Raw genomic sequence first — 72,089 nt, forward strand, 5'->3', positions numbered from 1 at the left:
GGCGTCTATGTTCATAGGTCCACATACATAACTATGTACTAGACTTAGAACATTATTAGCTCGTTCATTCTTTTCAATAAATGATAACTTGATCATCCTTTTAAGAAGATAGGACTCACAGGTCGGTAATGATTCACAATCATCGATGTTGAGGATTTTCTCTTTAGTTAACCTGTTTATCCTATTCTTGTTTATATGATCGAGCCTATAATGTCAAAGGTAGGCATCTGTGCCATTATCTATTCTAGGATGTTTGTTTAATGTGTACATTACACTAACAAGCTGTGATAAAATATACATGCTATCTTTTAATTGTCCATGTATAACTTTTAATTGTCCATGTATAACTATGATACCATTCATAATGATATCACAGAAATTTTTTTTTATTGAGAAATTATGACCATCCTTGGACAAAAGGCCTATGGAAATAATATTCATAAGAAAAATGGATAATAATGACAATCATCTAAAATAATAACATTTGAATTGAGAACAAGCTGAACTTTTTTTATAGCTAGAACTGGAACAGCTCTTCCATCTCCAATATTTAGGAATCATTCGCTCTTCTCAAATTTTTTACTAACTTGAAGTCCCTGCAATGAATTGTAGATATGAATCAGACTTAAAGTATCCAATATCTAAGTAGTAGTATCACAGACAGAAATTATAACGTATTATCATATAAGTATCTTGTCCAGCAATTCTTTAGTGATTTCTCTTTCTAAACCTATTCGAGTCAAAAAAAACTAGACATAGAGGATAATTTCTCTTTCAGTGTCCTAGCTTATTGCAAAAGAAGCATTCTGCCTGACTCTGATCTGCCTTAGACTGGTTAGTTCAATTGGACTTGAAAGACTTAGCACGATACCACTGCACCATACTTATCTTTCCTCTCTCAGAGGATCGATGCTCTATTGAGGACATATCCTCAAGTGTGCCCAAAGATTGGTTTAACCTTTAAAGTATTTTGTTTGACTGAGCATCAACGAATTTATAACTAAATTTGCTATTCATGGCAGCTCTCATTATGCAACGTACTGTCATACAATTATTGAGCCACTTTTGATAAGTATCTTTAACCGTTGCATCTATATTTGGAGTTGATACTTTAGGTGCTGGATCTGTGATCGCATATAGGATCCTCTCATGCTTGAGAACTATTCTCAACTTTTGATATCAATTATCAAAATTTGATCTTCTAAGCTTGTCACTGTCCAACAGTGAGCGGACCGATAAATTACTAACTATCATTGAAAAGAAAACAATAAGACCTATTAGTATATGAGTTATTTAATCTTAAAGACTTGAATTTTAGTCTAAAGGTCCTCCCACTATTTTATATGAATTAGTAGCCTCTACCTCCAATTCGAGAAATTATCTTAATTCTTTAGTGGATACCAGAATCCACACATACTGCATATGGGCTCGACTTTGGTCGGCCAACCCATGTGCATCTGTGGGTGGATTCTTAATCAATTATTTATTTATTTTAGTAATGATTTTGCCTCAAGTTTCTTTTCAGTAGGCTTTAGCCTCCACTAAAAATTTTGGTTAGGTCTAACCACTAATATGACCATACTCAGTGCATCTAACTAATGAATGATCAGATCTGACTTTGGATGACCAACCTAACCACCTATCAGAAAGATACGACTGAATTATCATATTATGAAGGATAATTTTAATAGCAGATAAGCACCAGACCTTTGGACCTCCAATGATTATCAGACTAATAGATCCATTATCATCCAACTTAATGGAAGGCTATGATCTAGTTATTCTCATAACTAGCTCATTTTATAGACCTAATAATTTAGAAGATTTGATTAATAATTTGACAAGTAATTAACCGATGTGTTTTAAATCCTCCCACTGACTTTACCAAGTCACGAAAAGGACTAGACAAGCTGGTCCATTGGACTGATGAGTCTAAATCTTCTCACTGACTTCACCAAGTCATGAAGAGGACTAGAGATAAGCTGATCCAAGAGTACTTAAATTAGTCGAACTAATTTAATGATTTGAGAATAAGAGAAAAGATTGATCAGTAGTCAAAAGTCTTCCTACTGACTTCACCAAATCATTGAATTGGACTAGAGACAAGCCTGGTCAAGAGACACCTAAATCAGTCACACTGATTTACTTTAATGGCATGAGTCAACTTAAATCAATTAGCGATCTAATCAAAATTTAATCTATCAAATTAGCCAGATAAGTGAACTCGATGGGAGGATTTACCTCAACTTGCCTTAGACATCATCGAAATGGTCAGATAAGTAGACTGCCAATTAAAAACTATAGATCATATTGTCAAGCAATATTGTCAAACTTATCTTAGACACTAATTGGTCGATTAGTTTTGATTCGATCAACCAAAAGACTTGGGCTAAACCATTGAGCCACGATCCGATCCATTTGGTATGGTCAAAAATATGGACTTGATCAAGCTACAACTATTGAGATTGATTTAGAAAAATTTTGATCTAATCTAATTCAACTCCTAATTAGATTTAATTAATTTTTTTAATTAGTCTATATTTATTTCTAATCCTAGATCTAATCCAGTTAGAAGACTTAATTCATGCTAACCCATTGCCCATCGATTTATGAGATGTCTTAAGATCTTCAAATCTCAAATCTAGATCACTTAATTTCAAATTAAATATGTGAAATATGTTTTCTAGTTTGTAGAACTATTTTATTAGGATTTCAAGTGTAGCATTCATATAATTTTCAGATCCTAAAATCTAATTTTTAGATCTATATTTCATAATTAAACATGTATCAATTTGATCTAAATTTCATACATACATCATATATATCATGCAGCTTTTAGATCACTACCAATTACATCATATGTAATATTCAATTCAGATCATAAAATAAATTTTCATATCTAAATTTATTTCATTAAAATTATAATAAATCATAAATCACTTTAGATCTAAATATATTCATGATCAAAATAATTTTAAAATTTTTTTCATTATTTTTTTTTATGAGACTTAATCACAGTGGCACCCCTGCATGTCATAAAAGAATCGCCGAATGGGTAAGAGATGGACTCAATCTCTGCTTCCTTTTATGATCGGATGGCTTAGTGATCATCTCAATTCAAGTACTAGGCTACTAAGTTTAAAAATCTAATTTTTAAAATTAATTATATTTATATGTACATTGTCTAACAATTTATATATGCGATATGCAAAAAAATTCAGACATGCACTTATAAACATGATCATATCATTGATATTTTACATCTAATCAAATTAGATCAATGTATCATATATATTTTAGATCTGACTAAATTTATACAGCTTATAAAATATTTAATTCAAATCTAAAATTATATAGAAAAATAATTCAAACACAGACATGAACACATGAAAATAAAATTTTGATTAGACCTGATTTGATGTTGTGCAGAATTTTGCTTAAAATCAGATTTGAAAATCTGTCAATTCAGATCTTGATTAAGTCTAACTTCTAATCCAAAATAATACTATAAAAATTTTATTAAAATAAATTTAAAATAGATTTTAATTTGGTTGTTATTTTAATAAAAATCTGCATCAAGAAAATTCTGTTATAATAAATTTATAACAAACCATCATCAACCATTGATTAGGTTCTTAAAATCTAGTCAAAATCAGATCATAAATTTTATATTAATAGGTCTAAATCAGATTTATTATCTACCATAAAAATTTGATTATATATCTCATACAAAAATATCAAAAAAATTAATATATATATATCCATATATCAATCTGGCTCTGATACCAGTTGAAGAAAAAAATTATCCGATCTAATCAGATCGCTAGGGTGCATCTGAAAATTTTTTTATTCTAAAGATTATATAACAATTATGGGTTACCTTATTTACAGTAGAATAGAGATCAAAATTCTTAGAAAAACTTAAATCCGATGCTTTGTAAGGTCTGAACGCACAGACCCTCTACTTCATGCGCACGTCAGACTCTATAGGGAAGAGGAATGATCTCTTCAGGTATTAATCTTCAGAAAGAAAGTAAGTAGAGAATGAGATCTTATCTCATAGCAAGGGAGCACCCTGGATAGGATTCTTCATGCCAAGAATCAGTGCCTAGGAAGAAGCCACGCCAAAGGAAAACCACCCTCCTTATGTTGTCGCACAACACTTCCTATCGGTGGTTGTTTTTCTTGGTTTGTCATACAAAATGCTAAGACTTCTAACCACCGATTGACTCCCCTCCTTAAATCTATGTGGATACCCACAAGATCTGATTAGATAAGGACTCCTAATACAAAACTATTTTAAATTAGTTGTATCCTAATCCAAGAAAGAACTGTAAGAGAGAAAGGAGAGCACCCAAATTCTTTCACGTGAACACCTTCACGCGCACATACACTTGAGCAAAAATTTTTAGCACTTCCTCTCCTCTTTTGGTAAACTCCTATGAGAGAGAATCTCAGGGTTTTGGGACTCTTTGGTTCTAAACCAAATGGACTCAAATTTGATCTGATTCGAACATGATTCGAATCAAACTTGAAGAGCCTGTCAATCATAATCTAATCATAATTCTGGTTCAAATCTAACTTAAATTTTTAATTTAATTAAATTTTAATTAAATCAGATCTAATCTAAAATTAATTAGAATATAAATTCAATCTTTCATGAATCTCTTGGATCATTGATCAGATCATCATCATCTCTGAAATTAAACCTGTACCTCATATCTAGTGCTAGCTAGACATAGACAACTCTTTAATCCCATAATATTCTCTAACTTATTTTTTAATTAAGCTAATCTATTTATTCAATTAAGTCTCGTACTTTCAAATTGAATACATAGATATTAGGTCAATTCTTTCTTACTTTACCTAACTTTTGTGAATCTCCATAGGTTCGAATTCTAAGCCAGTAACATAGAAAACTATTTTTTATATTAATCAAAGTTACCATCTAGCAATGGTTCTCAACATACGAATAGATCGAATGTTTGCAAAGTAACACTCAAGAACCTATGAATATGGTTATTACATAATTCATCCCTTTGATCCTGAATGCTCAAGATGACCTAAAATTTAACTATCAACTCTGAATTAGTCATCCATATTATATTTTAATTTTTTTCAAATTCTGTGACATATCACATAGATTGCCCCAGCCAAGGTCTTACTCAATTGAAATATAGTGATGCATCAACTCTTAAAATATGAAGGAGTCAATCTCATCTTGATCCACACATCGACTATCACAAGTACTTGATTATGTCCAAAAATCTTTCATCACTGAATTAGAAATTTAGGTATTCCAGCACCAAAGCACGGTGAGTTACTTGTAAGTCACTACGGTGATCTCAGATCGGAGGGACACTTATGCCTATATTCTTTGCGAGCTGCTCTTGATAGCAGAGCGTTCCACAGATGAATCACTTATTCAGTGATGATGTACTCTTCTTACATCTTACCTGCATGTCATACCAGTGTCTCCACACTCTTTAGTTAAGAAGACAATCAATCTATATGGCACACAATGACTTACACTCGATAAACGTCATTGTCCTTTAATGATGTATCATTTGGTTATGAATATATTTTAGAGCTATTCGATAAATTTTTCTTTATCGATTGTCATATAGTTCTAAAGACTTCATCACAATATTAGAGTTCAATAAGGAAGATGCACACCTTATGATGAATAATGTCAAATAATATTTATTAATTCATAATTCATATCCAAATTATAAAGAGCACAATCATCCAAATGATTGACTTTAGGACATATTTTCTAACAGATAAGTGCTGTAATAAATTAAATATTCAGACCAGTTACTGGATGAACTTAAATTTTGTACAGTATGGGTCATTCTGACAGTCTCAAAAAAAGTATCTTGGATGCAAGTAGAAAATAATCAGTGCTATATAATCCTTCCATCAAAGAGTGCAAAAGATATCTCATGTCATCAACTATCATTCAGAAACTTCAATAACAATGGAGTGCCTATGTCAATTTAAAGCATGCTAAATGATAGGCACAAATACAATTTACATTAAGCTTCACAAACTCTTAAGTTTCAGAAAACAGAATAAACCCACATGCTTAAAAGAAATGCAATATGTCAGTATAAGCAAACATACTAACTAACAATAGTGATAGGTACATCTGAGATATCTGATAGAGAATTCCTGCTTTCTTTTCCACATGTTAGATCCAAGGATGCTCACTAAATCATGAAAAGATTCATCTCAGGCAACATAATAAAATAAAATGGATTCCATATCCATGAATTTCATTAAAAAAAATCAGGATATATCATTGTCACCCATTATATCTATATGCTCTGTATAAATAATATAGAACAAAACATAATGTGCAAAAAAGTAATTTGAGTAAGCCATATATGCCATAAGTAACATGCATGGCGATAAATCAACAACTAAAGACAACAATAAATATCTTTCATATATATTAAAGTTAAGGCCAGGGCTTCCTCAGTACAATGATTGTCGGCCTCACCAATGCACCATGTGTTAGGCTTCTCTGTGCGCCATGTGGCAGCCTACCAGGTCTTCTCCCTTGATATTTTTTTTTCTTTTTATTCGGCGCACTCCCAAATGCTGTTTCCTCTCATCGAAGAGAGACACGAAAAAAAAGGGGCTCCCGAATGCCGTTTCTTGTCATCAAAAAGAGAGGAAAAAAAAGGATGAAGAGGGGTGATTCGATGGCTCAGCTGGCCCTCCACCTACCACAATAGGGAGAGGAAAAGAAAAAAAAAAGAATACACTCCTTTCCATCAGGAGGGACGGAGGGAGGGAGAAGCAGTGGAGAGTCGAAGAGATACCTTACACAAAAGAGAAAGGTACATACCCATTCATGATATCTCTCCCATGCCATTCCGCCATTTTTTATCATGAGAGAGGCACACACAAGAAAAAAAAGGAGCGAAAAATGGGGCAGATGCAAAAAAATCTTAGAGAGAAGATTTATGAAAAAAAATAAAAAATATTGATGGTAAAGCATGGGTTGTCTTATCAGTTTCTTTCTATGCTTTAGCCTATATATACTGAAGAAAAAGTGAGGTGGGAGTATTTTTTTTAGTGGGTCTATTTCTGATTACTGCTTCCTTTATTTTTCATCAGGCTTATTGAGGAAAGATCGAAAAGGGTGGCATCAGACAAGAAAAATCGAGTAAAGGGAGCTAGAGAAGGTGAGTCTTTTTGGGTGTTCTATTGATTCTTTTCAAGAATCAAGGTATTGGAAAGTGGTATTGAAAAGAGTGGTTTTCTGGTATTCGGCAGGAAAGGAATGGAGGAAAATCGGTTAGGAAAGGTGAGTTCTGAATATTTTTCAATTTTTTTTGATTTGTTCGTTTATTTGCTAAGTTATTTTGTTCCCTCATCAGTTTGTGTAAAGCTTTGGGTTTATTATATGAGAAATATATAGTAGTTTGTTTCTCATTAGAAATAGAGGAGGGTTGCTGTGTGGATTTCGATAGCCTTCCACTCCTGTTACTAACATCATATGAGGGAAGAAAAAAATAGAGGGTTGCTACCAACGTTTGGTAGCTATCCACACTATCCTTAAAAAAAAAAAAAAAAAAGGCCGCAGTTGCTGCTCAAGTTCAGCAGCCTTCCAGTGGAGAAGGAAGTGAGGAAAGGGATAAAGGGTTGCATGCTAGGTTTGGTAGCCATCCACAGTGCCATTACAAAAACAAAGGCCATGGTTGCTGTTGAGCTTTGACGACATTCCAGCAGAGAGGAGAAAGACATGGATCGGGTGTGGGAGACATGGGGTGACAGATTAGTGAGGGGAAAGAGAGAGAAAATGGATAGAGTTGGATCCTTGGGTTAATGCATGCGGAAAATAGATTTCGGATGTTTGGATTAGCATGTTCAGAGATTCGTCATCATTCGATATGGGTTGGCGGGTTAACGGATCCAGCAATCGGATTGTGGGTATCAGGTCGGTGGGCCGTCGAACCTGAATTCACTGTGCTGGGGTTAGGAAACAAACCAGGGTTGAATTTAGGGTGAGCATGGGTTCGGATAGGGGTTACGTTTTGGTTGGGTTTGATGATTAGGCTAGGTTTAGGATTTTGTTTAGGTTTAGGTTGAGGGTTAGGGTTTCCATAGGGGTTGGGGTTGGGGTTGGGGTTAGGTCTTGGGTTAGGGTTAGGGGGTATGGCTCGAGTTAGGGGTAGGGTTAGGGTTACAATGGGGTTGCAAAGGGGGTTCGTTCGGAGAAGAGAATGCTGGGAAAAAAAAAGGTTGAGAACAGAAAAATACCAACAGGGTTTTGATCAGAATGAAGAGAGAAAAAGAGCAGGGAACAAGGAAGGAAAGCACCTAAGGGAAGGGAACAAAAAAAAATTATGGTGATTGAGAGAGGAATAGATTCTAGAAAAAATTATGGGGGATGACTTTGGGTGAAGGAAGAAAAAAAAATGCCAAAAAAAATAAGGAATAGATTCTAGAAAAAAAAGTGGAGCTTAGATCAGAGAAGAGAGTGATCAGAGCATATCTTTGGATAGAAAGAAAATGGGATGAACTCCGGCATTGAGCCAGGACCTTATGGATGCCAACGTGCTCCCTGCTCTCCTGGACGCAGCCTCCCGCTGGCCTCAAATTCATGGTAGCTGAGAGAGGGACCAACAATGGGGGATGACCTTGGGTGAAAGAAGAAAAAAAATGTAAAAAAAAAAGAGGAATGGATTCTAGAAAAAGAAGGAAACTTAGATCAGGGAAGAGAGGGGGTCAGAACATACCTTTGGATAGGAAGTGGATGGGATGAACTCCGACATCAACTGAGGGCCTTATGGACATCCACGTGCTCCTTGCTTTCTTGACTGTTGCATCCCACCGACCTCCGCCATTGCCTTCCTCAGCATTGGTTGCAGAGAAGGTGTGGTGGTGGTGTAGAGAAATTGAGGAAGGAATTTGGTGCAGAGATGAGAAAGAAAATCGGGCGCATGGCGGGATCTGATGGAGGAAAAAGGGAGGAGGCGGTGGGCTAGAGGCGGACCAGGTAGAGGGAGGTGAGAGTGGAAGATGAGAAGGTGGCCATGGGTTAAGGGGAGGAGCCGGCGGCAGTGTGGGGTGAGGGAGGGAAAATGAGAAAGTGGGTAGATTTAGGGTTTAAATTGACCCTACCCACATAGAAAAAATATGGGTTTCTATCTTATATACCAAATGAATTATTGTTGATGTTGGGGCTGCACGCATAGAATTTCTATGCTGCTCAGTTGCATAGAAAAAAAATATGGGGATTGCATGTGTATATTGTTACTTTATTTTTTTTATGCTGATATATGCATACTTTTTTTATGTAGAAATTAAGCCTAAAAAAATAATTTTTTGTTGGAATTTTTTGCCTGTTCTCTTTTTCGATGCAGTTTGCTCTACAGAGTGTAAAGCACCTTGGCTTTTATGAAAATTTTTTAATAAAAAATATTTTATAAATTATCTAATTGTGTTATTTATGAAGTAAAGGAGTTACAGGGCTTTTATCTATTATTTAACTTTCTATTTTTTTAAGCTATATATAGAGATTAGGGTATATCCATCAAATGAATATTTTTTGATTCCTTTAATTAGTGATTATAATTCATGAATATTTTTTGAAAACATGTAGAAAATGGCTGTTTTTTGGGTGACACTAAATTATTATGCATTTTTTTTTGTGCACAAGAAAATTTAGATTGTCCTAAAAGTTGTGCTGCTTTTTTGTATATTACTAATTTTTATTTTTTAAAAAAATTGCAATCCCAAAAAATTGCTAAAAGAGATTACTATAAAATTAAAACTTATGCCTCCTAAATATGGGTCAGAATTATGAGGTGATTGTTTGTTCAAGGCCTATGTCTTTATTACTTTTGAGTATAGACAGAAGACTAAGTATGAATCTTTTGAGTATAATAGAATATGGGGACGAACTGCATGTACACAGCTCGAGTCCGAGTAAATAGCTTTCCCCCAATAGTGGTGGTCCAAGGGAAGGCAACGAAGTAAAAGAGGGTCTGGAAGTGGCGGTGGAAGTGGATAGGTGAGAAAGGGTTAGGATTAAAAGAAAAAGAAATAGGCACATATAAGTCCTATGAGTTCCTGGCGTATCAGAAGAAAAAAATCAAATATATGAGGGCATCCTAATAAAAAATGTATAGAAAAGTTATTTTTAAATTAATAGGGTGCATAGAAATTTTATGGGGGTGGCAGCACAAAATTTTTTTAGGTGTCTCTATGCACATAGTCCTATAATTTTTCTATAAGTGAACTAACTATATTTTTATTTTTTTTTTAATATTTTTTATTCAAATTTTAAGAAAAAGCATGTATATGGTTTCATTTTTGCATTCTTATAACTGAATCGGCATGATTCTTTTCTTCTATTTAAATGAATTTTTCTCTTCTTTTTAATTTTTTATTTTTTAATTTCTCACATAAGATATAAAAATTCTATTTCTTTCATTTAAGATTTTTTTAATGAATATAAATTTATAATAAAAATTATGGATCAATCATTTCTTAGTCCTCTCTTTTATGAAGATTTTTTTTATAAAAAAATTTCATAAATTAACTAATCGTGGTGCTTATAAAGCAAAGGAACTATAGCTCTTCTGCTTATTATTTAATCTTCTATTCTTTAATCTTCTATTCTTCCAATTATGTATTCGAATTAGGAAACATCAATTAAAAAGATATTTTTTAAAATTTTTTATGGATATTTATAATTTATAAATATTTTTGTAATTCAAGTATACAATTGCTATTTTATGTAATATTTTTTAATAAATATTTTCAACACACCGAAGATTGAAGATTTTTTTTGACGCTATCTTCTATTTATTAAGACTCGCAGCGTAGCATGGGTTTCATGCTAGTAAGATAAAAGGCACACACAATGGCAGAGTGCCAAATTTATTTCCTTCTCTCCTTTATTTTCGTTGATTTTTCCTATGTTTTTCCTCATTTTTCATCTATTTTTTTTGTTCTCTCTCAAGTGCGACTCCAAAAGCCCATCTCCAAGGATGGCTCTAAGGTCCATAAGAAGTGCCGCTGGTGGTGGAAGTCCACCCTCTACTTTTGGAAGCGCACCAAGGCCGACAGCGATGACCACGGCCCCGATGGTCTACTCTACTTGCCCCTTGTATCCTTATCGAGCAGAGTCTCATCCGTTGTACATAAGGGAAAGTGCAAGGTCGAGTACCCATTGCCTCACCAGCTGGCCGAGCTCAGGGGTCGAGGCGGCCCCGATCTCGTATCATTGCTTTCGGGATCTCAATCTCGTCGACGGTCGCTAGATCTCCACCTCTGCAGCCCCTATGCCAATGCCTACATCGTTCTCTTCCTTATCCAAAGCACCGATCGCCTCATCCTTTGCCTCAATTTCTTCTGGATCCACTTCAAGAGGATCAAACCTGCCGAATACCACTAAAACCGATGTCAGAGGCTCCGAAGACCTCATATTCGATGGTGAGGCTAGTAAAATAGACAAGGAGTTCGGTAGCGACCCATTCACCAGATCCCTCCATTGCACTTCCACATCCTCAAAGCTCATCCTCTCTCGCTCCTTCCTCAAATCCTCCTCCAAAAACAAAGAAGAAGAAAATCGACACAAACCCTAACCCTAACATAAAGAAAGGAAATGCTGGCCTCTAGAGCCTCTGCATCCTCTCTGTCTCCGATGGCTTCTTCCCTCTTTCCATCCGATGAGGGATCTCGCCGCACTGACTCCCAATTTCACCCTGCTCTCCTCATGGCCTCCCACTCGATTGAGATTCCAAAAATAAAAAAAAAAAAAAGAAGAAGAAATATCGTAGAAACACAGGGTACACTGAAAGAATATCTTATAATCTGACGTGTCAACACAGAATATCATCTTAACATCTATTTATTGCTTTACTATTATTATATAAATAATATTATATGATGACTATATAATATCATTTCATTAATAAAATTAAGATTTAATTACTTTAAAAATCTTAGACTTTTTGAATATTTTCATTTCTATCCTGAACTTTGATTCGTTGCAATCATATCCTCAAATTTTTATAATATTGTAATTTCTCTCCTGAGTGCTATTTTTATCTGACGATCGTGATGAAAATATCATGTACTATCATGTGAGACAGTAAAAGTTGATGTGGCATAGAATTAGCTGACGTAGAACCCAAAATTTCTTCTTCTTCCCTATTTCTTCCTTCTAACTATAGTTTTTACTTTCTATTTCATTATTTTTTCTTTATTTTTTTGAAGCATGACCCACCTAAGAAAAAAAAAAAGAGAATAAAGCATGAAGGATTAATATTGGTTATTCTCATTTTCTTTTTTGCTTCTTTTAAAATTTAGATTCTTCAAAATTAGCTTTGTGAGTTTATAAGATTAGCTACAAATCAAACGAACCAATAATTTGAATCATTACAAACTCAAAAACTCTATCAATCACATAATTTCCTAAGCAATTATAAATATATAAAAAAAATAAAGACAACTAAGATCTCTATAACTTCAAAATTCAAATTTTTCAACACTTAATAAAAAAAATGATGATGAAAACAATCTTGGTGGTGATTGTAACCTCCATAAAGGATTTAGAGATGGTGCTAATATAGATAGAGGTGCCAATGATGATGTAGAAGTTAAAGTTTTAAAAGACTTAGCGTTGGAGAGAACGATGAAATTAAAAGTAAAAATCTTAGTTAAAAAAAGAAATAAAAAAAAATGTTTAAAATCCTACATCAACTTCTATTACGTATCATATAATAGCACATGATATTTCCATCACGATCGTCAGATGAAAATAACACTCTAAAAAAAATTACAACATTATAAAAATTTAAAAATCTAATTGCGATGAATCGAAATTCAGAATAAAAATAAAACTATCCAAATAATCTAAAATTTTTAAAATAATTAAATTTAAAATTAATATCTTGAAAATTTAAAAGACTAGTTTGACATTTCTTAAAATTGAAAAGATGTAAGTAAATTTGAGTTAAAATTGAATGAATGTTTCTACAATTCATCCTAATTTTTATTCTTGTTGTTACCCAAGCTTTGCCAATCAACAACTTTAACAAAGAAGGAACTTCCAGCTTGTTAAACCAAGGTGGCGTCAGGCAATCATCAGCACACAGATGAAACTCTAGCTTGATCCATTGCCAAATTCACCTGTAACATAAATGTGTAGCTACCAAATGATAAAATTTTGCAAAAGATTTTCTTCAAAGGTGAATAAGATGACATTAGATTACAGAACTCTTTTTGAGGTTCAAGATTACAGAAAACTCAATTGTGTAGCTATCATCAAACCACTCAGTTTATATGAAAAAAAGGGGAATCCAGAGATTTGAAAAAATTCCTCACAAGAAACTTGATTTATCCCATAATAAATCAGACCGTCCATAATATATCACCACTAAGCACATTATCAACATTTCTAGAATCTTTGACCTGTGCATGCGGACTTGAAATCTTAATTCCCTTCTTATTGGCTTCACTTATAGCCCAAATAGCAAAAATTCAAAAGGCATATTCCACCAAACCATATAACATCCTACTCAGACTTGGTTAACCATCTCCCAAGAACAAGGCCATGCAAGATTTTGTTATATTTACGCTAGCAGGCATCTAGGTTGTTTCAAACTGTTCACAATCTTCATCATCATCATTGTTTCCTTGAAATGACCTGCAAAATAGTTCAATTGTGCCAGTTAAACAATGCAAACAGAAAAGAGTGAGAGATAAAAAACACCAACCACAAAATCACAGGCATCATAAAGATGACGAGACCACTTTACAGGGAGCGGGGAGGTAGGGAATTGTTGCTTCTCCCCCAGAAAAAAAAATAAAAAATAAAAAATAAAATCTGGATGCAACTGTTATTGAAAGACTTTGGATAGAATTAATGATCTAACTACTTGTGACTTCGTTAAATCTAAATTTCAGAGAGTCCTCATTTTGTAGCTTATGACTAACTCATTACATATTTCATCCAGTTATTCAATATTTCATTCCATCACATGCATGAATGCAGTAAGAATAATTTAATTATCAAGATTAATGTGGTGATATCCAAACAAGACACCTGCAAAGTCTGCTTGCCCATACTACATCCTTAAAAACTACCCTACTCATAATCCCTGATGAAAACCCTATTAACTTCTAAACAAATTACTGTATAATTATGGGGAATTATAAATTCTGTATATCCATGTCCAAAGTGCTCACAAACAGCAATTTAGATAATTCATGAGTTTACAATAGCATCACAACTAATAAAGTAAATTGAGATGCTTACCTCACTTATCAGTGGCAACGCATGCATTTCCCACTCAGTAGACCACCTTGCAGAGGATGCTGTAGCCAAGGCACCATCCCTTAAAGAGTTTAATGTATCACATTTCTCTGGAAAGCCTTTGAAAAGCATCTGCATTGATTTCACCAGCAGGTTAGTTAGAAAGAAATTATGATTAGGTTTCTAATTTAAGTTTTACTCATAAAATCCAGTAAAGCAACAAAACAGAATGCAAATGTGGTCTTCACCAGCTGGAAGATGCGGACTTTTATTGTTTACAGTTTTTTATAAATATTCCAGTAGCAGTCAACTTATTTAGCCGTAAACATTTCATTTAAACATTATAATGGAAAGATGAATTAAAAAATCTAGCAGAAAAGCTTACCATAAATTCATCAGCTAGCTCAGATGATGTCGAAAAGAGTAGTCCATTTTTCTCAACTTCTACGAGTTCAGTGATGCTTCGTAAAGTACATGCAACAGAAGACCCACATTTATTTTTGAAAAGAATTTATAATGTATGACACTTAACTATAGCAGAATCAATGCTCCAGGTATTCAATTCAAGGATGAAGCTTACCATGAGAAGGAAACAGCACAAACAGGCAGCCCACACCCAAACATATCAACTACCTGATAAGATCATCTGACCAGTTTTTAACGAATAAAGCAATTAAAAGTTAAAGTCAACTTGTGTGAAAAGTTCAACCATTACCTTCATTGGAAGGTCCAAACCAGATGAGGAAGTATGCAATGATACACCTAGATCTGCTGATCCTGGAACAGAATGAACTTTTGAGGATGTTAGACCAAAAATGTAGAAAATGCTTTGTGCATTCTTTTGGGCAGCAATAGCAAAAACCTACCAAGTAATATAGGATAATCCTCAGCTGACAGCCACATTGTTCGGAAGGCCACACGTCGCAAGTTTAACTTCTTTATCTGTTCCTCGTATTTTCTTCTTTCAGGCCCTTTACCTTCAAAATTCAAATTCAAAATCTAAAATGTCTGTTTGAGTATTTCTAGGCATTACTTGGGGTTGTAACAAAAATATATACAAACCATACCAGTGATAATGAACAGCAATCTAGGGTATAAGTACTGTTTCCCATTGTTGATGTCCATCCAAATTTTTTCTTCAACTGAATCATCCTCGCTTAAGGCTGCAGCAACACGCCTGTCATACATAACTGCTGCTTCTAGAAGTATGCCAAAATCTTCATCTGGTGTCCTGATATAGAATGAAGTAACTCATTTGCCAATTGTCATAATTATATTTTTCAACATTTTTGTAAGAGACTGATGCCAAATGACAAGGTATAAGCCATTTCCATGTGCAAAGAAGACCAAAAGAAACTTTAGCAGATTGGGGCTCTGATTTGTTAGGATGTATACAAAAGAATGATGAAAGATTGAAAGCCAACGCCACATACAGATTTTTGAATCAAAGATATGAAAAGATTGCAAGAATACAGAAGAACCCTTGAAGCCAATTCCAAATAGCTGGATAACTTTACTGAATGGTTACTTTTGACGGTTATTTCGAAAAATGGCTTTTAAGATCCATTGGATATACCCAAAACAAGAGGCCTGGTTCAATTATACCGTTTCAGTCAAACAAAGTTATCAGTCATGATCTTGTTTAGACAACATGTGAAAATCATATATGAGCTAAACATATTTGGTGAGTTACATGACTAACAACTTCAAATAACAACAGTCTTAATTGATGTGCTGGCAAATATTTATATTTGCACATGTGACTGCTTCAAAGCATAAAACATCCACAACAAAATTGAAATTGTTCAGCTGACATGTACTGAAAATAGAAATTCAAGTTTTGATTTCCAAAAGCTTCATCTATTAAGCTTTTCAAGGAACACTACAGAGTATAGTTATGTAAGTTCTGCAACACCTAACAGGACACAAATACTCGCAAAAAAATATTATTATTAGTGAAACAGAACATGTGATGGATTCTCCAAATCACATGCCTTGCCTGTAGCGGATATATATAGATATTTGATACTCGGCAGATATTTCTTAGAACTGTTTTACAGTGATACATGTGTTACTTATCCTATTTTTTAAAAACTAAAAAACATTGTGGATTTCTTCTGGGCTACACCCAAGATACTTCCACAAACCTTCAAAAATGAGGGGGCGGGCTGATTTTTTTTTTTACTGTTATCCTATTAACATTGAATAGTCAATTTGTATTCTATGATACTCATATTAAAACATTCAGTAACACTAAGTACAAATCAGGGCCTATAGATTTGAATGATGACTAAATGATGATACTGCAAATGTAGATGCTATTGTATGAAGTGTGGACTATATTATTTCAATAGCCTATTATGCTTTATGGATGCTCTTTTGCATCCAAAAAAATGTACAAACATGTGTTCAAATATGCATATGCATGTACCTTTAAAATACATATATTGATGGATATGTCTAAACCATATCACATCCCACATTTTCAAGATTTGCCATACAGAAGTATCCCTGTCCATGCTTCATATATATGACGAATATATTTTAGGCATTTAACCACTTGTTCTTACAAATACAATCTTTCCATGAATCAAGATTCGCTGTCTTGGTGTTGGACCCTGTACCAGTGTCAACTTGTTATTGTGTCAGTATGGGGCGAATTCAGCATACCGAGTGTTGGTACACCCTCGTACCACAAACCAGTACTGAATTGGTATGATATGATATGTCCCACACCACCCAGCTTGGAATGGTATGGCAAACCTTGCCATGAATATATAGACAAATATAGTTAAGTTCACGGTTGTAGGTTTAAAGGAAGCTAGATAACCATTTCAACTGAATTTACATCATATCGTTTCTTTTGAACTTCAATCTACATAAGACACATCTACAATTCATATGTCTTGAGTATATCGAAATGGGAGAACATTAATACCACTCATCTTTCTCTAGACAGTGGCCAAAGAAACAACTCATACCAACTCATTCATGTTTCAATAAATAAATTAAGCACTTTAGCCTACCAGAGCAATCTAGTGATTCTTCTTTTTCTTTCTTTCTTTCTTTTTGAGAAAGGGAGGGAGACCAACCTGCACTATAACTACTAGGTTTAAAATACTTGGGGGATGCACCATCCAATATATGAACTCAGATCTAAAACATTTGGGGCATGCACCACCCAAGATATGAACTCAACCTTTAGTTGCGAAGCAAAGGGGCATGACTACTGGGATAAACTCCAATTCACTCTTAAATATGTGAAAATTATCCCCACAAAATGTAAGCATATCTTTTTGGTAGGTCTTGTCTTAAATTTTAGAGCTTTTATGACTTGCCTAAGAATACTACTACTAGGTTTAAAATACTTGGGGGATGCACCATCCAATATACGAACTCAGATCTAAAACATTTGGGGCATGCACCACCCAAGATATGAACTCAACCTTTAGTTGTGAAGCAAAGGGGCATGACCACTGGGATAAGCTCCAATTCACTCTTAAATATGTGAAAATTATCCCCATAAAATGTAAGCATATCTTTTTTGGTAGGTCTTGCCTTAAATTTTAGAGCTTTTATGACTTGCCTAAGCATACTTTCCTTTAGGGCAGGGGAACTGCCAACAATTAGATTCATAAGATAAAGAGCGTCATAAGTTTTCTTCATAAAATAAAGAGGGTCATAAGTTTTCTGAAGCAAAATGCTTGATCGCCCCCAAAACCTCCCTGATACAGCTGCAACCACAGGTCTCTAGGAACCATCAAGGGCAAAATTGGTGTTGTGACCCAAAATTAAGACCTGAGTCCCCTTTTTGTTCCACCAAATCTAGTTTTATGCCCTCCCCAAGGAGGTTCTTGAGGAAACATAGCACTATTCTTTTCTGAAACATAAATTTGTGTCTTCTAGAGAAGTTCAGTTTACATGTTAATTTTGTAAGCATGCCAAGTTAATAAAACAATAAGGCCCAATAGACCTGATCCTATTTAATCAAATCGCATGCCTGCACCACATGACTATACTAATATGGCTATGTAAGCAAGCAGGTCTAGTCCAGCAACTGATATCAGCAACTTAGTACAAGAAGACCAACAATCAGGCATGTCTTTGTGACAAAATTCAGGTTTTGCATCCCAACATACTAAAGCATCTGATTAACCCAGGTTTAGATTATCTTGCTGACATTTGTTAAAACTCTACACTATCAGAAGAAAATTTGAGTCATAATAAGATATTATTATATTCAAAAAAATAAAAGAAAACTAAGAACAACTCTATATAAACACAGAATATAGCATTCTCATCTAAAATATATTTTCTAGAAAATATGATTTTAGAATGTGTGATGAATGTTCACTAAGACATGGTTTACCAGCTTGTACTGCTAACAACAAGGGCAGGCCTGTTTGCTTTTAAGAAAATGTCATTGCCAATTTGAGTACTAAAGAGAGTATTGCTAGATTGATCCAACCCATGAATGGCAGCACCACTATCCGGGCCTCTTTGAGCTGCAGCAAGTAGAAAAAAGACCCAAAAATTATGCAACAACTAGGTCAATTAGACTTAGAGAAATTATAAATAGTTTGCTTTACAAAAATTACCAGCAGTAACACAATCACGAATGCCATTTGGATGACAGATGCTGTTTTCCAACCTATGAAACAACTGTGGCACATCTGGATGTCACACTTGTGAATTTTTAAAAGAAACCGTACAGAGAGAGGATGCTAGTTCACCTCATGCTTCTCCTCGAGTGAAGCAGGATGGAAAAACTCAGGAGGCTGATCATAGAGAACCGTTGCTCTGATTGTATGTAGTAAAGTAGACATAAATGCACTATACTAAAAGTACAAAGTTATCTTGAATGAAAATTACAAGAAACACTAAACTTTGACCAGTTCACTCACTTGATTCCCCAATTTTGAGCAAGTTCATGTTGCATTGCCTTTGTAACACATAAAGAACCATCAGCCATCCTCCCAAAGTATTTTTCAAACCTACAAAACACAAAATTCATGAAGACCTTCTACAGTTTAATACCACATTATTGGACTATAAATAAAGAGCTTTACTGAAAAGGATCAAAATTACCAATGGTAGATTTTCACTATTACATGACCTCTCCCATGAGATAATCCTAGCAAAGTATATCCAAAATTGTGCCAATCGATGACAAATGGAGACCGCCTTAGCCAACTAGACAGTTTAACAGCAGCTAATGTGGGAACAGATGGTGGATTCTGCAGATGCATTAACATACTGAAATATCAGCACACTCAGAAATTATAGCAGGCAGGCAAACCTTAACATAAGGAAATATAAAAATTTATTAAAGTTACTACAGGCAGATCAAAGCATATATGAATTAAGCAATTGAACTTATAAAGCTGGAGAACAAAGAGAAACACCAACTAGCAACCACAAGCATGAAAAGAGAAAGGTAATGATCAAGTCTGTTATACTACATTTTGGCCATTCCTTTGTCAAAAAGTATACAAAAAGGTGAGTGAAAGTTTATAATTTTCTTAATTATCAACTGAGCACGCAAAAATTAAACATGAAATTTTTGCTGTTGCACTAAGCCACTCACCTGAACTAATTCGCTGTGAAAAAAAATTAAGAAAACATAATGTCCGTATAGTTTTTACCTAGAAAGGAATGCCAAGAATTTTAAACACCTAGACCCGCATAACAAGAAAAGGTACTCCCATGCATCTTTTTGCCAAAAGGTGGCTACAATATCATCTTGTAGTGACATTTGGCACTTCCAACCAACACATTTTGGAAACATTACTTTCAACAAACACTTAACTACTCAAGTTCCAATAACTCAAAATCAGACAATAAGAAAGATGTAGTAATGTATTGTTACGTCAATGAAGGTGAAATCTTCTAAAATGAGCAGACATGGCTCTCTTGGGGCCCTAATACATTTTCTATAATATAAGAGTTATCTACAATCAAGAAAAAGGTTAAGGGCAATTCTCAAAATTAATCAGAAGTCAAACTGCACTGTCCAAGCATAAATTTAGTATGAATTATACATACGTATATACATGCATACATATATGTATCTATATATATTTGTTAGATGGCCTGTGTAGAGCAATGGGCAGAGAGACACATGCCATGCTCACACTTAGATGGTGCCCAGCAGCAAGGGAAACCAAAGGGTTCAGCAAGATGCCAATCAGGAATGCAAGGCTTTGTATACAAGACATCCACCTGGAGATATGACCAGGATATGCTAAAAAGAGGTCACCATAGTACTCAGCCCAGTCAAGAAGGTGGAGCAATCAGGGACTCGAGATGGTGGTCTTAGTCAAGCCACTCATAAAAGCTAGGCAGGCAGGGAAAGCCGGATTAATAAAGCAATTTTTCAAAATAGCAAGAAAGTAAAAAGAAAGAAAGCTGCAATCAATTGGAGAGTTGATGAGAAGCTTGTCCACTTAGATGCTAACACAACCGAGTGCTCGAACAACTGGTTGCTCAATCTCATGAGATGAGTGATGATACCAATGACTGTTTGATTGATGATGCATCAAGCAGCCAAGAAGGTAGTAGCAGACATGGCGGGTGTGCCTACAACTCACAAGCATCTTGTTTGAGTTGATTCACGGTAAGTTACAATTCATTCATGCCATGTAGGATCCAAACCATGATGCACATCATAAGGTTTGCGCGGATATGATAACATATAGGAGTCAGGCCCCTCAAGATAATTTAAGGTGCGATACTGCCGCACCTGATGATATAGCACATCGAGTATGTTCCTTGGACATATTTGGATCCACGTCATACATCGGATCCTATTCTATGCAACAAAGACATGACCTGTATGCACATCCTACATTTGAGACACTATATTTGAGTTTCTATTACCCTCCACAGTCTCAGCTAGATTATCAGTCAAATTTCACCGTGAAATCTTTCCTCAATCAGAAGCGGGATAGCCAATAAAATATTATATAATATTAGTATTAGGATAGTTATCAGGAGCTCAAATTATCAGATGCAAGTGTGGGCACAGTATCTAGGCTGGATTAATGTCCAAGGCCCCAACTATGAACAAGATCCCGTGTCTGAGCAACATAGATACTCCATGCGGAACTAGATGTCAATATGTTTTTTTTTTTAAAAAAAATCCATTTGATATATGTATGTTCAAGCTCAAAAATATGCACTGTCCATGTTTAAAATTACAATAGCATCACTGTCCATGTTTAAAATTACAATAGCATCCATAAGCATCATGCAATCTCTCGAGACCAATATGAAATAAAATAACATTAAATTGCCCTTAAAGTCATCATTTCAAAATCCATAAACCTTAAAATAATCTTCAAAGTTAAAAATAAAAAGCAAAAAAGTTTTGAAAAAAAAAAAACACTAAACCAATATTGAATCAGTATGCATCTGCATATTGAGTGTCAGTGTAGTTCAATTCGGTACCGGTAGGGTTCTCAGTACTAAGATTACAAACCTTGCCATCAACCACAGCTCCATCATAGCATTGTCCCTCATCTCACCAAAAAGTGATGGTTACAATATTAAACCTTCATTTCTTGAGTGCAAACATGGTTTTGCTGTATGGTTTTTTTATCTCTCAACAATGGATACAAAGCAAGAAAAATTATCACAGTAAATAATCTCCTAATAATCAAGTCTAACTATAATTTTACTTTCATAAATTGCATTCCGTACAAATCCTTGACCTCCAAAGTTTTTACACATCATTCCCATTATGTATGTTCCACCATTGCCTTCTTATAATCTAAATTAACATCATTGGAAGGAAAAAAAAAACATACATCTTGAAGTTCTTATGTTCATCGATAGCTAATTCAACCACACATATGTAACCTTATATACATGGACTTTTATTTATATATCTCTCTCTTTTCATACCAAATTTGTAACATTTTATACTATGTTTATTTTTAAAATGCATCCTGCTATTGCTAAATCATAATCCATCACAACATTGGTTATTGAATTGATCAAATTCCTATCTAAATCCTTTCTCCTCCTTGAACCTGTTCACATCCTCCGAAGAAACTTGTTTACACCCAACCAACTATCCACCAAGATAATTACATCCATGGTTCGCCGTACCGGGCTGAACCGCCCGGTACGGGGCATACCGAGCCGGACCGGTCCCTTACCGGTCCGGTTCGGGCCTGTTTTTCGGAAAAAGACCCTGAACCGCACCGAACCGGGCGGTTCGGGCCCATACCGCCCGGAACCGGACAGTACGGCTCGATTCTGGACCGATTCAGGGTGAACCGAACTGTACCGCCCATGAGAAAGGGGGGAAGGGGGGAAGGTGGCTCAGTTTGATGAGAATCTTATGTTATTTTCTTGGTATCTGAAATAAAATGAAACCTCAAGCACATCTCTCTCTCTCTCTATATATCATATCTGTTATACCATCTGTCTTGTAGTATCCGATATGATGTATTATATCATATTGATATGTTATTTCATATTATACCAATATTTGGTATGTTGTTTTGTACCAAATTGAAATATATATCGGTATTATAATAGAATGGTGTCAGTATAAGATCCTGTACCAAGATTGTAAAGCTTGTACCATGTATTAGTTCATTGGAATCCAACTCGTAAGATGAATTTGATTTGGTTTTTCATCACCAAACAGATGGAAATGCTTAGGGAAGCATTCTGAGAACTGGAGAAGAACCTGAAAGAAAATTTTGAATCTCTGATAGCTAGTAATGGAGGTTTTCCGCCCCAACAATTACTAAGCATTTACCATTACCCTTCTCTCTGTTTGGTACCATCACTCCTTGCTCATTTAACCCTGTGCATTCGTACCGTTTTAAGTATTCGTTTCCACAACAATTAATCGCAGTTGTAACAGATAGTTTAGAGGCCTCAATAAGATTTTAAAATAAAAATCTCAGTATTATAATCACACAACACTCAGCATTTATGATTAAAAAAGAAGCATGGGCAATATCTAATATTCTAATTAGTAACTCAAAATGGCATCATAAAATTGAATAATATCTGGTTGTATCAATATCACAAATCTTGTGATGCTAGTAGTGGTATATGTCTCAGAGTTAATGAAGAAATTCTTATAGTGGAATCATAAAATTGAATAACTTCTGGTTGCATAATGTTGTGATGCTGGAAGCTTAAACTGTTATATGCGATATCATATAGGATCACAATTGGAGCAAGGCTTTTCATAAATAAGTCAAATAGGAGAGAGTTCAGGTGTTTTACCACCCTAATTTTAATCAAGTTAAATGGTTGAGGGCTTTATGATGTGTTCTGAATCTTCCAAACCCATTTTTTTCTGCATGAAACTGATTCGATTGCAACATATGGCTATTAAGAATTTTTGTACCGCAATCTAACTCCAAATTGAACCCAAATATGTCAATAATATGCAATATAATGCCATATTGAAGTTGTATTTATCAATTATTAACTTCAAAAATTCAACAAAAAAATTGAAAATTGAAAAAAATATTGTGTACCGGTACCGAACCGGTACGCCCAGGCGTACCATGTGTCGGTACGGTACGGTATCGGTCCGGGACCGGCACGCCGTCCGGTACCGGTACAGCGAACCTTGATTACATCCTTTTGTATCAACAAAGTTGGACTCTTGGCACCCATACAAGGTAACTCATGCAAGCTAAGCTGTCCATAGAAATAAGTACAAGTTATGCATGGAAATAATTACCAGAAGAAGTCATGAATTAAAAACTACCAACTGAAGTCATGTATAAAGCATCATTTTTCAATCTAAAGTCGCATTTTCCATTTGATCCACCAATCATATGGCTTGAAGTCTTAAGCAAGGCTTCAAGTAAAGATAATAGAGCTGATCAATTAGTCCAATTCAAAAAATTGTCAATAGCATGCTCAGCATTCCCAAAAAAATCATTTGGTACAAAATTGCAATATCTTTTCAATAATTAATAGGATTAATTCATGTCCTAATACTGATGGATATTTCCTTCCTCGGATACTATAGAAGATACTATTTTAGGATTGCAGGGATATTTTCTTTAAGAAGACTAATTTTTAGAGAGCATGTCAAATGTCATGACAGGAATATGAACTATGAAAACGTTCAACTTCTACTTCTACTCAGTGGACTTTCTGATTAGTATTCAAATAAAAGAAGTATATCGTGTTTAAGAAAATCCTCAAAACTGGTGGATGGTGAAGAAAATCCTCAAATCAAGTGAAGTAATTCTACATAATTCTGCATACAAATATCTGAAAAAGTTAATGGGAACACCTAAAAGATTAATGATCAGTTTAGAGCCTAGCACAAACATTATTTTGATATCTTTGGTGGTCTCAACTAAAAATTTCATAGCACAAATGGTTTTGGTCCAAATAATAGTTAAAATACAAATAATTTAAAAATAAAAATTAGAATTAGAGGAATTAATAAAGAAAATTAAAAATGACAGCTGTCTTATGATAACAATAAGGGGGTGTCTGGTTGAGGGGAGTTGGAGTTCAGAATCGGAATCTGAATAGGTGACTCCCATTCCAACCGTTTGGTTAGAAGGAATCCATTCCGATTCTGATTCCATGGTGAAATGAGAATGGCCCAATCTACCTAAGGGGATGTTTGATTGGAGGGAGTTGGGGTCTAGAATCGGAATAGGAATGGGTGACTCTTATTCCAACCATTTGGTTGGGAGGAGTCCCATTCCAATTTCGATTCTGAGAGGGAATCAGAATAATCCAATCTACCTAAAACTCAATCCCTGCTCTCCCTTAAGGATTCAAATTTGCATTTCGATTCTGATTCTGGTCATGAATCAAACGCATCGAAGGATTTGGCCATTTCAATTCTGATTCCAATTCTAGTTGCAAACCAAACATCCCCTAAAACTCAATCCCTACTCTCTCCTAAGAATTTAAACTTCGATTCCAATTCTGATTTCGATTCCGATCACAAACCAAATGCTTCGAGGGATTTGGCCATTCCGATTTCAATCCATTCTGATTCCAATTTTGATTGTGAACCAAACACCCCCTAAATTAATTATTTATAGTCTAACAAATATATTGGTGTTTACTATTGAAATAGCTAATAAAGTAAGAGAAAATATGAATCATAATCAATAAGAATAATAATAAATTTATATATTACAGCAAAACTTCTAATTCATAATAGCTCAAAAGACTAATTATTTGAGAAAGGAGTGTACAGATTGAAATGTTTACACTGCAAAACTACCCTAATCATGGAATTCTGGATTGGGCCGAACTGCGCTGTACATCCCGTACTGTACCATATCGGATGCATAACGGTACACCGAACCACCACGTACCAACACAGATGTACCATAACGTACCGCATACCGACACTACAGTGGATTTCATCGGTATGGGATTTGGTGCCGAGACAGAATTTCTTGATCTTAATTCTTTATTTCAGTAGAATGGGAAAGATAGCATTTTTATTGACCACTGATGAATTTTGTTTTGTGTTTTAGCTGATATGGCTTTACCAAAAGAAAACAATTGCCATACGCATGAATTTATTCTATTTTTTTAGCCACATTTACCTCAAATAAAAAGTATCTGATTTATACCATATTAAGTGTGATAAATATAAAGAAGATTCTCAAAGGGATTTCAATTTTTGGGATGAGTATGAAGGTTTCATTCCCGTGTAAATAAAGGATCACCAGCAACCGAGTTAACCAGCGTAATGCGAATCTTTAATTGCAGGTCATAAGAATCCCTAATTCATATCAAAGATCGATGTATTTCATGTCAGTACCATGACAGTGTTTGGAATGCAAGGCATGCATTAGCACACTAGCATTAACATGTATACATGCCCCATGCTGGCATAGCACTGGCATGATACATGCTATTCCATATCAACCAGCACTTAAATCCAAGGATTCAGGTAACATCATATGGCTCGTACTAGCCAGTACATCCCACATGTACTGACCCATATTGATGCAGAATACTGGCCATGCTGGCTGAACTGTATACTGAGACAACACCCACACTGCATTACATACCGTACCAAGTGACTAGTCCAGGCCTCTACCTTTGTATAATAAAACTTGTTTTAATCCATGGTTCACCAATTATCATGCAATGGAAAGTGGAATCAATATATCACATAAGAATGGCCATTCGTGGCCGTTGGAATCAAGAATAATTGCAGAATTATATAACCAGGTTTCATAGATTTTGTAATCAGAAGCATATAATGCACAGAGTTAATTTCTATAACCACAAGTTGAAGAATAACAGCCATAACAGTCAAAGTTGCATGCAACCAATAGATTGCATGCACCAGATTGAACTGCAACATATGCTTGAATGGTAAGCCATGCAACCTTATTGGCTACTTTTCATAGGCAATATGTCCCAATGGATGATAAGCAGACCCCAACTCTTTAGTTGTATATTACTACAACATGAAACTATCATGAAAGAAAGCTTGAAAATATAAGTACCTAAGATATGGACTCACCTGCACAACAAAAACATCTGGACGAGGAATCTTAAAACAAAGAAACCAGACTAAAATAATAAACTGCATCGCAGCCTTAAGTAAGAGTGCCACTGGACTTGAAAGCTTTGATAGCCCTTGGAGGTTTACTGATGTCTGGAAAAAAGACATAAGTTATTCAGTAAGAAATTGATAGGTGTGCATGTGTTCTTATGCACAAAAAGAAGGGAAAAAAAAAGAACTAATAGTTCATAACTACACCATTTTGTGAAGATGGATTGATTGGTTCTCTTTAACAGCCATATGAGGATCGCTACCTGTTCATTTGTGCCAGAAAAAATAAAAGAAATTTACAGTGAAGCATAGAATGATAGAACATGCTTAACAATATATTACTTGCTCATGGATATCAACCATTTGATACTTATGTATGTATGTACACCATACATCTACATGCACACGCACATACATCAACATATACAAAACATATCTGTATCATAGCAATTCACACAGACATAATGTGTGTTTATACTTGGCTACACTTGAATGGACCTCCGCTCCAATCCGATCATGTCTAGATTGAGCAATGGAGGTCTCACATCAATGATCCGAGCCATTGGATATGATCTACTACCTCTAAATTACTTACATACCCAAAATCATATGATCTAGAGACCCTTAGCTTATGCATCAAATGATCAAAAAATTGAACAGTCTAAATAACATTCAATTATATATGCTGTTTTTAATCACTTAATGCATAGGCTAGAAATCTCCAAATCGCATAATTTTGGATCTCCAAATCGTATGATTTTTGGTAAGCAGTTTAAAGATAGTAGATCATATCTCACAGCTCGAATCATAGATATGGGATCCTTATTGTCCAATGTAGACCTGACTGAATTTAAGCAAAGATCCAATTGAGCATAGCAAAGTCCAGCTCTACACTTGGCTATGCTTGAGGCTCCAAACAATATGAGAGCCTCTCAGCTCATACTGCTCACACTTATAGATCTTTATGGTGGCACCTATGCCACCATAGTGTGAGCTAGGAGCAACTCTAGAAATCCCAACCTACTAAAAAATAAACATGAATGTCAACATCAATAAGACCAACATGAATTGGTCGCCCACTGATCTGATCATGGGTGAAATCCAATCCCTTCGCCTCTTGGAAGCGAAAAAGGGAGCAGCAAGCATAGGCTTCAACAATACAAGTGGATCTTTGCTCAAATTCGGTCAGATCTAAATCAGACGATGTAGATCTTACATCGATGATTTGAGCCATTGAATATGATCTAATACCTCTAAATCAATTACAAACCAAATATCATATGATTTGGAGACCCCTAACCTAGGTATCAAGTGGTCAAAAAAACATGTATTGTTTCGTATGATTTAAACTATCCAATTTTTTTACCACTTGACATCTAGGCTAGGGATCTCTACATCCCATCATTTTTTTGTATATACGCAGTTTTGTAGTAGTAGGTCACATCTAGTAGCTCGAATCATCAATGTAAGACCACCATCATTTGGCTAACCATATCTGAGTGGAGATTCACTCGAGTGTAACCCAAGTCTAGCTTATAATATGTATGTATGTATCTTTGTGTGTGTGTGTGTGTAATATTTTATATTAGATATGTGCATATATATATAATATCTCTCTCTCCCTCCCTCTCTCTCTCTCTCTCTCTATATATATATATATATATGTATGTATGTATGTACATGACAAATCTTTTACACACACACACACATCTAAATATACGAACATATAAGTACCCTAGCAACTCACACATATAATGCGCATTAAAAAAATAATATATATGTGTTTGCCTCTCTCTCTATATATGTATGTATGTACATACATTGCACATCTACATATATGTATGTGTGTGTATGCATGTATATACATCTACATATAAAAATATATATGTATCCTAGCAACTCGTGCATGTAATGCACATTAAAAAAATAATAAAAGAATAGTTGAAAATTTGGATATAAGAGACAAAATACACAAATTAGATAAAAAGTATCGATATTTTTGTTTGTTTTTAAATTTTAAACAAAGTCCAAATAGTTGAGGATATGGATAAGATGGATAGAGATTTTTCTTTCAAAAAGAGTCCATCTAGTTTGGGATAAGAAATAGATGTGAAGAGATAAATAGAGGCATACTTAGATTGTATATCTAACTTCTTAATCATATTTCTTCAAAGGTATTCGTGAAGAAAGGAACTAAGGCAATTCTTATTGCAGCATTTGATAGGTGCAATCTAAAATAATACATTCCTCTCTCATTTAATAATATAGTATAGAACTATAGATATGTATACGTATATATGCATTACACTAGAGAATGGATTGGATCAGAGTAAAAGCCATACATTTTGCTAGTGAATGGATGTGAAACCAAATGCTTAACACAGATGTGTGCTTGTGATTGCGAGGTTGTCATGCTTGATTATTAAATTTTTGTAGCCAACCTTGCCTAAGCAAGATTGGCTAATGCCTAGCTAATTCAAACATATGGCAGTGTTGAAATCAAAATCCAAAATCTTGGTACTGGGCACCTTACCTATATATTACTAGTTCGCTACGGTACACACCCTATACCGAGACAGCTCCTGAGACTTTTTTCTCACTTTAACATAGCCACAACACAAGTATGGCACCTGTTTTTTGAATGCAAAGGACAGGATTATGTCCACCAACAACCTTAGAACTCGTGCTACTAAAATTAAGCCCCTAATGGATCTTAACTTTAAACATTCCCAATGTCCTAAACTATTTTTTAGTGATAAAAATACCAATGAGATTTCATCCTTTTGTCAATTCATTGAAAATTACTCCATCTGCATAACCCAGCACACATAAGGAGACTGCTGCCACAAAAAAGGAGATCATTCTACCAGCCAGGATTCAGTTTAATGTGTTGATAGACCTTGTTATGCTAATTTATAATTTAGGTCCATGAAAGCACTTTAATACCAGTGCCTGGTCATTTTTAGGTTTACATTTGCAATAAATCAACTTTCAAGTCAGTAAGGAAATTCTTCAGAAGTTCTAATACTAGTACAATACTATGTAAGAATATATTGAAATTGACTTGACCATGCCAGATGGAATCTCATTACCTACTACTTTAGAATTATTCTGAGAAATAAAGAGTACAGCAGGGCATCATGATTTGCAAATGAATAGGAACCATATAAAAAGAAGATCATGATAAAGATATATGGTTTTCTGAATTAAAATCCTTCATTCTGCAATAACTACGAGCCAAAGCTGGATTTCATGTAGTATTTCCTCTTGACTTACGTCTTGGTAAGAGCTTTCCCAACTGGATAACTATAACAATGGCAGCTCCATTATTCAATGTCGTGGTCATTGATTGCAAAGGGTGAATTGGAACGGATGTTAAAGCACTGTAGCAATTAAAAAAAAAAACAAAAAAACACTTTCTTCACAATTTCTTTATCTCAGCTTCATTGCTTACTGACTTGAATGAAAATATGTATATCTTTTCTTCATAGGTCATTTAAGAATGAAAAAAATTTGTAGCATTGACAACAAGTTCATTTTGCTGAAAACAGACATCATTTATTTTGGCCAAAAAAGGCCACTACAGGATCCCATGGAGCGGCTCAAATGATTTACCATTATAATCTACTCACAGAGATCCAAATTATGTGTCTGATCAATCCCTATTCATTTGTCACTCTTCCCTAGTACCTAATCATGGTTCAAGGATTGTGCTGAATTCTCTCTCCAAGGGGGTCATATTTATATAAATGTCATTTAATTTGATCAAAAAGGCCACTTACAGGATCCTGAATAGCTCAAATGATTTGCAATTGTAATAAGCTCAGTAAGATACAAGTGATGTGTCTGATAAATCTCTATCCATTTCTTAATTTCACCCTAGCATTAAATCATGGTTCCTAGCTTATGCTAAATCCACTCTCCAAAGAGGTCATGTTTAATCGACTAACTCAAGTGACTGTCTTGCTTTCACTCTAACAAAATTCGCCTTTAGCAAATATGAATACCCCGTCCACTCATGTCTTGTGCCCCATACACCATAAATCATTCAGAAACACCATTAATTCACTCAATACCAAAGCAGAAGACCAAAATATACGGAACTTAAAAAACAATTTGAAAAAGGGCGTCATTTAGTTTGGCCAAAAAAGGACACTAAAGGATCCCAAGGAGTAGCTCAAATGGTTTACGATTATAATCTGCTCAAAGAGATACAAATTATGCATCCGATCACAGTGAATAAAAAAGTGTCTTAGGCGCACCTAAGGCACATGGTGCGTGATGCCTGGCGCTTAATAACAGCCAGGCGAGGCGATTTGCCTCAAGCGCACTTGAGGCGTCCTAGGCGTGCACTGGCTGGTTCATGTAAGGTGCTCAATAAGCGCGCCTAAGTGAATTCAAGTCTCAATAAGACTTTTCAGCTACTAGGTTAAAGAATTTTAGTGAAACAAGGAATGTACAGCTGGTTAGGTTAAGAGTTTTTATTACCTAGGAACTCTAGTGTGGGCTGCCAGCTGCCTCTTCGTTTAACTAAAAAACAAACTCTAAAATCAAAGAGTCTATCTCTATTTAAATTTTAAACTACTCTTGATCAAGAAGTTCACATCTTATAGAATTCTCCTTCAGCAAAGAAACCAGAGAAACAAAGTGTCTAACCAGTGAACGTGAAAAACACAACTATACAAGGACTCTCAGACTCTCTCCCTGCTTGCTGTCTGGTACTTCCTAGATTTACTCAGGTGCGTGCCTGAGCCTTGCGCCTAGCGCCTAGGCGCCAACAGCCCTTTGCGCTTTAGTATGCCAAGGGCTTTCTAATACACTGTCCGATCAATCTCTATTCATTTGTCACTCTTCCCTAGTACTTAATCATGGTTCCAGCCTTCCATGATTATGCTAAATTCCATCTCCAAAGTGGTCATATTTATGTCAATGTCATTTAGTTTAGTCAAAAAGGCCACTCACTGGATCTTAAGGAGAAGCTCAAATGATTTGCCATTGTAATCAGCTCAGTTAGATACAAGTGATGTGTCTGATAAATCTCTATTCATATATTACTCTTCCCCTAGTACTAAATCATGGTTGCAGGCTTATGCTAAATTCACTCTCCCATATGTCATGTTTAAATCAACTAACTCAAGCGACTGTCTTGCTTTCACTCGAAACAAAATTTGCCATAGCAAATATGAATACCCCTTCCACTCATCTCTTATGCTCCATTCACCATAAATCTTTCAGTAGGCACCATTAGTTAACTCAGTACCACAGCAGATAGCCAAAAGACAGTGAATTTAAAAAATGATTTGAGAACAAAAAAATTGAAAAATTTTGAATCAGCTGGTTTGAAGTCATATTAGTGAAAGTCAGGTGATCATCATAGAATTCAATTAGATGATTGGTTGCTTTAAGAAACATAAGCCAGTTCGCACGGATAAAATGACTGAATAAATAAAGATATAAAATTAGCTCATCTTAGGATTCACCTCCATGAATCAATCTAAATGAACAGACTCAAAATTGTTTTCAAAATATACTAGGCTATATCTTAGAAAGCAGATTAGTGGAAGGAATAGGTGCTGATAATCATATTTTCCTACTCTTTACAAAGAAAATCAAAGCATAGTTTTCGCCTTCTGCTATCAAAAAGCACCGCGTCCTTGGAAAGCATCTAATGTGACCATCTATATCAAATTTATTTTTTATGGTCATGACCACAAAGTCCACAACTACTAGATCAACTTTTTATCTTGATTTCTAGAAATCAAAGGAAGAGAGGAAAAACTTGCATCAGCTGCAAGTCCAGAGCTTCAAAATGAAGATTAAACTGAAAGCACATGAACTGCTGCTAATGCATCATCAATAACTAACTGACGGACACATTAACCTGATAATCCAAAAATATGCAAGGAAGGTTTGCAGTCGAATCAGCAAATAAACAGCAACAAAATCTAAAAACAAGAACAAGTTACTAACTTTATGGATCATACCTCCATTTGCAACAATGTCCACCTCTAAGTGTGCCTACAAAAATAGTTAGATCAATAAAAATGTACAGGTAACTTTTTGAACAAAAGTATTATAAGATAAGGAGTTAATAAAAAACATAAAATGAAAGAGAAATTTGCATAGTTCTTACTATAATGATAATGGATATGAAGCTTGAAAATGCAGATAATTGAAATAATGATGTTAAAATTATTGAAGTCCAAGTATGCTTAGAGCAGAGCGCACATGATAAGGGAATTATGGGACCTCTAAAACTAAATTGGCATGTAAAATGCATAATTTCTAATTTGCATAATTAACAAGAGAGTACTCATAGTAATTAACTTTGGTTGCATACAGTTCTAAGAAGAGCTAGAAGTGAATATTATAGAAACAATCTCTATTCGCAAGCATTTGGCATTTGGCATGTGGCAATATGAATATGAGGTAGTGAAACATAATCAAGCAACGGAAAAGACATGGTCAACATATGGTTGGCTATGATCAACTTTGTCCAGTTTTAAAGAACCATAGTCTAATTATGGTCAAACATGATAAGGATAATCATTTCTAAATTATTAAAGGTGACTACAAAAATATTTGGCCAATATTACCTTTGGAAAGTAAGATAAAAACATATAACTAAGTTACATGAGTTATTTACATAACATCTACCAACAACCCGAAGTGGAGTATTTGCACAGCTAACCTAACTGCAGCAACTAAACTAACTGCAGTTTTATGAACTACAATTGCACTACTAGTGTTGGCTTCAATCTAAATAGCTGGAATTAATACATTATTTTAACAAGTCAAGTGTGTGATATGAAGGTATGACACGTCATTCCAAGCAGGTCATTGAGCCACGTGTGAAGTTATCTTCATGCACAAGAACTTGATGTCCATAGGCATTTGAATTCAGGAAGCAGATAATGGGTCACCATTAACTAGGTTAGAAGCTGAAGATGCAAAGTGCAAGAGATCATGATCATTCTTCTATGAAAAAAAAATAAAGATAAGTTTAAGAGCATATAATAACTAGGAGGGACATCATTATTGGCTGGGATCATATCATCTAGGATTGAAGGTGAAGGGATCATACATATTTCATTAAGCTTCAACTCTTATACTCCTTTCCCTGTACAAGCATACTTAGTATATGCCATACCTAGTCTATATATATAGGCTAGTAGAGAACAGACATACACGTTCTTGTTTGCTGTTTTTAGCTTCTTTTACCTTACACTGTAGTTCTATCTGAGTTTTCAAAGACTAGAGACAGACTCTATGCATGAATATGGTTTCAAAATCAGATTTTATGATTCATCATGAAAGACATGCATCAACAAGCCTAATATCCAGCCACCACTGATCAAACTCACAAGAAATCCATGTTGGCTTTTATCAGCTTTAATTAGGGAACTAATTCTACAAAGCCATCTCAAACAATAGATGTCAGCGCTAAAACCACTATATCATACTAACAATGAAAAAATAAAAGCAATGAAAGGCCTCAAATTCAATTCTTATTGGCATCTAAATTCATCAAGTAAAAGCAGGAAATATTAAACTGATCCACAGTTCCACATTATTTCAAGCAACATAAATAAAAAGATCCCTCCACTATCAGATCGCCAAGAATTAAAACTCCCATTAATAAAATGTCAGTGCTGGATAACCTATTTGTTCTTGAACAAATGAATTGGTGCAAGCTTTCACAAGATGATCGGGTACCAGCAATGCTGACAATCACATTACAAGAAATTACAGTAAATTAAATAATATAGAATTGTAGACTTCTTTTTCCAGCCTCTGGAAGAACTCAAAATCCAGATTTCCCAAGTAGAGTTAGAAACAAGACATATAAGTTTGTATCGAATGATTTCATTGGAAAAAAAAGGAAAAAGGGACAAATCAAATATATACCTGTTGAGCAAGAGAAAGTGCGTGGTATTGCATTCGGGGACTACGACCAATGTCGCCAAGAACCACCACAGCAACTCTCCCTCTCTTCTCCATTAATCCGTCACTATTTAAGCCCTAAAAGCGTCTGTCAACTAATCAAATATATCAATTAAACTTGTAGGAACTGGAAATAAGGACGACGAGACCGGTCAGCTAAATAGCGAGTATAATTAACAAAAACATTTCTCAAGCACAAAATAACCCGTAGCGCACAAGAGGAAAAAACGGAATATGGAAAAGAAAAGAAAACAAAATACACCTCTCGCACCTCGAAACCGGAGCAGGATTTTAATGTATTTTGATGGAGAACAAGAGTTATAGACTTCTAGCCAAAAGTTAAAAGCAATTAAAAAAAAAAATCGTTCTCTTATTATTCCAAATAGACAAAGAAAGGCTTGAGGATTAGGGTTGAGAACGAACAAAGAAAAGAGGAGAGTCACCTCCGAGAAGTAAGACAGATTGGCGATGCTCGCAGCCACAGAGAGAGCGAGCGATATGGTCGGCGTCCGGCGACGGTAGAGAGAGTGAGGTTGGGGAGGGGGGAGAGCGCGTGCCAATCTTTCGCCGGTCGGAACATAGGAGTCTCGTAACGAGGATCGATTGATCCGTCGCTGTTTCGCATTTGTTGGACCGAGCCGGGTAACAGTTCAGATTCAGCAGCTGACTGATGTCCCGAGCCCGGCCCATAACGGCCCGAAGTTAGGCCACCCGGCCCGAAACAAAGCTATACAAATGATCATAATTAAAAAAAGAAAATGTTGAACGCTCTCTGAAACAGATGAAGCAGGGATAGATTAAGTTTTAGTTAAAGCAGCTATTTTCTTTCCTAATCACTGTTTGGGGATTGAATTATGGGATAAAGAAACAACAGGAAATGGCTAATCCTGCTAAAAAAAATATTATTTTTTTTCTATAATTATCGGATCCTACCTTCTCAATCCCATCGTATCTGACTCCTCTTCGCCGGTGCAATCTCCTCCCCTCCCCCGCTCTTCTTCTGTCTAATCCCCCTCTCCTTCCTCGCCCTCCTCCACCTCCTCTCCCTCCCCACACCAACGGTCTCCGCCTCCTCACCGCCTTCATTAGCCACCACTAGGGCCCCTAGGCATCCCTGCCCTCAACCTCCTCGTTGTCATTTTCTGCTGCCGACGTCGCCACTACTCACACAATGTCTCATATCCTTAAGAAAAAAAATCCAATCGGAACCTAAGAAACCCTCCAATCTCCCTCAAGTTTTCTCTTTTCCCATGGATCTTTGAAAAAAAGAAAGAAATAGAAAAGAAAAAGAAGCGAAAAGCAAAAAAATAAAAAAGATCAATCTTTGTAAGAAAATGCCTTATCTTTTAATTTTTTTTACTTTTTCCTTTGTTTTCGTTGATTTTTTCTATGATTCTCCTTATTTTTTTCCTATTTTCTACGTCCTTAGAAGCCTAATACTCTGTTTAGATTGGGGGTACATAGAGTTCATAAAGAGAGGGGAGGAGAGAGTAAAGAATGAACCAATGTTTTGTAAAATTTTTTGAGAAATAAAGGTAAGGCTGAAACTGAATCGGATAACATAATATCTATATTGATATTTATTTTATTTGACGAATACAAATATGGATATAGATATTATTCGGATGCAAAAATTCATATCCATATTTATTTTAAACGAATATGGATATAATTCGGATACTGTAAGTATGTATATATATATTACTTAGATAATTAAACTTTATGACTACAGAATCGAAGATATTACTAAATAAATGATAAATCAAGTTAACAACATATTTATATAGTTGTATTTTTTTATAAAAAATTAACAATTATTATATAAAATTATATAAAATTACATATAGATTCAGATACGGATCGGATAGTTATCTATCCATATCCATTTTTCTTTGACAGACATGGATATGGATATGGATACTAGTCAAATCCTCAAATTTTTATCGATATCTGGATTGATTTGGATATGAAAATGAATCCGGACGGATAATATCCATACCACTTTCATCTCTAGATAAAGGAGGGTGAGAAGGGTTCTCTCAACCACTCCCTACCCCTCACTCACTCAATTTTCTCTACCCTCTAGATTTGGGGTGTAAAGGAGAAAAAAATTTAAGCTCAAGTTTTATTTTCTTAATTTGCTCTTAATAAAATTTTAAAATTTTAATAAGATCATTTTATAATTTTTTTTTCTAATCGCACAGACCAACTCTTTGCTCTTTGCATAAGTCAGAAACCCTAGCCGCCCCTTCACAATCTTTGGGGGGCAGATTTAGGTGATAGAGACTTAGAACCCATCGATGTCTGAGCTGACGATAATCTTTCATAACCAGACTTCAACTTTTAGCATCAGCATCCTCATATTTTTCAAATGTAAATACTTTTAAGAGTCTGCTATCTTGTTTTTTCCTTCAACAGATCTAGAATTTTTTTTTTTTAAATAGAGGCTTGAGAATATTGACTCATTGTGAATACGAGTATTAATGATGGTGACTCAAGACACTTTTAGTTCATTGTAATACTTAAAGCTTGTGTAAATAATGTCATCATTTGGAAACATTAGTTTTTATGAAATTATTAATCTGAATGTGTATATGTTAAATACAACTATTACTTCGATAAGATTTTTAGAGTCAATAATAAAAATTGTGTAGCTTTATTTAAAAACTTTCTTAGCCTTTAAATATCGAAAATGATAATGTGTGAATGTTCTTTATCACTTTTGAGATTATTTCAAAATTTTTGTATTTTCGGTATGCTATTTGTTTTGTCTCACGAGCTCTTAGTTTCAATATGAGATTTTTCGATATATGAAGCAAATGCATCTTATATAGAAATATCTAATAAATTTATTCTAGATAATGAAAAATATCATAAACATTAAATAGTACATATATTAATGAGAATGACATATTTATCAAAATATATATAAAAGTTTCTCTATCCCTCCTTTAACCCTTCTACCCAAACAAAGGTAAGGTATGAACCCTTCTTTACCCTTCCCCTCCCTTTCCAAGCAAGAGTTCATTAATTCCCATATCCTCCCCTCGCCTCTCCTTATAAGCCCTCGTGTACCTTCAATCCAAATAGAGTATAAATATGTTAGGTAGTGATGTGTAGCAGATTGCAGAAGTCATAGGAAAGGGAAAAGAAAATCTGAACAATATGAAACACACAAGCACGAAACACAAGAGGTTTACGTGGTTTGAAGTCTCTTGCTCCTACATCCACGACCACACAGAATAATATTTTTTACTATAAGAATAAAACAGGAAGTTTACAAAAGATAAGAACAAAGAAGAATCTCTCTTTTTTCCTCTCTTCTGGATACAAAACCATCCCCAATAGGAAGAAGAAACCCCTTTTAGAGATGTTTCACACATTTGGTAGCATCCTAGAATTGCTCATAGGAAGACCCAAGCCCTCTCTCTTTCTCTTCTGCTGCTGTTTGTCACCACCACGCTATCAAGTCTCTATCTCGACTGCTGCTGCTACCACTACACACAGTTCTTTATTGTCCACAGGGCCTCTTAAAGGCCTCATACCAAGTCTGGATCGAAGTTATAGTTGAATTAGGACTGCAAAAGTTCTTCTGCCGTTCGATCGGGCCCCTAAATGAATTCTAACAATTGGATCGTGCATCTGATCACGTCCAAACACTCAGATCAAATTGGCAACGATTCTGGACCGTTGGATCATGATCGGTGCTTATTTCGACCATCAAATCGAGCTCAATCATGTATGGACCACGTGAAGACCATGAGAAATGACTAGAGAAATGCCCTTGGTCCATGATGGACCGCACGAAACCAAAGGAGAAATGGGGCAGTGCCCTGCTTGTATGCTGAGCCACCTCTGCACATGCTTGTTGGGCCGCATCTGCGGTTGGGCTGCATTCGCAGCCAACCTGCATGCACCCGTGCGTGCTCGCATCGAGCCTGCACATCCGCCTGGGCCATGTGGGTGTGCTGGGCCACATCGGTCTGCGGGGCTACGCCCAACTTGCTAGTGCATCTGCAGGCTGGGTCGTGGCCTGCTGTCAAGCCCGCCTGCAAGCCTCTTCTGCTACGGGGTCCTTTCCTGGGCTTCTTTAGGTTTTGATTATGTCTAGTTAATTAGGTAGATTAGGCTCTACTACCCAATAACTCTCTTACTTGGAGACTAAGACATCCAAACATGCATCCATCTGAAAACAAACTTCCAAAATATAAGTTAGTATTCTATGCGACACCTCCATTCAACTAGCTTTGGAGGCCAATTGAGACCATACATAGCCCCAATTTCTCTACAGTGACTACTTTAGTCAATATATCGACTGAATTTTTCGAGCCCTAAATTTTTTCTAGTGACAAGTTTTCATCTTCAAGCAATGCTCTGATGAAATGATATCTCAACTATATGTAGTTTGTTCTCACATGGAGCATAAGATTCTTCGCAAGATGAATAGCACTCTGACTGTCACTAAATAGTATATTGTAACTGTACTCTCTATCCAGCTCTTTCAGTAAATTTTACAACCAAATCATCTCCTTGCTGACTTCTGTAATAGCAACATATTCTACCTCGGTGGTAGAAAGAGCCATGATCTTCTGCAGCTCTGAAATTCAGTTCACGCTATTCTGTCAATGATAAAATCATACCTAGTCATACTCCTCCTGGTGTCAGCATCACCACCTAAGTCTGCATCCACAAATCCCTATAATGTTTGACTGCCCCTCTTATAGCATAAGCCGACGTCCTTGATACTTTTCAAGTATCTCAAGATCCACTTGATAGCTTCCCAATGTTGCTCACCTAGATTAGCCATATACCTGCTCATAGCTTCCATTACATGTGCAATGTCGGGTCTCGTGCAAAACATCGCATACATCAAACTACTAACCACTGAAGCATAAGAAACTATTGCCATTCTTTTCATCTCATCATCATCGTTGGGTGATTGTTCCTTTGAAAGGTTGAAATAACTGGCCAAAGATGTCTTCACTGGCTTAGCATCTGTTATGTTGAACCTGTCCAGCACCTTTTCGATGTAGCTATCTTGAATCAACTTCAGTGTACCAGCCACTCTGTCTCTTTCAATTCTCAGTCCAAGTATTTGTTTCGCTGTACCCATGTCCTTCATTGTAAACTCTTTTGATAGCTCCTTTTTCCATCTATCAATCTCTCGTATGTTCATTCTGGCTATCGGCATGTCATCAACATATAAGAGTAAGATAATAAAGCTATTGTCAAATTTCTTGTAATAACAGCAATGATCTTCTTGGCACCTTGCAAAATCATTGTTAGTCATGAATCCATCAAATTTTTTGTACCATAATCTAGGGGCCTATTTCAAACCATATAAGCTCTTCCTCAACTTACACACAAGATCTTCCTTACAGGAACTATAAAGCCAATAAACTGCTGCATATATATATCTTCATCTATCTCACCATGCAGGAAGGTAGTAGTAACATCTAACTATTTTAAGTATAAATTTTCAGCTGCTACTATACTTAGAATCACTCTAATAGTAGAGAGCTTAACAACAGAAAAAAAAAAAATTCAGTATAGTTGATATCTTCTTTCTGTTGGAAGTCTTTAACAACTAACCTGACCTTGTATCTTTTGCTACCATCATACTCTTCCTTGATCTTGTAAACCCACTTGTTGTGTAGAGCCTTCTTTCCTTCAGATAGTGTGTTGAGCTCCCAAATATGATTCTTATGTAAGGAATGCATCTCATCCTTCATGGCTAGCTCCCACTAGACTGAATCTTTGCTCTGCACAGCTTTCTCACAGCATTTAGGTTTACCACCATCTGTTAACAACAAATAATAAAGAGAAGGTGAATACCTTTTCGGTGGTTTCAAGATTCTCGAAGATCTCTTTAGTTGAGGTGTCTCTGATATTGGTTCAGGATCTTCTTTTGCTTTCTTGGCAATATCATCCTCTGTGATCACTTCCAACTCAACCTGCTCATTCTCCTTAACTATCTCCCCTGCATTGTTAGGATCATCTTTGTCCTTATAGAGGCTTCTTTCATTGAAGATCACGTTCTTGCTTCTGATGATTTTCATATCCTACTCACTTCAGAACTTGTAGCCAAATTCATGAGTGCCATCCCTAATAAAGAAACACTTCTTTGATTTTGCATCAAGCTTGTCTCTCTTTTTAGTATTGATAAGCACATAAGAGATACAGTCGAAGACCTTTAGGTTAGATAAATTTACTGACTTTTCTATGCACTCTTCTTCTAGTAGCTTGTTATCAATAGAAACTGAGGGATCTCTGTTTAACAGGTAGGCAGCAGTGCTAACTACCTCAGCCCAAAACATCATGGACAAACTAGCATGAATCTTTGTGCTTCTGGCTCTCTTGTTCAAGATTTGGTTTATACGCTCAGCTATCCCATTCTGTTATGGCGTGCTCGGGATGATCTTCTCCATCTTGATTTCATTTACTGTGTAGAATTCCTTAAACTCGATACTGTCATATTCACCTTCATTGTCTGATCTCAATTACTTTATTTTTTCGTCAGATTGTTCTCCACCAGATTCTTCAATTTCTGAAAGTAGCAAATATGTCAGATTTATTCTTCAGAAAATAAACTCATATCTTCCTGATGGAATCATCAATAAATGTCATATAATATTACGAGCCTCCAAGAAATATGATCGGAGAGGGACCCCACACATCTGTATGTATAAGCTCCAGCTTTCTTGTCTTTGGTGTTCTGCCAATCTTGGAGAAACCGACCTTCTTATGCTTTTAAGAATATAATTCTCGTAGAGACTAATATCAACAGACTTTAAACTTGTCAGTTTGTCCTTCTTCAACAGTACTTGCATTCTTTTCTCGCTCATGTGATCCAGTCTGTAATGCCATAACTCTGAGTCTGCCTGTGCCCGTGCCACTGAATCCCTGATATTACTCATCATATAGAGGGTATCCAACTTGCTTCCTCGTGCTATCACCATGGCATCTTTGGTGATCTTCCAAGAGCCACCAACAAAAGTCATAATGTACCCCTCAGCATCTAACTGCTTAATTAAAATCAGATTCTTCTTTAAATCTGGGATATGTCTAACATTCTTAAGCTTCCATACCAACTAGTTCAGCATCTTTATGTGCATATCACCTTTCTCCATAATATTTAATCGCTCATCATCAGCAAGACAAATATTTTTGAAATCTCTGATAGTGTAATTCAGTATACACTCTTTTTGTGAGGTGGAATGAAATGAAGTTTCAAAGTCTATGATCCATGACTCCATCAGACTATCCACATTGAGGATCAGAGCATCAGTAGTTACCTCTATTGTTGCATTGTCGGATTCCTCATTCTGTCTTTTATCTTTTCTGAACCAGTAGTTTTTCCTGATATGTCCTTTCTTGCCGCAGTGCCAACAGCCATCACCTTTAGGTCTTGATTGGCTTCTTATCTTGGACTTGGATTTCCCACGGCCTTTGTTATATTGTGTGGCTCTTCCTCTATCTTCTTGAGTAATCGAGATAGAGCCAAAGTTTTCTTTGGATTCTTTCCTTCTAATATCTTCACTAAGAATCAAATTGCAGCTTGCTTGAGCCACAATAACTACTCACTGCTGTCACGGTAGCACTCCAACTCTCGAGCAAAGAAGACAACAAAATTAACGCATGAACTTCATCCTCAAAGCTCATATCAACAGAGCTTAACTGACTAGTAATTAAATTGAATTCATTGATACGATCAGTAACAGACACATCCTTGTTCATCTTCAGATCAAATAAACGACGCATAAAATATACTTTGTTGGAGGCCGAAGGCTTCTCATACATATCGGACAAAGTCTTCATCAAATCAGCAGTCATCTTTTCTTTTAAGATATTGAACATGACATTCTTGGCCAACATCAAATGAATGACTCCTAAGGCCTGGTGATCCAACAACTCCAAATCGTCTTGTGACATCTCGACAGCCTTCTTTCTTCGTAGTAGTAAATGAAGCTTTTTCTAGTACGAATTGTTTTTGATCTATATTTTTCAGAATCCAAAGTCTTTCCCGTCAAATCTGTCGATCTTAACCTTTCCTTCATCTCCTGCCATCGCTCTCACTCTTTCCCTTAAGCCTGGTGCTTTGATATCAATTGTTAGATAGTGATGCGCAGCGGATTACAGAAGTCGCTGGAGAAAGAAAGGAAAATATAAAAAATATGAAACACACAAGCATGAAAGAACCTCTCTTTTTGTGGTATTCGGAGTCTCTTATTCCTATATCTATGATCACACAGAATAATATCTTTTATTATGAGAATAAAACAGAAAGTTTACAAAAGATGAGAACAAAAAAGAACCTCTCTTTTTGCCAATCTTTTGGATACAAAACCAGCCTCAATAAGAAGAAGAAACCCCTCCTAGAGATACTTCATACACCTGGTAGAATCCTAGAATTACTCACAAGAAGACCCAAGCCCTCTTTTTTTCTCTTCTGTTGCTGTCTGTCACCACTATGCTACCAAGCCTCTGTCTCGACTACTGCTGCTACTGTCACACACTGTTCTCTATTACCCACAGGCCCTCTTAAAGGCCTCATATTGAGTCTGGATCGAAGTTATAATTGAATCAGGACTCCAAAAACTCCTTTACCATCCGATCAGGCCCATGGATGAATTCTAGCTATTGGATCGTGTATCTGATCACGCCTAAATACTCAAATCAAACCGACAACAGTTTTGGACCGTTGGATTGTGATCGGCACTGATTTCGATCATCGGATTGTGCTCAATCATATGTGGACTGTGTGAAGACCATAAGAAATGATCAGGAAAACGTCCTTGGTCCACGATGGATCGTGTGAAATAGAAGAGGAAATGAGGCCACACCCTCTGCGCATGCTGGGCCGCCTCCACGTATGCCCGCTCGGCCACATCCATGGTCGGCCTGCGTGTGTCCGCATGCGCTCGCACCGGGCCTGCACGTTCGCTTGGGCCGTGCAGGCGTGCTAGATCGTGCCAATCTGTTGGGCCGCACCCAGCTTGGTTGTGTGCCTGCAGGTCGGGCCGTGGCCTACTGCCAAGCCCGCCTGCAAGCCTTTTCTACTATGGGGTCCTTTTCTGGGCTTCTTTGGATCTTGATTATGTCTAATTAATTGGATGGATTAGGCTCTACCACCCAATAAAATAGAGCGGTCGAATAGGGTACTTATATACAGTAGTTTACAAATGGTATAAATATAATATCAATCAATACAAAATACAATGTGAGTTGTGATTTATTGGTTAAGCTAATGGTTAGGCCATTCTTAGAATTTTTATAAAAAATTATAATATAACTATAATCAAATTTGAGTAGCCGGTGTATATAAGGGGTAAATTCTAAATCTGTTTTCACCCGAACATATTTTAATTTTAAATTTCAAAAATACATAAAGATATATTAGCTTTTTTTATATAAATTATTTTATGATTATAATTATTAGTATGATATTTTGATAATAATAAATTTATAATTTTAGTAATAGAAATGGTAGATAGAAGATAGAAAGAAGAAGAAGAAGGGAATAGGAGAAAATCTTAATTTATCATCCAAACATACAATAGGAGTAGCTATATGACATTTTTCTCTGAAAAGGATTTTATGAATAATTCTATATGATCAAAACCTGTATTTCATCATATATTTTATCCTAAGGTTATAAATCTTAGACACCCAAATATACCCTTAGGGTGCATCAATCCCTACAAAAATCAGATCGGGCTCCCAAAAATCAAGGGGTGAATAAATCATGTTAGACAGGTCGATCACAAATACATAAATCTAGTTTAGATTGTAGCATTCATAGCGCAAGCTCAAGATCCAGCATCAAGTAGGATAGCAAATGGGTCCTTGATCCAATCCCAACCCAACGAGACCCAATCCAATCAAATTTGAAGATCTATGGGCTGGGTCGGGTTCAAAAAATTAACCCGATCTAAATTTTTGGTTAGGTCTTTATCTTATAATTTTAAACCTAGCTCAACCTGGCCTGTGGCATAAATCATTTGAGTCTAATTTGAATTAATAAAAAATATGCCTAACCTAATCAAAACTGAATCTTAACCAACTCAAAAATCTGAATTGTATAAACATTCTTCTTCTTTACTCTAAATTATCTTTCCCAATACGTTGAATGAAGTCTTATTTAAACTAATTTTTCTTTTTTCTCTTAACAACTGCAATCATTCTCATCTATTTACACTTACTTGTATTTAAATATTCATATTTCATTATTTTTTTTTTTAGATTCATATTTATGATGCTCTCAAGTATGCATTTTAAGATAGCAGTTTATAAATTTAAAGATGCCGAATTACTTAGATGAAATTAAAATTTTTTGAATCACATTTAACTTGGCTCTTTTAAGTTTTATTTAACATTTTTAGTAATTTTATATTTGATTACTATATTTTAGATATAAAATATGACAAGGTGCTTGACTTGAGCCATAACCTTGCTTGATCCAGTCCAGATCCGAACCTCCATGGTTTGAGTTGTGTTTGTTTCATACTTGATCCTGACCCAAACTAAATATCTTATTAGATCCAAAATCCTCTCCACAGACCTGACCGATTGAGTTAGAATCCAAAATCATGACTTGAATATAAAATTGGCCCTAGTTAGGGTAAAAGATACATCAATTAGACCCAATCCAATTGCAGCCGAAACATTAAGACTAAATAAGTCAATCTAAGCTGGACCCAAATGGATTTTCAATCTATTTTAAAAGTCACAACTGGCCCCATTGAATTTTACTGTGAATATTTCCTGCTCTTCTTAGCAACAGTTCAGGGGTTCCTCTTCTAGGTGGCAATACCCTCATTTCAATCTGTAATTAGTAAATCTTTGGCTCCACCAATAGAGGCTTGACGTATAGCCTATACAAGAGCTTAGGCTCCAAACTAAGTGCATAAGGTAGGCACAGGATAACGGACAAGAATCAACCCCTCTAAGGCCTCTACTTTGAAGAAGAAGAAGAAGGCGGGAATCATCTCCTGTAGTCTTGAGCCGCCGCTGCCCCAACCACCAAGATTACCAATTCGTGGCAATAACCTAAACTAATCAAGGCCATCTATTTTGATCCATTGCTTTACATATGATAAATGTTTATAGAGATCTATGCTATGTTAAAAATAATTATTTTAAATCTAATATTACTTTCTAATATTGTTTGTCATTCTATATGCCAAAATATTATCTCAGTTTTCATAGAACACTCAATGCAATCAAAAAACATGCAACCTTGGCGCATTAATAATTACGAGAACCACTTTATAGACTGCTTTAGGTCGTATGGCAACACTTCTTTTTATATAAATCGCATGATCATTCTCTTTCAGCACAAATCTAGCTTTCTGAAGGCTAATTATGCAATCGAATCATGTAAAATTGGCTAAACTCATTTCCATACTCATTCAATTGTAATATTTCAACTCTAGCTGGCGTGCATTGACCTGATTCGAGTCCATCACGATCGACCTTGATTACGATCGTTCAACTCCGGCAGGCGTATATAATGGGACCTGAGTTCAGAACTTGACTGGTGGAGGTAGCAAACAAACCAATTAGATCAAAACCGTATATAAGAAGCAATTGACTAAAGAAGTCTGCCAATTATTGATGCTCGGACTTTGAACGTTTGAATTGCTGGGTCTCTAGTTTAGCTTCTATTTGAAGGGAACTGGAACATATGCCATTTGAATTTTTCAATCCGATCGCGTTTGTTTTTGAGCCACCAATCAAAGCTGGCTGGGCCCTACCACGACGTGGGAGGGCCTTCTTAAAATTAATCCTTTTTTTTTTTTTTTTTGGTAAAGTAAAATGTGTCCGTGTTAGATGGACGGACCTTTTCCCGGTAGCTGCATTTACGCCAATTACCGTATAAATAATTGGATAAATTATAAAAACTATCGTAAAATTTATATTTATTATATTTATATCTAATAGTTTATAAAATTTACACTTACATATGATTAAAATAATAATATTAATAAAATTGTTTATCTCAAGTGAAAAGTTAAAATTGTCCGAGAGGAAGATGCATAAATTTGATTGCCTTTGGGTTGCCGTTATATCATTTAAATTTAATTTAATTATTTTTTTAAAATTTTTTTGAATATGATATTTGGATTCGATTTAAGATTAATGTTTGAGCTAATATTTTAAGGTGTAACCCAAAATACTATATAAAAATAAATCTCAGAAGGAGTAATCGTAGATTTTTCAAACTATCATACTTAGGTGTGATTTATCTCTAAATTTATGAAGATTTTATAATTTATTCTAAATAATTTGGCCCTTGAAGAAATTATTCAACCTCGTGGATCTTGAATTTAAATATCTATTGTTGGTGTAAATCTTCAGACTGACATCGATCATCCACCGATACAGAGCTCGGATCTGGATTGAGGGTGCTTCTGCTTTCGTAAACATGCAATATGTTAGAAGAAAACTCAAAATTTTTCTATAATATTCCTTCAAGTATTTAAATTTTATCGTTTAAATATTTTAATTTATTAATTATCATAATTTTAATTTCTGACCGTTGGGTCAATAAAAGCCATGGTCATAACGGTCATATTGGTTGGCTATAAAAAAAGATTCTTTGGAACCTAGTCTTATAGGCTATCTAAGAATATTCTAATCTTCTTTCTTCAATAATTTTCTCTCTTCAATTATAATATTGCTTCTTCTCTTCATCTTCCTGGATGTTGAAAGAGTCTTCATCAATCTCATCCATGATCGTGCTCGTAGGTGGAGGATCTCAATCGTATCTTAAAATAGTTTTTCTGGATATTTCTATTCGAAGGATGGGAATATATTTTAGGACAGTATCCAACATAATTTCGGATTTGATCTTTGTTTATTTCTAAATTTTCTAAAAGTCATTTATAATTTCTATAACAAAGTTTTGTTAAGTTTTGTTTAGTCTTTCGAATTATATCATAAATTTTTAAAACCATATTCCAACACAATGGAAGTCCATACTTATCGGAGATGCTCCAATGGGAGACTCTCTGATGCCTAACTTAGCTGGAGCTTGAGAATATAAAAGAAAAAAAAAGAAGAAAGAGATAAGAGAGTTTGACTCTATTCTCTTTGTGCTTGTTTGTTTGCTTACCTAATCCGATAGGCCGTTAGGTGCTAATTTATTAGACTTTTAGACCTTAACCAGCTGGTCAACTATTATGATAGAAAATCCATCCACTAATCTATAATTATGATTGTTAAGCATGGATGTCAGTCATAGATTCTATCCATATTCTAAAAGTTTGTTGAGAGATTCTAATGAGTCGATTTCGCTGTAGAGTTAGCTAGTAGTTTGAGGTGGGCATACCATCAGGGTGCCATCTCGGTATAAATCCTGAGACGATCGAGTATGTATAAGGTCATAATCCTTAGGGTAGCATTATCCAATATTTGAGTTGGTTTTGGAAGAGTTGGGAATGGCACTCATCATATCGGCTTCTATCTGGCGTGAAGGTTGGCTGTTATTCGGGATCGTCGATTTGCTGTTATTTCTTCTTTGGCTGGAGCTACATCATGATCCCAGTTAACTCGGTCCCATGCCAAAGTACTCAGGTTGGTGAAAAATGATTCACACCACAACAATCATAATGCAATTTATGACTTATGGGCGGTTTCTTTGTATCTCAAAAGCCAGTCGTCTAAAAATTAAAATAAAAGGATCATAAAGGAATGTGGAAGCTACGTCCATCCTCAACTACGCCCCCTTTTTTGTTTTTCCATGGACCTACTTGCATTTCATGGGGGCCCCCGAGCCGTTGATGAGCCTCTGCGTTGGTAAAATGAGTATTAAATTCATGATACAACTTTTGATATGTTAATATGTAATATGAAAAGAAAAGGCAAATCAAATGCATGTGGGGACCTTTTAGTAGATTCGAACTCGCTCTGTTAGTAGCTGTGTCGTCATAAAGACTTGCATCAAAATTACCAAACAAAAAAAAAAGAGGGACTTGCGTCGAAGCAAATGAAATGGTCTTTAATTCTAGTACAAATGTTTCGACATCTGCTTTTGATATGTTTGTGTGTAGCAACATCAGATGCAAGAAAAAGCAAGTCAATGTCAAGATATGATCAATGTTAGGGACCTTTTTTCTTTTTTAGGTAGGGAAGATGGAACGAGTATCTATCACCAATTCACTATGAGTAGGAAGGAGTAATAACCAGTAATGACGGAGCAAAGTCTTCAATCCTTCTCTATCACGCTCCAAATATCTGGATCCAACATATAATAGCTGCACATTTTTTAGAACAAGACCCTAAAAAAATTTAGAATATACAAGATCTGTTTTTTTTATCAATACATCAATCTAACTCAAATAGTGGTAAAAATAAATTTACTAATTTTTATTCAATAAAAAAATAATTTTTTAAGACTAATAAAAAAATAGAACAAAGATCCAACGAAGGTCTAAAATAATTTTTATTTAAAAATAGTTAAGTAAATAACATCTAAAATCTTATGCTCCTTATAGACCGGTCTCAAGTCCCATAAGATTTTTTGGATCTGAAAAAAATAGAATATAAGAGTGAGTTTTATGGACCCAGTAAGTTATCAAAACCTTTAATTTAATTAAGTATTTTATACAGAAAATAAATTTTCAAGTTGCATGATTTTTTTCATAAAAAGATTTTCATAAATATAAAAGCATGCCATATCAATCAACATAAAATAAAAATATTTAATTACTTGAAATAAATTTTTCAATCTCTAAAGATCAACTTTTCACTCTCACTTTCTTAGTCTCTCTAGTTATAACCACGATCATCCATGGCTAGCTCCGAAAGAGACTAGATCTTAACTACAATATGCCGTCTGTCGGTTATATGCCAATGATTGCCCCATTGAGGGTTTGAAAAGAAAACTAACTCGAATATCACATGAAGAAATGTGCTCCCATCTATATGTGCCAGTGATTAGTCCCCTGGTTAGGTTCAAAAAAAAAAGTAGTCCCTGACTACAACACACCATCCGTCAGTATGCGCTAGTAATCATCCCATGAGAGGTCCAAAAAATAACTAGATCCTAAATCCGCGTGATCATAGTTGGACTAGAGAGCAGTAGAACTGATACACAACATATTTTGATACAAAAATATATAATTTATTTTACACTAAAATATGCATAATCGATTGAATATTTCATAAATTATTTTCATGTAGAGCATATAAGATAATCAATTTAAACAGAATTCGATAGTAATAGATAAATATAAAAACTAAATCTCATGGACGATAAAAATATATCAGGGATAGAGGTAACTTGCAATTAGGTCGACAAGATCCATGGGAATCCGTCAAATAAAACTATTAATGTTCTTAGATACGTAGCTCGATCTTTAGTTCTGACACTACTCTAGATTTGAAGGATTTGTTCAAAGTAATTAACATCGTTAGCCCTTAATTAAAATAGAGAATAGAAAATAGAGAAAAAAAAGAGAGTGAATCAATTTGAGTTCAAATAGGAGTTTCATCAGTTTGGAATGAATTGACTAACATGAGAAGGAGAAAAATATTAGATCTCGGCTAATTGGGTTGATTGGGTTTGATCCACTTGGATTAGGTTGAATCAGGGCCAATGGGTTCCCCTCTCTCTCTCTCTCTCTCTCTCTCTTCTTCTCCATTTTTTTCCATAGCCAAAATACGATTTTGATAGGGTTTGATTCATCTAAAACCAAGATGGAGAGGAGGGAAAGGGAAAGCCTGGGGTCTAATGGTGGCGCGGCTATGTGGCCATGGCTTATGGCAAGGTGGTTGTGGATTAGGATGGTAGTCCAATCAGAAGTTGGAAGGCAAAAAGAAAGGGGCACCGCCCCAACTATCCTGGTGGCAGCCATTTTGGCCAAGAAATAAACAAGGGGAAGGGGAGTTCACTAGAAGTGGTGGTGGTCACAAATCATAGCCGATGGTGCCAATTTTTGGTACAAAACAAACCAAAACCCCCAAGAGAAGAAAATATAGAAAATTAAAAAGAAATAGAAGTTTCTGGATAATTATGTGTGATTGAGGCAGCATGACGGCTGTCGGCGGTGAGGAAGAAGGGAGAGGGAGGTGGAAGGTTTTTTGATAGTGATCAATCATAGAGATGAGGGAGATTTAAAAAAAAATTTGGGAGAGATGAACTTAGCTTCAATGGTGGCTGTTTGGTTGTAGGGAGATGGAAGGTTTTTTGACGGTGATCAATCATAGAGATGAGGGAGATTTTAAAAAAAATTCGAGAGAGATGAACTTAGCTTCAATGATGGCTGTTTGGTTGTCAACAATCGAATAGTCGGTGGTGGTTAACATCGGCTCGTGATATTCATAATGGCTATAGTTTCGTGGCTCTATTCTCTACCATCACGATGAAAGATCGCGCAAGAGATGATGATTTCCTTATTCTGGTCTCCAATTTTTTTTTTTTGAATTTTTAGCTTGAAATTGATTTGGCCGGCTGATTTCAATTCAAAATAGGCCCAATTGAGCCAGAATCCACATTCTAACTATGGTTAGGAAATTTTCTATTTATTACCTGGTTTGTATTTCTGCTGATTAAAGATGGCACGCATGCTGATTGTTGCATCTGAATTATTGGTGCACTGATCAGTTTTGAGATCAGAATAGAATAAAAAATATAATAAAAACCCATGACGACGATGCCCTAACCAACAATGGAAGGTCTTTTATGACTCAACCAATAGAAGAAAGAAATTTCCCATATATGATGCGGGTGACTCTACTGGTTTAGTGAGAATTAACTATTCTATTGATTAATGATGTGCATTTGAATTTTAAAATATTATTTTTTTGAGAATAGGTTACCAAAATATAGTATGTGTAGGCTCTTATAATTAACATCTGTTTGTTAAAATTTATGAAACTTATGAATATTTGGTAATTAAAATCTTAAGATATTCATGTAATTAATAGGGGACAACTCATACATAGGAGATGGCATCAAGATGGTGGCCCCATCCCTTGGGTTTTATATCATCCCCATCCCTTGTTGTTTTGCCTGTAATGAAGAAAGTCATCTTAAATAAATCACATTAACTATGTAATTATTATTTTTCAAGGTTAGAAGGGAGCCTTACCGGTAGTATATTAACTACCGGAACCACTAAACCATGGCAGGCCTGTTGTTTTGCCTGTAATGAAGAAAGTCATCTTAAATAAATCACATTAACTATGTAATTATTATTTTTCAAGGTTAGAAGGGAGCCTTACCGGTAGTATATTAACTACCGGAACCACTAAACTAAAGCCCGAGGGTAATTTAAGGTGTACTTTAATTACTGGATTGTTCAATCATTATAGTTCTACAGAATTCCAATAGGATAAACTACACTTTATATCAAATCTAATACAAAGGTTGCAATTAAATTATATGGAGTTGAGAAGGAAACGGATGGAAGGTTAGTTGTGACCTTCCCCGCCATCACAGCAGAGCCTAAACGGGTACGTACTCCAACAGAATTACTTTATTTTTAAAAAAATTTTATTTCCAACCGTTATGATTCCTAGATATCCCAAATACCATTAATAGCACCCGACACGGGACCGATTTCCACTCGAAACTTCCTCCTCTCTCCCTTTTCTTCCCGTTGGGCTCTCTCGCCTACAAAAACCCTCCGCTCCTCCAATTCTATCACAGTTCTCGGCATCAAAGCCTCCTCCATCCCGATTCCCGCCGCCTGTGAGAACAAGAAGAGAAAGATGAGCTACTACAACCAGCAGCAGCCCCCCGTCGGCGTCCCTCCTCCCCAAGGTATGGATTTCCTTTTCGATTTCGATCGAGATCTCTATGGTTTGGGGGATCTTGTTTGGTCTGATTGATTTCTATAGTCAGGGGTTTGATGGATGTTGTTAGGGTTTCTGATGGAGTTTTTGTTGTGATGATTAGGGTATCCGCCGGAGGGGTACGTGAAGGACGCCTACCCGCCGCCGGGGTATCCGCCACAGGGGTACCCACCGGCGGGTTATGCGCAGGGGTACCCACAACAGGGCTACCCTCCACCGTACGCTCAGCCGCCGCCCCAGCAGCAGCAGAGTAGTGGGCCTTCCTTCCTCGAAGGATGGTACGGGTCTACCTCTCTCTCTCCCCCTCCCCCTCCCCCTCCCCCTCCCCCCTTCCTCTTGTAGAGTCTGCTTTGTGACCCGATTATAGCCTGGAGATCTAAAGATCACCGGAATCGCCTGGCCGGCGCACGATGGGTGGAATATAGCCGCCTTATCGCCGGGATCCGTATGTAGGCTCGCGATCTGGCCACCGGCGTCTCCGATGGTCGCATCACCGGCGATCTGGCCGCACAACCGGCGCACCTCCCCGGTGTGGTCGCCAAGGTCGCGGATCTGCGCCGTGATTGGGCAATCCGACGGCAGGCCGGCCCGCGCGCCGCCTCGGCATGGTCGTTGCGGTTTGCGAGGGCAACGTGTCACGATCGTGGGAACGTCATCCTCTGATCCTCACGTGTTGACCACTCGTTCATCTACTCGTTACTCAAGTTATCTATTTTAGCCGCAATAAAAATATCAATGAGGGAGTACTCGTGTGCGTGCGTGCGTGCGTGCGTGTGTCTATATATATATAAAATCTTCCATTCCCGATATAATCCTGTTCCAAAATATTCCCTTTTCATAAAATTTTCATAAAATTGACGTGTTTGATGGCTGTTACTGTTTTTATTACCCTTTGTCAGTTCTCAATCCTCTATCCTCTCTATTTATTTTTTATATATTTTTTTTTTTGGACTTCATTTTGTTGTTGTTGGTGTTGTGCAGCTTGGCGGCCCTGTGTTGCTGCTGCGTTTTGGAAGCCTGCTTTTGAGAGGGTCCGAAGGCACGCAGCCTCCTGGTGGGGAAGGCATGTCGTCAGCTGTTCTTTCTAGAGGGACATTATTTATTTTAAAGCTTCCTTTTTTTTTTTTCCTCTTGTTTTTCTTCTCCCCTTCTCATCGTGACCTGGAGTGAGATATCATTTTCTGAAGAAGTAGAGAAATTAAAGAACTTGTTAGTGTTTTAACGTGTCATTGTGGCTATCTTTTGATGTTTACTGGGTCTGTGTTTTGGTACGTTGATATATATTTCCTTGGATCAACAATAACAAAAGCAGAGATAAAAAATTGGCCGGAGGTAAATCCATATTAAATCTGGAAGGTGCGACTGACTTTTAAGACTTTTGTTTGGTAAGAATTTAAGACTCTTTAGGAATCTCGAGATATTGTTGCTTTGCAAGTCGATAACTTTTGATTCTAGTTTGAGTGGAATTGGTGTTTCCAAGATGTTTTTACCACAATCACGGAATTTTTTTTTTTCATTGGAATATTTTTTATAGACTTTCTCACGATCGAACATCTATATTTTAAAAAAAATATGTAAAATATTTATTATATCTATCTCATCTGTATTTTTGAAAAAAATTATCTTAATTTTCAGTCGATGAGAAATTATTTTCTCATGTGCTTCATGAATTTTCTTTCTCATTCAATATGGCGATCTTATTTTCATAGCTATCTTTACAGCTGTTTTTTTTAAAAAAAATTCAATAATACCTGAGGCATCCCAATTTTTTCTTTAGCCACACTATCGCCCACCTCTTCCTACGAACCAAACGAGCAGGCGCTCTCCCTATAAATTTCTAATCCGTTGGAAGAGTTTTCTAGAATAAAATTCAGGGCACAGCCTAGATACATGGTAGCCTTGGATTATCAGACTGCCAGATACCTAGTAGAATATGGGTTATAGCCTCCTTTGGAAACAAGCAATCCAATTTGTTGTGGGAGATTCTTGCATCCGGTCGGGGTGGTCGGAGATGATCGGTGCGGTGAGATCTGCAAAATAAATTCTGATCGGAATTGATTCCGACGGAAATTTTCCTACAGCCAAGTTAGAAAATACAACTGATGAGAAGAAAAGTGAAAGGAGTAGAGGATGCACGTGCATATCTGAAGGACCACAAGAGAAAAGTGATCGGAGATCATTCGGAGATCATTCCAGTCTCTCTGTTCGTACTACTCATGGTGCCCAAATTTGTGAAATAGAAGAGTTACTGTGGCGTGTTATCTATCGTGGAATTTGATTGTTTATCTGGATGTCTACTATCTTATCTGGCATACAGTTAGCCACTCTCAGAGGTGGCTTGATTTGATATGGCCTCACTTAGCAAGCAGCTAGCCATTGAGGTGTTATGGCCCTATGTGGGGTGATGTGTGATGATATGTAGGCTGACTCTTCTTATTGCGATAGCCAGTAAGTGTTGAAGGGACTGCAGATCGACGAAGGATCCTTCAGTTGAAGACAATGTCAGACTGGGCTCGGGACACTTCTTGGATAGATGTCCAATGTCTGGGTGCCATCCTAATGCCAGCGACTAAGGGTTCGCAAATGGGGCTACAATTCATAGCCAAGGCCAAGCTTAGCAGTCGAAATTGAGATCGATGGCCAAAGCAAAGGTTGGCAGCTGAAGCCAGGTCTGCTAGATTTTCGCTAGCCATTGCAGGAGCTCGTCAGTGAGAGAAGAAGGATCGACGGGATCCGAAGTGAAATTCGCTGCTTCATTACGTACTAAATGATTTTCTTCGAAGTAGTTTTTTTCACAATTCTGGGATGACATGTCTACTATTGGATTGTACTCATTCATCTCTATTGGCACCTATAATGATGATCTTGAAGGGTGAAGATCGGATAAGTCCGAAGTAAGATCCTCACTGTTACATGTCTTCGGCGTAAGCGACATACTACCCCGCAACACAATCTATCACAAATTTGTCTCACACTCTAAGCTTTCAATTGCTCCAGCATCATTCCATCCCATCCAAGTCTCCTTCCATTTTACTAAACTATCTGGTTAAGAATTAATGATTGAATTAAAAAGGTTATAAGAATGTTATTGAAGAAAAGATTGATATCCAATTGATTTAGTTAAGTATTTTTTTATCATCAATTTTGAAAATCACTAGCATATCACATGATTTGCAGCTTTTTCTCTTTTTTCCAGCTATACTTTAAATGCAATATATATTAGAATAGATATAATATAATAGATAATAGAGATAGAATGAAATATAGTAGATATAAGAGCTTAATTATTTTTTAAAATATTTTTTTGATATTGATATATGATAAACTATCATTATACAATATTCTAATGATATATGTATATATATCATTATAGTAAAAATAATAAGATCTATTTCAACTTGGATAGAATAAGAAATAAAAAAATATTGTATCCAAGGACATTTAGTTGGAATATAGTGAGGACATTAATGATTGTACATTTACTCATGATCATAAAAATACAATAGAAATTCATAAAACACTAATGTAATCTAATAATCCATGGAAAGGTATAATACTAATGAAAATTATGTTCCATTAATATTTGCATACGGCAAGCAAATATGATTATTAAACATATTATTAATTTTTGTATTAATTAGCACTGCTCAAGAAAAAATTCTTTAGTTAATACATTTCAATAAACTAATAATTAAGTTTCTTATTGATAAAGAACTATTAAATAGGAGCTCCACTGAAAAAAGAACTCTAATAATACTATTAATATGAATGTTGCTAATGAAGATCTTTGCATAAGTAAGATCTCCATATATATATATATATATATATATATATGAATGTTGCTAATGAAGATCTTTGCATAAGTAAGATCTCCATATATATATATATATATATATATATATATATATATATATATATATATATATATATATATATATATGCACGTGCGTGCGCACACACAATATATAGAGAGAGATACCATACTCCAGTCAATAAGATATGGAAGCAATTTTGATCACCTCCGCAATCATTTGATTCACATGAATCCTGGTACATTCAGCTTCCCACTTATTCATCAACAGACCATCCGACCCTCGGTCTAATTGTTTTAAATGATTATTCTCTAATGATGCACAGAAGCTTTGAAAGAAAAAAATATTTTATTAAATGCTCACAATGCCGAAGCTTAAAAAATAAAATATTTCATTAAATGCTCAGATCCATGGATCCTATCCCTCATTCTTGTCATGTCAAAACATCAATCTCCCAGTTGGATCTCAAAAATTAAAAAGAAAAAAGAATTCATTAATTGTTGGGATCTATGTCTATACTTTTTGTTTAATTATCTCTATGCTTCCCTTAAAAAATAACAGAAACACCTGCAAAATAAACATAAACACCTCATAAATACATACAAATCTTATACAATAAACATTTAGTTTACAATAATAAACAAAAAAATCATAGAAATAAACAAAAACTAAACCAATAACCCTTTATTGCTGTGGACGACTAGCCCGGCACTGGAGTTGATAAATCTAGGATGGTTGGAGTTTAATTTGGCATTGATGGAGAAGAACTTATAAATTAAGCTTTTTGTTGGAGTTATTTCTAATAAGAAATCTCCGATGTTCAAGTCAGCCACTGAAAAATAGTAGAAAAAAGAAAAAAAAATTTGCTAGAGAGCTTACTTAGAGGTTCTCCATAACCCTTTATTTATAGGTGGGACGGCTGATCCTTTTTGATAATACAGGCAGGAGTAACAGAGTGAACCACGTTGCTTCTGCCTTGTTTGGCCGAAGTGGGTCATTATCTATTAGTTTTGGGACATATTTAAAATATAAAGTAGATAAGATAAGTATTCGGCATGTAATTGCTATTGTAAATCTCGGATCATCACCTCAGCTTGATCTGATCGAGCTGACTATGTCATCATATCATCGAGTTTTTTATATCATTGGTCTTAGTCGAGGTAAATTGCCATTCCATAACAGATGTCCCCCACTATCAAGTCCAAGCTACTAGTAACTCGGGTAAAGGGAGTAGAAGCATGAAATGAAGTGATAGTTACCTCGATTTGGTACTTGTCATGCTCATAAATGCTTGGACACATGGGGGTGCCTTGCAGGTTGAAATGAATAATCACATGCCTCGGATGTGGTGGTAGGGATTTGTGAGAACTTGGGTTAGCCAATCCCAAGCTAACACATGGCAACCATTCAATGGCTTGGCTAGATGTGGCATTAGATCTAAGCCATTCCTACTAACCATAAATAGTGGATCACCTCATTCGACCTCACTTTCTTTAGCTACTACTGGGTCTAACGATTTTCGATGAGAGTTTGGCAGCTTTTTGACATGTCTTCAATAACTTTCAGCGATCTTTTGATAGGAGCTCCATCAATCAATCCGAGATTAGCTCTGCTTCAGATCGGCCCCATCCTCTATTTTTTTCCCATTTTCTCTTTTTCAAAAATTATTTTTTCAAAATTCTACCAAGATGAGCGGTACTCTTAGCATGGCCAGGAGTTGGTTCGCTGATCAAGAACTGTCTTGGAGCCAAGAGGCATTCTCCTTCTTGAAGGATGATTTTGAAGAGTCTGAGGTCGAAGATGAAGAAGTCCTTAACCCTAGGTGCTTTCAGTCCATCCTCAGCCTTGAGGACTTGGAGCTGATCCAAGCTCAATTTCAAATCTCAACCGAGTATCAATTAAAAGCTCTCAACTTGAGTGGTAGGATCTATGACTTGCCATGAGGTCAGCTTGGTCTCTACAAGGAGACCCTTAGAGGCAGCTGTGGCTACCCCTTATCTTTTTTTGTTCATCTTTTTTGTTCCCTTAAGATCGTCCTGAGCTTGGTAGTGCCGAACTCATGGCAGTTCATCATGGGCTTTACTATCCACTGTCTTTTGGTTGATGTTCGACCTATCATCTTTTTTTTAACCTTTTTTTACTTTTAAAAGGCATCCAATAGGGAGGTCTTATGGTACCTGTCACCTTGGAGAAGGCATGGTTTGATCCGAGGTACTCCTTCCTCTATCTACGGGTGGAAGGTGAGATTTTTGTTTATTTTTGATCCTGAGGACTGGACTTTTTCCTATAGGGCTGACCTCGAAAGTTAGTAAACTAAGCCTTGATGCTGGATGACATCAAGCATCAAGACATGAAGCCTCTGCTCGGATAGAAGGTTCTTTCCTTGAAGGAGCTTATGTTCGAGCCAACCTTATATAACATTAGTCTCAACTAGGTCAACCTGCTAGGTGAATGCCTTTATCCCTATTTTCATTCGATTTTTCCTTTATGATTCCCATTTCGTTTACCTGTACAAACATGTATATCTCAATTTTCCATAAGGATGAGGATTGAAGAGTTGGAAAGGCTGCATTGAGCGGCGAAGAAGAAGGCCTTAGCTACCATCAAGGAATCATCAAAATATTCTCATGCTGAGGCCTCCACTGCTCAAGCCATCTAAGCTCGACTAGGACCCTACCTCAGAGGCTTGTGGGGGCCTCATCTACTGACCCCGAGGTGATGGTGGTCAGTTGGTAAAGGTTCTTCCTCCTAGGATGGCACTCTCATGCCGATCCAGCACTTCCTCGATCCCTCGAGGTGAGGGGGCCTTTTAATCAGGCCTTGATGCCTCTAGTTCAGCACCGACCATAGTCCCTATAGAGACTGAGCAAGGGTTGTGTACCAACACAATTTGACCCTCATCAGACTCCATACTAGAGAGTTGGCGGGTTGCTCAGGATCTTATCTGCAAGATCATTCTTTCAGCCAATGCAAAGAAGCTGGAGGAGTCGGGGAACCGATGTTTATGACTCTTTCATCCAGATAAATGATGATGAGCTTCGTACTTTGAACATTTTATTTTATTTATCTAAATTGGGTTGACTAATCTTTTCTCTTCCTTTTCTTTCCTTTTAGCTTGCTCACAACTTGGAGTACTTTCTGAACGCAGCTAAGGAGGTGAGGTCGAAGATGGCTGAGGTACAGAGGAAGGCAGACATGGCTGAGGAGAGGGCCCTCAAAGTAGAAAGGGTTGAGAAGAAGGCTCAGGTGATCCTAGCCGAAGTAGGGACAAACATTGAGTGCCTAAAAAAGGTGCTAAAGTAGTTGGAGGAGAGGCTCATGACTGTTGATGCGAAGGCCGATAAGGTGGAGATCGAGGTGGCCAAAGCAGTGAGGATGGCTTGGAAGGCTATGGAGGACTTTTGAGCTTTGAAAGAGTTCACATATGAGAAGGCCAAGTTTGCTATAGAATCCTACACGGTCGGCATCCAAGAGTGCCGAGCTAAGGTCATTAGTCATTACCCCAACTTGGACCTTTCTTTTTTGTCCAATGACGATGATGACATCGGGCTGAACCTCCTCCCTGACCTGATACATGAGGTGTATGAAATTTTTGGGGTCGTCTGAGAGGGAGCCATTGCTACTAAGGAGGCAACTGATCAGATCGATGCTATAATGGACCGAGCCGATGAGGGCGCTCCTCCAGCTGAAGCACGAGCCCTTTTTCTATTCTCCTTTTTGCAGCTTTGGTTCAATTTTTTCAAACCCATTTTGTAGTCGATTTGTCTGACACATCCTATAAATATTTTTAAACATTTGAATGAAAAGGTACCTTTCCTCAAAAGGTTGAACTAATCACTGAAATCTTTTCAATCTTTTTATTCCTTAGCAAGTATGTTTTTGTATCGAATCAAGCTTTTTGGTTCAGGTTTTTTGCCTCTACTCATGGATGTCGATCTGCACCATAGGTTAGAATTTCTATCCTTTTGATAGACGTCATGTTGCATTGGTAATTTGCACATTTTTGAAGTTTTGTTCCTCGACTCTTCCACGCTTAGGGGAGGTTGTTTGCTTGGACGGTCGTTTCCCTAGCTGATCTGACCTTACACCAATCTCAAGTTTTAAAGCTCGATTCATCATTATAGGGATCTTCTTATGGGTCTCCTGTGCTTGTTGGTCGACTCATGGTTGGCACATTTTGGCACGAGCTGTGCTTTTTGATCTGGACTATCTTTAATGATATTTATCACAAGGATTCAAGTTCAGTCTACATTTATACAGGGTGCCGCAGATTTGAAGGTCTTCTTATAGGGTTATACCTCGCTTGTCAATCGACTAAGGTTTTAGGCTTGGCTTATTTTGGCATGACAAGCCATGCTTTCGAGAGTCCTTCTATGGGGTTATCCCTTACTTCCTGACCGATCGAGGTGTTGGGATTGGCTAGCCATGGCGAGTTGAGCCATCCTCCTGAGAGTCTCCTTATGGGGTTACCTCTTACTTCTCAATCAATCGAGGTTTTGGGTTCAGTTGACTTTAGTTGGATAAGCCGTCCTTCTGAGGGTCCTCTTATGGGATTATCCCTCTCTTCTCGATCGATCAAAATTTGAGATCGATGGACCGAGTCATCCTCCCAAGGTTTTCTTTATAGGATTATCCCTCGTTTCTCAATCGATCAAGATCTTAAGCTCGATTGGTTTTGATTGAATGAGCCATCCTGCTAAGGGTCCTCTTATGGTGTTATCCCTCATTTCTTGATTGATCGAGATTTTTTAGGATCTCCCGATCTTGTTGAGCTGAACCATCCTTTTGAGAGTCCTCTTATGGGCTTATCCCTCGCTTCTCGATTGATCAAGATTTTGAGTTTAGCTAGCTAGGTTATTATGAGATCTACAAAACTTAAATGTGAGAGCCTTTATTTCAGAATAAAGTATTTGAAAATGGCATCTACATTATTGATAGTACATTTGTATGTTTTCAGAGTTTTAGGTCCAGAAAATTAGGATTCCATCTCGATACTTTAGTTAAGACATTCTAGAATGGATGACCTCCTTGACTTGATAGGGGCCTTCCCAATTCAGAATTAGCTTCCTTTGCTCGATTGGTCAAGATCCCTCAGCTCATCGTAAGATTAGGTCATCGACTTGGAATTCCTTCCATTTGACCTGAGAGTTGTAGTACCATGCCACCTTGCATTGATATGCCACCATTTGGATTTGAGCTTGTTTCCGAATCTCTTCAAGCAGGTCCAAATTTGCTAGGAGATCTTCTGAGTTGAGGTGCACATCAAAACTCTCCACCTATGGTGATGGGAGGCCGATCTTAAGGAGAATCATGACCTCGGATCCAAAGGCCAAGTTGAAGTGCATCTCTCTGATGAGAATCCATTGGATAGTTCGTATGCCCACAGTACACTATAGAACTCATCTTTCCATGACCCCTTAACTCGGTCCAACCTTTTCTTCAAGCCTTGCAAGAGCATCCACTTGGTCATCTCAATCTTGCCATTGGTTTAAGGATGACCCACCGAGTTGAGGTGGTGAGTGAAGCCAAATTCTCTACAAAAGTTTTCGAACCGAATATTGTTGAATTATTGATCATTATTAGTGATGATGATCTGAGGTAATCTAAATCAACAAATGATAGCCTTCTAGATGAAGTCCCACACTCGAGCTTCCATGATCCAGGCCAACAGCTTAGCCTTAACCCATTCGATGAAATTATTAATGAGGATGAGGAGAAACTTGCATTGATTGGAGACTTATGAAAAGACGAGGATATCCATTCTCCATTGCATGAACAGCTAGGGTGCTTTGCTTTGTGTCAGTGGAGTCATATGTTAGTGCTACATGTGGACATTTCTCTAGCATCGATCATACTTTCGTACGAGCTCAGTCGCATCTTACTGCAATATTGACCAGTAGTAGCCTTACCATAATATCTTATAAGCCAGCGACCTGCCCTCTAGGTGATTCTCACATATCTCTTTGTGCACCTCAGGAAGGGTATAGTCTACCTCGATTAGGTGAAGACACCTCGATAATGGTAGTGAGCATGATCTTTTATGTAGCTTACCTTTGAAGAATGCATAATGTGGTGCTTGATGACTCCAAGCTTCTTTGAGATCGACCAGTAGTATTCTTTCACGAACATAACTGATCATCGGATCTATCTAGCTCGACTCTTCTTTCTCTTGCATCATCGAGGTTGGTTTCTTGGTGTCAGTCATTTCAGTACTTCAAAGAATGAATCTTTAGGGAGGTCGGTCGATTCTCATGTTACGAGTTTCGACAACAAGTCTACTTTGTTATTTTCTAATTCATGGACCTGTTCAATGTCAAGACTGGTGAAGTAGGATGCCATGTCCCTGACCTTCTATAGATGTTTTACCATATTGGGCTCCCCAGCTTGGAACTCTCCTTATGCTTGGCCGACGACGAGCTGAGATTTGCTACAAATCTTTAGCTGCTTCGTGCCTAACTCCTAGGTGATTTATAAGCCAGTAGTAAGTGCTTCATACTCTACTTCATTGTTAGAGGTCGAGAAGCCAAACTGTAGAGTGTATTCGGTTACCACCCCTTCTAGACTGGTAAGGACTAGGCCAGCCCCTGATCTGAAGGAATTCTACAAGCCATCTACATATAATATCTATGATTCCAGGATTTCTTCCTTCCTTAGCCTAGTATTTTTTGAACCTTCTTCTGAAATGGTGCATTACAAGATGAAGTCGGCAAACATCTGTGCCTTGATGGAGGGTCAGGACTAATATCTTATGTCAAATTCTAAAAGCTCTATGGCCCACTTTGTAATCTGACTGAAAGCATTAGGTCAGTGAAGTATTAACTTCATCGATTGGTCGATCAAAAGTATTATAACGTGAGCTTGGAAGTACAGGCATAGCTTCCTTATAAGGACATAAATTATTTTTTTTAGTCTTAAATAACTCATCTCGGTATTGTAGAAAATCTTACTGATGTAGTAGATCGGTTTCTATAGCCTTCCTTCTTCATGCACTAGAACTGAACTAAGGGCTGTGGGAGAGACAACCATGTATAATGAGGGTTCTCCATTAAGCTTGGGTTTGCTACGAAGGGTGGTGAGTTGAGGTAGGTCTTTAGCTCATCAAAAGCTATCTGGCATTCCTCATTCCATTGAAAATCCTTCATTTATTTTAAGTCATTGAAGAAAGGAAGACATTTCTTAGTCGACCTAGAGATAAATCGGTTCAGTACAGCTATCTTCCCTATAAGCCGTTGAATATTCTTTGTGGACTTTGGTGAGTTCATTTCTCAAACAACTCAGATCTTCTGTGTTTGTCTAAATTTCTCACTAAGAGATCATGAAATCGAGGAACTCCCCACATGTCACCCTGAATGCAAAATTGATCCGGTTTAGCTTCATTCTATATTTGTAGAGAGTGGCGAAAGCTTCTCTGAGGTCATCGACATGGCTACTGATCATTCGACTTTTCACCAACATGTTATCTACATACACTTCCATGTTCATTCAAATTTGATTTCAAAAGATTTGGTTCACTAACCTTTGGTAGGTCACCCTTGCATTTTTCAAATTAAAAGATATTATTCTACAATAAAAAGAGACCTCAATTAGTAATAAAAATAATCTTCTCCTCATCCTCAGGTACCATTTAGATCTGCTTATAGTCGGAGAAGCCATCCATAAAGGTAAGGAGCTCATGTCCTGATATGGCATCCACTAACTAGTCAATCCGAGATAATGAATAGTTGTCCTTAGGGCATATCTTATTCAGATCAGTGAAGTCTATGTAGACTCGTCACTTTCCATTCACCTTTCAATGAGGACTACGCTTGCTAGCCACTCAGGATAAATGACCTCTCGTATATATCCAACCTTGATGAGCTTATCAACTTCTTCGACGATGGCTTTTTGGGGCTCTAGGATAAAGCTTCTCTTTTTTTGTTTGATTGATCAGTGTCTAAGGTCAACATTTAATCAGTGCACCATGACCTCGACGTTGATGCTAGGTATATCCAAGGCTGACCATGCGAACATATCAACATTATTCTATAAAAAAGAAATGAGTCGGCATTTAGTTACCTCATCTAGCTAGCAACCGATCTGGACCATTTTGTCAGTTCTTCTTTCTTCCAATGGGATCGAGATGAGGCCCTCGATTAGGTTGCTATGTTGCTTACTTAGCTTATCCCTGACATCCAACCCTTCGATTAGGAGAGCCTTGGGTTGCTTGGCTTCCTGAAGAGTTGTAATGTAACGTTGTCGGGCATGTGCTTGATCTCCTTGGATTTCCTCGACCCCTTGCTTTGCTAGGAATCTTACTAATAGATGGTAAGTTGACACCCATGCTCGGAGGATGTTTAGGCATGGTTAACTAAGGATCGCGTTGTATGCCGATGAGACCCTAACAATGAGGAAGTCAAGTCGCACTTCAGCATGCCAGGGGGGTTGGCCAGCTATTACTGATAGTGTGATGACCCCTTCCATGAAAACTATGCTCTCAGAGAATCTGACTAGAGGGGAATCAATTTTTGCCGGTCGATCCAAGATTAGGTTCATCTGAGAAAAGGCAACATAAAAGAAGATGTTGGTAGAGCTTCCATTATCAACTAAAATATAACATATATCAAAATTATTTATATTTAAAGTTACAACAATCACATCGTTATGCAGGGATTGAACTTCCTGTGCATCTTCCTTGAAGAAAATGATGATGCCCCCTATTTTTTGCTTCTTGGTCGATGACTCTTCTATTTTTGGCTCATGAGGCTTGGTGCAACTGCCAATCTACCCCCTAGTTATGGTGTTTATGATGCTTGTGGTGGTCGGTTATTCAGATCTCCTTCGAGCCAAGGTTGCTGGGTTTGGGTCTCACCTCATTCCCACCGATCTCGAGGACTTGTCGAGATGTCTATGCCTAATAAGCTCCTCAATCTCATATTGGAGCTGAATACATTCTTTAGTATCATATCCATGGCCTCAGTGGTATAGATAGTACTTCTTCAGGTCACGTCTGGTCGGTAGGGCACACATCCTCCTTAACCTTGGTAGCTGGCTATTGTCCTTGATCATGATCGTCAACCACGAGGTGGTATCCTGGATTGGCAAACCTTTGGGGGAGTTCAGGATTTTCTTGAATTTCTTTCTTGTCGGTCATCATACCTCGGCTTATCCTTTTTTTCTTTGCTTTCTTCCTTCCCTTTAGTGGGTTTTCTTTCTGACGAGCCTCCATGTAGCTTATAGGCTTCCTCGATGTTGGCATACTTCTCTATTTAAGCTAACATCTTGGTGAAGTCTTTTGGATATCTCTCTCCAAAAAGAAGAGAAATTGGCACTTCACGAGCCCTTTTTAGGGTCGACATGGCGGTCGATTGGTCTAGATCACATACTTTCAGTGTGGTTGCATTGAAGTAGCTTACATGATCCTCGAAGGACTCTTCTTCCCTCTATTTAATATTCATTAGGGAGTCGGACCCATAGCGTTGTCGTCGGCTACCAATGAAGTAGGCTATGAACGATTGATCTAATTGCTTGAAGGAATAAATCAAGATCGACTGCAGGCTTGAGCACTAATACGAGCTGCTTTCAATAGGTGGAGGAAAAAGCTTGGCAGAAGATCCTATCAGTTGCCCCATGTAAGAGCATGATAGTTTTGAAACTTCTATGTGATCCACAGGATCAATGGTCCCATCATATGCTTCTAGCTATGATATTTTGAAGTTGGATGGGATTGGTTCATTCATGATTTTCTATTAAAGCACAGGTCGGCATTGAAGGTGACCTCCCCATCTTGTGTTGAGGTCCGATCTTATAGTGCTTCAATTTGTCTATGCATCTCTTGAAGTTTATGATATACATTGGCATCTTAAGCATTGTAATGCTTGGAGTGCTGAGGTGATCTTCTCGGGGTAGAATCTTTTCTTAACTGAGTCAAGGAGTGCCTCTAATGCCCCTATTCCGGACTCCTCGATCGATTGTGCCAGCTCTACTGCACTCGATCTAGACTTCAAGGAGGTAACAGAGGTTGTTGTTGTTATCAAGGTGCTTGGTGTAGGATCAATTGAGGGGCTTCGGCCGCCTACTAAATGGTTTGGGTGGCTACAGTTAGAATATGGACCTACTGTATGAGTAGGTTAAGTTGCTCAAGGGCCACCCCTTGGGCCTATTGAGAGGGTCAAGGCTGATTCTCTGAATATGGAGGTGGAACCTCAGCCTGGGGTGGTACCTTGATCGATAGTGGTTGCACCTTGGCTGGATGAGATGCCGTCCCATTGGACCATCGTGATCCTTCTTTTTGAGAGCTCATGACTTGGAATTCTTCTTTCTTTCTTGAGCGGGCCTGGAGCCCTTTCTCCGGCACTAATTTGTTGTTATGGATGACCGGCCTAGCAAATCTGAGATGGCTGGAGTTTTGATTTAGCACTGATGGAGAAGAATCTGCAAATTAAGTCTCTTACCAAAGTTGTTTCCAATGGGGATCTTTGATGCTCAAATCAGTTGCTTGAAAATAGTGGAAAGGAAGGAGAGAATTTAGCCAGAGAGCTTACCTAAAGGTTCCCCATACCCTCCCATTTATAGGTGGGGTAGCTAGTCATATTTGCAAATACAGGCAGGGGTGGCAGAGTGAACAATGCTGCTTCTGTCTTATTTGGTTGAGGTAGACCGAAGCTGGTATCTCTTAGTTTTGAGACACATTTAGAATGTGAAGTAGATAACACAAGTATTTAGCACAACTACTACTGATAATCTCGGATGATCATCTCAGTTCGATTCTGATCAAGCCAATCGAATCATCATATTGTCGAGGTTCTGATATTGTCAGTCTCAATCAAGATAAACTGCCATTCCATATTACCCTTGATCAAGCTCACTCATGATAAATAGTAAGAATAGAGGATAAACATAAAATTCAGATGCATAAACACAAAATAGGATAGAACAAACTCAAACCTCCATGGAGTAAATAGAAACTAAGCAAATGTAAACACAAACCTAAGTAGGTGCTCATTGCCTTCCTATGTTCTCTTTCAGAAATAAACAAAAATATATATAGAATAAATATAAATACCTCTTGGATGAACACAAATCCTCAAGAATAAATACCTAATCTATGGAGAGAGAAGGAGACAGCTTCCATAAAAGATTAAAAAATAGCATAGATATGGATCCCAACAATTAATATTTTTTTAAAATTTTTTGATATCCAAATGGCACTGCGAGAGTGCTACTTTGAGATGATAAGAATGAGAGATGGGATGCATGGTCCCAACATTGCATGAGATGTTTTTTTTTTTTTTCTTTTAAGCTCCAACATGATGCTGGGAGAGTGGTAATCATTTAATGATTTTTTTTTCTTTTTTAAGCATCGATGTGGTATCGTGTGCATATTCATTTAATGAATCATTTTCCCCTTTTAAGCACCAATGTGATTATATATATATATATATATATATATATATATATATATATATATATATATATATATATATATATATATATATATATATATATATATATATATAAGGGTTGACTTGGATAAAATAGATTATATTTGGACTCAGATCCTGTCAGATCAAAACTAGACAATAAGGATCCTATATCGATGATCCAAGTTATTGGATGTGAATTGCCACCTCAAAATTACTTGTACATCAAAAATCATATGATTTGAAGACTTCTAGCCTATACATTAAGTTATCAAAAAAAATCTAGTTTAATTTTATTTAAGCTATCCAATTTTTGACTATTTGATGCATAAAGTAGGAGTCTCCAAATCATATAATTTTTTATGTGCAAGTAATTTTAAGATAGTAAATCATATTTAATAGTTTCGATCATTGATATTTTTATTATAGAGTTTTAATCTGATCGAATTTGAGTCCAAATTCGATCAACCTGATTCTAGCTTGGCTCTCTCTATATATGTGTATATATATATATACATACGAATGTATGACATTATAATTAAGAACTAGGAAAATCTTTAAATGGATGTGCTGGAATTTTTTGAGATAAATATAAATGGCTAATAATTATGAGGGTGTGTTTGTTGTTGCATCTCCTTTATTTTTTTTTAAAAAAAGGAGAAACTAGAAGCTATGTTTTCTAGGTTTTTCTAGGGATGCTTTGAGTACTTTACAAATAATATCACCAGACAATATAACTTTTCTGAAAGTTGTTTTTGCTGAAATAGTCTCAACAACACTATTTTTAAGCAAAAGCAAGCACACCTCTGGTTGAGTTGGTTAGCATGTTTCCTACAAGAACTTGCTTCTCGCGCAAGTTTATGATTCAAATCCTACTAATTGCTCAAAAAAAGAGAGGAATATAAATGTTACATTAATTTTATTATTATTATTATTTTTAGTTTAGGAGGTCCTAAGTTGGTTCTTAATAGTAGTTTCATTTGTTGGTAATAGTGTTGGTTTCATCCGAGGTGCTGAGTGCACATGGCACTATTATTATAGTGCCTTTATATTATATATTTATTATTTTTTATAAAATGAAGCACTCATACAAATCTAATATGAATACAACAAAAAATATCTAAAAAAAAATATTGTGTGGTAGTATGAAAGAGCTGCAACATCAATCTACAAGACCTCTCCAGTGTGCTCCACAACATATGAGGCTATGCAATTTGCGATAGTATTCACATTCTGGTAGACATGTCTAATGTCCACCGACATGCACTCTCCCTCCCGTCGTCATATTTTCTACAAGAGCGGATGCATCACAATTGCTCTAGGCTGCTCCTACATCCAGCTCACCACAGTGACCAAGTTTCCTTCAATAACCATCCTCCGAGCTCCTAGCATCGTCCCGACGAAGATGATGCCCACCCAGACCACTTGCAACTTTGCTCTTGGAATAGTAGTGTTGAAGTGGTGGCTCTCAGCTGTTGCCACAATTCTCAGGTCAGGGCCTCGAATGATGAACCTTACTCCTCCCCTGCTGTCTCTCACACTACCATCAAAGTTGACCTTGAGAAAACTCAGAGATGAAGGCTCTCGACTGATAAACACCAGATGAGTTGCTGAATGAGACCGTAGGGAGCCTCATATGTCCCAAGTCAACAAGATCAGTCCAACTAACGACATGTGATCAAACTCGACGATCTAAGCCTATGCCCTCTCCAAAGTGAACCTTACTGCTTGCCACCTTACCTAAAAAATATCACTATTTTGGGCCAACCAGATGCGATATAGCAATATATATAGTTCTGATACGCCACACCCTGGAGGACTCCGACTCTATACTCCACCTCAACACCTCAAGGAAGACCTAAAATGGGGATGCTAGTATTAATAATCATGAATAAGAATCCAGCCATTTGCCAGACTTGCATAACTCTCGAGAAATGGAAGAGGATGTGATCCACGATCTCATTCTTCGACCCATAGTAAGGATGAGTAGACGAGAGATCTATACCTCGGATACGTACAACTACTCTGGTTGGAAGATGGCGCTAGACGATCTTCTATAAGAATAGGCGGACTCTCGAAGGAAAATGAAGCCTCCAGATCTAGGCCCCATCTAATCTGCTGGCCGGCACCTCTCTATACAAATCATAAAGGTCTCTGGTCGCCACCCTGTGTGTATAGGTTGATCCTAGACTCTAACATCCCAGCCTCTATGTATAGGAAGTGCAAGGGACAATCCCCCATCAGTTAGAGGAAATCCAAAAAAAGTCTAGATACTAGACCAACATTGCAGCCCCTTCCCTTTGGTTGGTGCAGGTCATAGACCCGCATCGAGTCGGCCATCTGACCAACCGAAGTTCAACAATCCATGGATCTCAAGAGAAGTCAACTATTTATTTATCGCTAATCAACAATCTAATCTGGACCATCACTTCTTGGGCTCGAGAGTAAATCTTCCTCCATATAAAGAAACTATCCTGATCAGATCGGACATTGATACCAAAGATCCACGAGTCATACCTGGCTCTCATCATCCCTCCCCGTATGTTATCTGGCTCAAGAAAGAACCACATAGCACGTCCGGCAAATATTATATATTTACTTCCAGGCTGTTTCCTTACTAATCAGTAAGCCCTAGGTTACTTCCCAAAGACATTCATTCTTTAAAAGGTAGGAAAAAAGAAAGTATATAAAAGTTTAAAACAGAAGCAGCTTAATCAACTGACCTTACATAACAAAATTTGATGCAACAGGGTGACTTATTACTTTGGAGAAAAATAAAATAAAAAGAACCAAGCAACGGTCTTTTTGCCGATATAATTATCATATCAGTCATGTGCTAGGATTGATGCAGACTAATGATGTGCTTACTGCTTTTTGGGGTTGATATGGACCAATCATACGTGGATTTGTTAATTCTTCAATTTTGTCGTTACAGAACCTGAACTTCATGAAACAAAATACTGCTTCCTTCACCAAAGTTGAGAAAGCCTATAAGAAACAGAGGAAGCTACCATTAGTTACCTGATACTCTGCTGAGATACTCGTAAAAGGATAAACTAAATCAGCTATACCATGAATCCCATGCTTGTAAGCAACTCTAATACCATGAAAATTACATGATCCCGGAAAATGTAGAAATGTGAATCCGTGGACCAGGAGTCCCACCTTTTGAAAGTAATGACGTAATAACGTAAAATAAATTTTAGATTAAAATAAAAATAATTATTATTCTATGAAGATATCCACTAAGCAATGATATTTGAGAATTTCAGAGACAACAGGGACTTTAATTTCTGAAAACATACAACATTCTTCCACATACAAATCCATATGCCACATCTCACTCACATTACATGCTTATTGAAATGTAGCACTTTCTTTATTTTGGTATTTATATATCCATCGATAATTCTTTTTATAAGATATATTTATAATATAACTAGTTTATAACCGTATGCGACATATGATATATTATTTTTTTAAATTAATATTTAATTTTATTTATCTTGTGAAGATCCGATCTGCACGAGATTGGAAGAGAAAGCCCGATATAGGTACCTCCATATATATATATATATATAATATTAGATTAGTTATATTAAACTAAATTAGATTAAGCTCTTAAAACCTCGAGGGGCCAATCACACCGCCACAACTCGCACAAAACCTAAGATAGCAACAATTCACTAGACAACCTAAGTTCTTGAATCCACTTGCTCTATAACCTCCTCTGGCTTCAAAAGTACAGTACTTCTACCAATTCTCTTCCCTACAAAAGTTCACCGAGCACATAAGATGAGCATGTCTTAAGATGCAAGCGTAGATTAAGGACAAGAGAAGGTTCATATACCAGGCCTTAGTTAAAAAATGTTATGATTCTCAATAACCCCATCACCTCAGGTCAGGTAAGGAAAGAAATGCTTTTGTGTGAGAGCAGCAAATCCTAATTAACCCATTAGACCCGATATCCAAGCAACCAATCATAGGAGAAGGTTCATATTCAGGGCCTTAAGAAAGCTAACATTTCACATAACAACCTGTAGATTACTCTCAACTAAGGAAAGAAAGGTATTTGTGTGTGAGCAAAAATTATTATCTTCATTTCAAAAAAAAAAAAAAAAAACTAAAAAGATCATCTTTGGTAATAATCTTTACAACTTCTTGAACTGCACTTGGGTTATGACATTAAGCCGTGAAATAGCACAGAGCAACTTCAAGAAGATTGGAAGGCAGTTGCTTTGAAAACTATAAGATGAAAATAAATAAAACCTTTTGCTTTTGAAAACCATAAGATGAAATAATAAAAACCTTTC

At 36.5% G+C, this 72,089-nt stretch overlaps 2 protein-coding genes and 1 long non-coding RNA gene across 8 annotated transcripts in view; 1 reads left to right on the forward strand and 2 right to left on the reverse strand.

Moving 5' to 3' along the window:
* Positions 1 to 13,185: 13,185 nt before the first annotated feature.
* LOC105060664 (UDP-glycosyltransferase TURAN) lies at positions 13,186 to 35,367 on the reverse strand. 5 transcript variants are annotated; one of them, XM_073247747.1, is made up of 17 exons: positions 35,207 to 35,367; positions 34,728 to 34,830; positions 32,804 to 32,837; positions 27,027 to 27,082; positions 26,787 to 26,921; positions 19,373 to 19,521; positions 19,189 to 19,278; positions 19,018 to 19,084; positions 18,883 to 18,946; positions 18,654 to 18,789; positions 15,352 to 15,515; positions 15,151 to 15,261; positions 15,000 to 15,061; positions 14,865 to 14,917; positions 14,670 to 14,745; positions 14,288 to 14,416; positions 13,186 to 13,675 (listed from the first exon to the last, which is right to left on the reverse strand). In XM_073247747.1, the coding sequence occupies exons 1-17, from the start codon at positions 35,341 to 35,343 to the stop codon at positions 13,655 to 13,657; spliced, it is 1,587 nt and encodes a 528-aa protein (XP_073103848.1). In that variant the 5' UTR covers positions 35,344 to 35,367; the 3' UTR covers positions 13,186 to 13,654. The 5 variants fall into 5 exon arrangements, with proteins under 5 accessions (XP_073103848.1, XP_073103849.1, XP_073103850.1 ...); XM_073247748.1 differs by having other exon boundaries at positions 34,728 to 34,851; positions 35,207 to 35,357; XM_073247749.1 differs by having other exon boundaries at positions 34,728 to 34,841; positions 35,207 to 35,351.
* Positions 35,368 to 52,328: 16,961 nt separating this feature from the next.
* Positions 52,329 to 53,794, forward strand: LOC105060665 (uncharacterized). The gene is made up of 3 exons (XM_010944459.4): positions 52,329 to 52,533; positions 52,669 to 52,843; positions 53,547 to 53,794. Exons 1-3 carry the CDS (start codon positions 52,482 to 52,484, stop codon positions 53,590 to 53,592), a joined length of 273 nt encoding a protein of 90 aa, XP_010942761.1. The 5' UTR covers positions 52,329 to 52,481; the 3' UTR covers positions 53,593 to 53,794.
* A 16,675-nt stretch (positions 53,795 to 70,469) lies between these two features.
* The window catches only part of LOC105060666 (uncharacterized), a 2,658-nt gene continuing 1,038 nt past the window's right edge, over positions 70,470 to 72,089 (reverse strand). For both annotated transcript variants that reach the window (XR_003798508.2, XR_834462.4), the window contains one exon: positions 70,470 to 70,764. This is a non-coding gene — a long non-coding RNA (uncharacterized lncRNA). The remainder of the gene's footprint in view (positions 70,765 to 72,089) is intronic.

This window comes from Elaeis guineensis, chromosome 13, assembly GCF_000442705.2.
Source record: "Elaeis guineensis isolate ETL-2024a chromosome 13, EG11, whole genome shotgun sequence".
In the NCBI taxonomy this organism is placed as follows: Eukaryota; Viridiplantae; Streptophyta; class Magnoliopsida; order Arecales; family Arecaceae; genus Elaeis; species Elaeis guineensis.

What these genes read in the sequence shown, in the direction of transcription:
- LOC105060664 (XM_073247747.1), bottom strand. Translation starts at nt 35,343, where the DNA reads ATGTTCCGACCGGCGAAAGATTGGCACGCGCTCTCCCCCCTCCCCAAC. An exon ending in ATAGTGAAAATCTACCATTG is followed by an intron (nt 19,279 to 19,372) that starts GTAATTTTGATC and finishes TGTGTTTTGTAG; the next exon opens with GTTTGAAAAATACTTTGGGA. An exon ending in GTTTGGACCTTCCAATGAAG is followed by an intron (nt 14,918 to 14,999) that starts GTAATGGTTGAA and finishes TGATCTTATCAG; the next exon opens with GTAGTTGATATGTTTGGGTG.
- LOC105060665 (XM_010944459.4), top strand. Translation starts at nt 52,482, where the DNA reads ATGAGCTACTACAACCAGCAGCAGCCCCCCGTCGGCGTCCCTCCTCCC. An exon ending in CGGCGTCCCTCCTCCCCAAG is followed by an intron (nt 52,534 to 52,668) that starts GTATGGATTTCC and finishes TGTGATGATTAG; the next exon opens with GGTATCCGCCGGAGGGGTAC. An exon ending in CCTTCCTTCCTCGAAGGATG is followed by an intron (nt 52,844 to 53,546) that starts GTACGGGTCTAC and finishes GGTGTTGTGCAG; the next exon opens with CTTGGCGGCCCTGTGTTGCT.